The sequence below is a fragment of the Canis lupus genome, chromosome 12, assembly GCF_003254725.2.
Source record: "Canis lupus dingo isolate Sandy chromosome 12, ASM325472v2, whole genome shotgun sequence".
Taxonomy (NCBI): domain Eukaryota; kingdom Metazoa; phylum Chordata; class Mammalia; order Carnivora; family Canidae; genus Canis; species Canis lupus.
The window spans coordinates 47,414,591-47,486,679 of NC_064254.1; the positions used below are offsets into that span (position 1 = coordinate 47,414,591).

Genomic DNA, 72,089 nt, shown 5'->3' on the forward strand with positions numbered 1-72,089 from the left:
TTGCTTTTAAGTTAGAAACTTCTTTTACTGCTTTTAGGATTTTTTCTTTATCCCTATATTTTGCAATTTAACTACAATATGTCTTAGTGTTGGCCTGCTTTTGTTGATTTTGATTGGAGTTCTCTACGCCCACTGGATTTGGATGTCTGTTTCTTTCCCTAGATTAGGGAAGTTTTCAGCTGTAAAGTCTAGTAAACCGACTGCTCCCTTTTCCCTCTCTTCTTCTTCTGGGACTCCTATATTTGAATGTTATTACACTTTATGGAGTTACTGAGTGCCCTAAGTCTACTTTTGTGATGAAAGATTTTTCTTCCCTTCTTTTGTGCAGCTTATTTTCCATAATTTTATTTCTACATCACTTATCTGTTCCTCTCCTTCTTCCATTCTTGTCGTCACATCTAGTTGGTTTCAAATCTCAGTTGTTGCATTTTTCATTTTGGCCTAATTAGTTTTAGCTCTATTACCTCTGTAGTAAGGAATTTGCTCATGCCTTCTGTGCTTTTCTTAATCCCAGGCAGTATCCTTATGATTGTTGCCTTAAATTCTGGATCAGGCATATTACTTATATCTCTTTTGATTAGATCCCTGGTGGTGACCTTTTTCTTATTCTTTCTTTTGGGATGAATTCTTCTGTCTTGGCATTTTGTCTAGGTCTCTATCTTCTTCTCTGTGTTGGGAAAGCCTGTTATATTTCCTGCCCCTGAGAGTAAGGGCTTTATGAAGAAGATGTCATATATTGTCCAGGACCTGTCAATTCAGGAAAGGTCTCTGGTGTATGCTGTGTGCACTCTGCTGCTGTGCTTTGGTTGCTCTATCCCTCAGGTCAGTCCTCTGCAGAGTTTCTCCTTGCTTGCACTGGAGAGTGTTTGGATGTTGGCAAGAGTGTGTGAGTTTTAACTAGTGTGCCTGATCTGCATGTTAAAAGAGACAGGATGCTATTTACACTACAGCTGAAGCTTTGTAGAACTCTATGGTTAGTAGACATGGTGTGTGCAAGGGGAAGGGTGGTTGTGTTGGTCTTATGGTGGTGGTGGGGGGCATTGTGCTGGTTCTCAGGCATACACATTTGCCTGAAAAAAGCAGCACCAGCAGAACTCAAAAGGGAAGAGCTTGGTGTAAGCAGGTTAGGCAGCCAGTGATGGCACCATGCTATTTATTGAAGTTAGTTTATGCTGAGGAGTGGGAATGGGAGGAATGGTGTCAGTTATCTCCTTTGTCCCCACAGAGGGGAGTTTGCATTTGCTGCTGTCAGGGAAACCCTCCAGAAGAGTGAATAATTTCCCCTTGGGTATCTCAGGTGTCCTTCAGATTGATGCCTTAGCTCTATCTGCTCACCTGGAGTAGTGCCTTGCACTTTGGGCCCTATCCCAGCCAGGCCAGCTGAGTTTTAAAATTCTAAACTTTCAGACCTGGTATGGTGGGGATCCATGCTGATCTTTTGGGAGAGGGTCACACCATGCTGGGACTGATGCAGATCTGACCCAGAAAGGCAGTTGTGCCAGACCACAGGAGTGTGGAGTTTGGACTAAAGCATAGTAGAGAGCCAGTGTCAGGCTCAGCTGCTCTCAGCAAGTGTCTCTGTGCCTAAATTGAGGGGTTGGGGAGCATAACAGTGCCTGCCAGCTCTTTTGTACCTAGTGAGGCAATGCTGCCTCTCTCAGATGTGCTCTAAGAAGGGGGAACCTGCTCTCCCGGTGTGTCCTCCGGGATCCTCAGATTGTGCTGTCTGCCCCCAGGTGACCTGCCTGACTTCTCTATAGGAGCACTGCAGTGCCCTCAGGACTTCACACAGGTCACACTGTGGATCTCTAAAACTCCAGTCTTTGAGCACTGCTGGTTGTAAAACCTCACAAAAATCAGCCCCTCTTGTTTTCCCAGTCAATGGCTTTGGGGAAATGTTCTCCTTGTGCAATCCCCTATGTGCACCTCTCTCTTTCTCTTTCTCTCTCTCTCTTTCAGGGCTCCCTCCCCTCCACAGCACCTGCTATCCATTTCTCCCCCAAATCACATCTCTGCACCTCCTACCTTCCACAATGTAGCCTCTTCTCTCCCTCTAGTTGTGCAGTTTGTTCTGTCAGTCCTCATATCGATTTCTTGGGTGTTAAGAATGATTCAGTATTTATCTAGCTGTGTTTGAGGAACAAGGTAAGGCTAGGGTCCTCCTCCTACTCCACCGGTGGATCTTAGCTCACACTCCTAACCAGCGAATTTTAATACAGTGTGATAAATACTATGGCATAGGTATGCCAGAAGTACAGGGAGCTCAGAGGAGACTCACTGCTCTGGGTCTGAGGTGCTTGGAGAAAACTTCTTGAAGGAAGTGATGTTGAAGTGAGGAGTTGCTCACCAATTGGGTAGCCACGTAGAGAGTAGTTAGTTAAAGAATGCATGTGTGCAGATATTATAGGCAGAGGGACCAGTGTGGACAAAACCTAGGGTTTTGAGCAGACCAACAGATGAAAAGCTCAGGGCAGGTGAATACTGATGCAGAATCTCTTATTTCCAGTAACTGGACTGTTGAAGACCATTCTTTCAAATTAGTTTAATGGCCAAAAAGATTTTGCTTTCCAAAAAGACTTGTTCATGGCAACTCAGACTGGCCAATTTCTGAAACTTCAGAAGAATGTGCCAACAGTTCGACTAAGATCCCCCAGGAGGGGATCCCTGGGTGGCGCAGCGGTTTGGCGCCTGCCTTTGGCCCAGGGCGCGATCCTGGAGACCCGGGATCGAATCCCACGTCGGGCTCCCGGTGCATGGAGCCTGCTTCTCCCTCTGCCTGTGTCTCTGCCTCTCTCTCTCTCTCTCTGTGTGACTATCATAAATAAATAAAAATTATTAAAAAAAAAAGATCCCCCAGGAGGATCAAAAAACCTTATGCTAGAAACACCAAGGTCTAATTATTCCTGGAGCCCCAGGTCCCTTCCTGGGGCTTCTCTGATCTTCTTGTGGAAGACTTTGCTTTGGAGTTACAGGAAAGAAGACTGAGCCCTCTGTGAAATGGCAGTGAGCTGATTTCTAATAGGAAGTTTATGATCAAATGACTTGTTGACACACATGTCTTCAAAGCAACATTTGTTTGTTTGATGTTTTCTATTATTCACCAAGGCTTATTTCTTTAGGATTCACAATGACCAAATATATTTTATAATATGCACAATTGAACATTCCAGACTGTCTAAAGCAGCAGGGGATGCTGAATCCTAACACCCACTCAGGTGGGTAATGGGGACTGTAAAAGCAGGTTTTGCCTGCCTCTGAAAAATTTATCCAGTCACAGTCACAGCCATGGAAGCATCAGCCTATTTTTTTTTTTTTTCTGATTTCAATCTTAGGAACCCTTGTAGTTATCTTAACTATACTTCTCCCTAATTTGTAAGGCAAAGCTCTTCTTCTTTTCCTTTTGCCAAATGTTGATATTGTGCTTCTAATACAAATCTTTCATACATGATCCCTGCTCCAGCCAGACATCAAGTAAATGAGTAAAAACCTGTTAGGAAAAGATGAAAAGCTTTACAGAGTTGAGTCACACCCTTTAATCAGACTCTTTGGTTCTGTTGAGATCCAGAATGTGTGTTGAACAGAAGTGTTGCCACATCTTCTTAGGAAGAAACCTGGAGGAAGACTAAAATTTCAGGGCCATCCACTTTTTACTTTTTATGATCCATAGAGGGACTTGTCTGACAAGTCTTCATAGAAAATAGCTTATGCAACAGGGACCAGCTGGTAAATCATCTAACCAGGTCCAGTCCTGTAGGAAGAAAGATTGGTTGCTCATGTTATGGCCTACTTCTTATATTTTTGGTGTTTTTGTTGGATGACTATAGGGACTACACATATAGGCAAACACACTCTGAGTTTTGGTTACCTTTCTGCAACATAATTCTGTAATCCCAGAAGTGATCCTTTAAACTTGCATTGCTTAGATTATCTCAACTGAAAGATGAGGATAATAAAGTTGAGTCATTTCACAGGGCTATTGAAAAAGGCTGTAATAAAAGTCATTCTTTAAGTAAGGGACATCTTGGGTTGGAATAAGACTGTTGTTAGTTCTGCACCCTTTTATTACCAAGGCTCCATCTCCCTCCCTCCTTTTTTTATTCTTGAAACATTTATTGAATAGATCAGTTCAAATTAGGTTAGGCTGCATATAACAGTAAAACCCCAAATAACACAAGATTAAATAAGTGAAGATTTTATTTTTCTCCCATGTTAATGAAATCTGAAAGTAGGCTGCTAGGCTATACAGGCACCAGAAACACAGACACCTTATATTTTTCTGTTCTACTCCATTAGTTCATGATTTTCATTCTCAAGATTACCTCATAATCCAAGATGGTTGCTGGGGAGCAAGGCATCTTATCTGTAATGCAGGCTAGAAACAAGAAAGGCAGAAGGGCAGAAATGATCCTGCCCCGCTGAGATAGTTCTTTTACAGCAGGATTCCCAGAAGTCCCAAACAATTCTTCCTCTTATGTCTCATTGGAAATTAGATACATTACCATACCCAGCTGCTAGAGATTCTGGCAAATGTGACATTTTAGCAGGCTGTCTTGCCATCTCAAGTAAAATCAGGACTCTGTTACTAAGGAGGAAGGAGAAAAATTGATGTAGGGTTAAGGAATTAGCATTCTTTGCTTTTGTCTACTCCTTTGATATCCAAACATTCATGTGCACCATTTCTCTATATTGGACACATTCATTCTAAACAGATCCTCAAGGAAATGGAAATCTAGAATGGAATATGTTTAGGTTGGATTTTGAAGGCAGTAAGAATCCCATTGTTATTAAAGATGGAACACCAGTAGTTTTTGTCACCGATAGTGAAAGAGTTACTTAAGTGATTACCCATACAAGTCCTTGGGAGTGAGTAACTATTGAGAGAAATCATTACAGAGGACACATGAAGAATATAAGATCTGTGGGTTTGGCTTACTGCTTCAAAGTACCCTGGAGAATTTAAAAACCAAAAATAATTGGTTCAAGTTTTAAATTCTCAACTCAATGAATGGTCAGAGGACCGAGAAATTTCTAAGGTTGTCCTGAGCAGGTTTTTTTTTTTTTTTTAAATTCTCATAGCAAAGGATTTATGCAGATGAAAATCATATCCACACTCTAATCCTGTGAGTTGCTGAATTACAATATAGCTTGAGTTTATATTTTTGCCAATCTTTTAAGTAAAGATTAAAGCATTGGTAGGGAAAGTGGGACTCCTAGAATTGGAATGAAGACATTTGAGATGAGCTCCATGACTGAGCATCTCAAACTCACAAACTTTATTTTTTGCCAATAACTATATTGCTCAGTGTTTTTAGCTGTAGGCAACAGAATCCACATTGGTTAATAAGGGCATGACCCAGAAGTTTGCAATACTTATGTTCACATTTCACTTGCCATTACCTAGTTGCATGAGCTCATCTAACTGCAAGGGAAATTTAGCCTTTAGTTGGATAGTCATGTGTGCAAGTAAAATTTCTGTTCCTACAAAAGACAGGATGAATATTGGAGAAATAATTGGTGGTATTTTTGTTAACTGAGAATGTAGAAAGAGCAAGTTTTTTTTTTTTTTTTAAAGATTTTATTTATTTATTCATGATAGTCACAGAGAGAGAGAGAGAGGCAGAGACACAGGCAGAGGGAGAAGCAGACTCCATGCACCGGGAGCCCGACGTGGGATTCGATCCCGGGTCTCCAGGATCGCGCCCTGGGCCAAAGGCAGGCGCCAAACCGCTGCGCCACCCAGGGATCCCAGAAAGAGCAAGTTGAGTAAGGAAGCTGTGGGCAGGAAAAAAATAAGTTTGGCTTAGGAAGTATGGAGTCTAAAAGCCTGTGGCATGTCTAGAATAAGATGTCCAGTAAGATGGGTAGGGGGAAAAATCTTACCCAGGAAGAGCTGAATGGGAAAAGAGCTGAACATTTAAGGATGAAGTGGAGAAAGTGGGGTCTTTAGAAGAAACTAGGAAAAAGCAGACAAGAAGTAAAAGGAGAATTAAGAGAATGTACCTGTCTCCAAAGTCAAGGTAAGAGTTTAAGGAAGGAGGCAGTTATCAAGAGGAACAAATGCTACTGGGAGACAACAAGTAGAAAAAGGCATGAAGAAGGCATTTAATTCATCCTTTGTTGACTCAGTGGAGGATGAAGGCTGAAAACAAATTACGGTGGGCAGAGCTGTTGATGCAGATTAAGACGTGGAACTGTGAAGAGCAAATAGGCAGCCAGGAAAGGGCCACGGGTGGGTTGAAAGAAAGTTCATTTTGGGAATAGGAACTCTGGATCATGTGCTCAAGATGAGGGCTTGGCTTTAAAGGAAGAGAGACTGAAGAGAGAGAGAGAATAGTAATAGTGTGATGTTTGCATGGTAGGTAGGGTGATGTAAAAACTCAGGATGGATCTGTTCATGGAAGTGAGTAGGGCCACCTCTTTCTCTGGAACAAAAAGGCAGATGATAACAATCGGTAAAGGAAATGAAGATACATTGAGAGAAGGCAAGGAAGGCTTTCCAAATATAGGTTTCCCCCACTATCTGAAAGTAGAGTGTTCCTATGAAAACTTTCATAAGCTGAAATGAGGTAAAGCAAAGAAACAATTACCATTAATTTATAAGGAAAAAATGTTTGAGTGTTCCCAGAGCCCCAGAATAACCTTTTTTAGACTTTTTTGATACCTTAGGATGCATCTTGCTAATGGATGTACAAAATAAATTGAGATAAAGCACAGAAATTCACAGTTCAAAGTTGCGGTGGCTTGATGCTGAGATGCTGAGCGTAGTTTCGGGAAAGGAGCCTGGTGGTATCACTCTTGGTGCTAGGGATGCCTCTGTAATGGCTCACTGCAAAACAGATGCTCAACGCTGTTTTCACTTTTTTGCCTTTTTTTTTGTAAGAGTGAAAATTGTCTTTGAATTTCTTTCAGTTAGTGGAAACAGATACTAATGTAGGTGTTTTCTAAAAGTAAAGTGGTGTAGCATAAACTTTTGAAAAGTGACAGATGCCCGAAATAATTTCTAGTAGTATTTGAATTTATGGAACTTGGTGCTGGTGCATTTTCAATGTCTGTGAGGCACTCAGATATAGAGGACCTAGCTTTAAGCAGCTCAATTCTCCAGCACATGCTCCAGCTTTGAACTGAGAATCTCCTTTTGGAGACTCTGCAACCAGGAGATAGGTAAAAGAGAGTCTAGAGACATCTCAGAACAAATTCCAGGATGTAGGAAAGGGCAGAAGCAAGAGAAATGGTGTTTTTTTTGTTTTTTGTTTTTTTCCCCAGGGGGCACCTTGGTTTATCAGACTATAGCAGCTGGCTTCTGGAAGGCTTTGAGTGCCAGGGACTCACTGACCCTGAAGCTCCTCCTGGAAAAAAGGAAAAAATTGGGACCCTCCCAAGAAGAAATCTCAGCAATGGACTAAATTTGTTAAATGGAGCTTTACAAAAATTTCTAATGTGGATGGTAAAATCATTATTGGAGGCCATCAGAGACCTTCCATGAGTCACTGTTTAATGATTTCCAGCAGGATTACAAAGGATTTAAAAGTAAGCTTGAAGCTATTGAGAGCAAATAGTGTGCCAAGAATATGAGAGTGGTTTGGGTTTTGGACTCTATGAAAACTGTATTATTAATTTAGAAAAAAAAAACACAAACTGAATTCCTAAGGCTCTGGAACTCTTTTTCTTAATGTTATTTGTCTTGTCTCAGCAAGATATTTGACATTTAAACAAAGGCTAAACAGAAGAGTAGCTGTCTAAAAACCTTGTTGACCCAATCGTTTCAGAAAAGCCTGGCAGATGCAGGAAGTAAAAACTTGTAGCAATTTGGGTGAGTCATTGAGTAGAAAAGGGGAAAGGAAAGCTGAGGGGGCATAAGAAGGGGAACAGGAGTGGTAGCCCTTTCCTCTATACTCCTGATATGTTAGATGTTTTACAGAAAGGACCATAATTATTTCCCTCCCTAAACCCATGACCTTTGCAATGTAACTTTGTAGCTCCTCCCATGAAGAGATGGTGTCTCTTTCCCTCCCCCTTGAATTTGGCTGAACTGTGACTTGTCTGGCCAAGAGAATTTGAGGGAAGTGAAGTCTATCAGTTTTGAGCTTAGGTCTCAAGAGGTCTTGCACACTTCTAACTCTTGGAACATTGCTGAGTTCCCAAGGAACAAGTCTAGGATAGCCTGCTGGATGACGATGGCCCAGTCATCCCCATAGCCTCTGTGGATAGCCAATTAATTACAGAAACAAAGTCTCTGAGCTAAGAAGCAGCACAAATGAGCTTAGAGCAGAAGAGAAGACAACTCAGCTGAGCCTAGCCCAAATTGCTGACCAATCCACAGAACTGTGAACCAAATAAATCACTGCTGTTTTAAGCCACTAATGATTTGGAATGATTTGTTACACAGTGAAAGCTAATTGGCATACCACGCTGGGCTTGGGAAGATAGTGAAGTAGCGGAAGAGCAAAGATGAGAGATAGAGGGTGGGAAATCCTGCCACAGTGAACTCTGCTCTGATATAAACATAGAAACAAGATTAAAATTGACAAGAGAACTGAGTACCCATAAGTTGTCTGTCTCTAAGCTTTTCTATCTTCCCTCTTCTAGTATCTGTCCTGTCTTTCCCCAATACACATAATGAGCTCCATACTGCTCAATCAATCTGACTCTCCATGAGAGCTCCTAGTGGGGTTGGTCTAAGAACTAACAAAACAAAACAAAACAAAACAAAACAAAACAAAAGATGCTGTCTCTGCTGTCTTAAGCAATCTTTTCTCTGGATGGCTTTCTGAGGTTTGTGGTCAAATTATAACTCTATAAGAAGTTGGAGGCCCAGAGGTCTAGGCAGTGGTAGGTGCTTTTCGTTGTTCAGTGTTTATCTGGGTAATAAGTTTGTTTTTTTCTTAGCCTTCCATCAATCTATGCCACTCAAATCTTTCTGAGGCAATTCATGGTTCTTCCAAGAAAATAGGCTTTCCCTTACCTAATTTTTCTGCTCAGCATATTTTATAAAAAACTGTTGAGATATTTCTGGAAGCTTAAGATCCACTTCCCTCCCTTTGCTAACCAGGAGCTTATATAGGAGACAACTCTGCTGTGAAGTACCTTCCTACTCCATCATCCTAGGGTTCTGAAGGCTCCTCCCAAAAGAGGGGTTCTCTGCTCTTCTTGAAATCCGTACAAGTAGCTGTTGTAAGACACAGAAGCTCTGCAGAATCATTCATCCCAGGGACTCAGAGTCCCAGAAAAGATCCTAGTATTCAAGGAGCTGCACTGGCATTTTCAAAGCACTCTGCCATCATCATTTTAGGCTATAATAGGGCTTTGGGAATTAGATAAGTCTTTGCTCCACTTTTTTCTCATTGGAAGATGTTTGCTAAAAGAGATGAAAGGAAACAGCCTCTCAGATGGAGCTAATGGCTAAGGCAGCAAGGCATGGCGGGAAGAATGTGAGCTTTAGAGTCAGATAGACTGGGATTGAGTCCTGGCTACTCCTTCCTTAACAGGTGAGTAGTATTAGTTAAATTACTTGCTCCTTGTGGGATTCAGAACCCTGACATGTAGATGGGGACAATAATATGCACTTTGGAGAGTTGTGTGGGATTTTATAAAAAAATGAGATAATACATACACATAAAATGCCTGACATATAATATAGACACAATAAATGGTAGCTACTGTCATTTTGAAGAATGATATGAAGAGCTTGGATCTTCTCCTAAAATACATCATGGTTTTCTTTACTACTTAAGCAAAATAATTTAAGTTCTAGTCTTGGGGCACTCACGTTACCCCTCTCCTCCACCCTCTGGTTTGCCCAAAATCCCATCCACAGCTCTGATGACCGATTTAATGTGTTATTTCTTCCTTCTTTGCTTTTGGTATGGGGTTTCTTCTCTCCCTTGCCAAGGAATTATTCTTATTTGGGTAACTCATTATCATGGTGTCCATTGCTTGGTTTTCATTCAACTATGGCCAAGCTGTGATTTATTTTCTTTCTTTCTTTCTTTCTTTCTTTCTTTCTTTCTTTCTTTCTTTCTTTCTTTCTTTCTTTCTTCTTTCTTTCTTTTTCTTTCGTTTTATTTATTAATTCATGAGAGACACTCAGCAGCAGAGACATAGGAAGAGGAAAAGCAGTCTCCCTGTGGGGAGCATGATGTGGACTCCATCCCAGGACCTGGAATCATGCTCCGGGCCAAAGGCAGATGCTCAACCACTAAGCCACTCAGGCATCCCCAAGCTGTGATTTTCAAACTTTAAGATTTCCTTTCTTCTTAGCCTGGAAGTTACTCGTACCATAATGAGCACATAATTTGCCCTTGCTCACATTGACAAGTTATGCAGTGCTTCTCAACCTTTCCCACATCGTAGCACACAGAAAAAATGATAATCTTTGTAGACAAACTGGAGTAACAGACAAAGCTGCTTTTGGATGGAGTCTTGTCCAATGCCCTGAGGAGCACACATTGTCCAAAGCACATTTCTAATTCTGGCTGGGAAACTGTGTTGTTGAACATGAATTCCTTCATTCAGTACATTTTTATTCATTGTACGCTGGCACTAGCAATACAGTGGTGGACAGAACTTATTCCTTGCCCTTAAGGAGCTATATTACTGTAGTATATGTGTGAATATAGGAATGTTGAGGTAGCAGAATATATTAGAAAGAAATTGGTCTCCATGGAATCTGTTAGTCTTGGGTTAAATTCTGGCTCCACTTGCTAGCTAGCTATGTGAACTTGAGCAAAACCACTTAACTTCTCTGACTTTTAGTTTCTTATTTAGTAAAATAGAGGTCAGAAATCTCCCTGCAGGCTTGCTGGTAGGGGAGAGGAAGAGTTTAATGAGAAAAATGTTAGTTTTTGTCCCTATTTATAAATAGGGATATTTATCTGCAAGTGGCCAGTTGATTCTTTCCAAAATGCCTAAATGCATTCCGAGTGTCTGTTAAAAATTTCATACAATCATTTATGAGTATTAGAATATAAATGGTATATCACCTCTGACTCTGAATCAGAGAAATATTTGTGATTACCAACCAGAATCATAGATTATTCTCTTCATTCATTTATGAGTAGTTACTGTGTCCTCATTATGTGTCAAGATCAAGTTCTCACCTTTGAGAATGTTATAGTCTATGTTAGATTAGGGGCTCAGAGACCAGTTGGTAAGTTAGGGAACCAAGAACCGGAACTCAGGTATTCCATTTTCCAGTTTTGTGATGCTCCCAACAGGTCATAGTCTTATACTATGAGTTAGAGAAGATATAAGGGTATATAGGATATATCCTCGCACTTCTGTAACTTGAGGACCTGACTGAATTATGGTATTTAGGCAATTTTAGTTTGGTGAATTAAGTCAGCCGTACTAGCCTCTCTAGTAACAGGGGTGGTATGTTTTTTAGAGAGCATATGTCAAATTAAAACTAATAATATTATGGACTTAAAACTGTCCTAAATATTATTCTGAACTTAAAAAATGAACTGACTTCCAGCTACAAATGGCCTGATACCTCCCAAGGGCTTGATATTCGTACTGTCCATCTGTCTCTCTATCTCTCTGCACATGTTTATTTCTATAAACACAGATGCACTTGATCCACTGCTAAAAGTCATAAACAAAAAGTTTGCAGTAAGAAAAGAAAAAGATAAAATACATGAATTTTTAGCGTATCATTTGAAGGCTAATTCTTTAAGGAATGTCCACTGCTTTGCTTATAGTTCAAGAATTCCAGAAGTTTTTTATTTTACTCAAGATCTATGTTCAACAAATTCTTTCTCTGTTCTGTTCAGGGCAGAGGTTTTATTTATAGTAACAATTTGCCTGAAGTCATACAGGACCAATAGAAAAATAAATATTTTAACTCGCAAGTTATCTTTTTTCCTATTACAGATATTAATTGATTCTTGGTGTTCATAAATGAAAACTTGGGACTGTATTTTCATACCCAAATAGATAAGCTGAACATATACTAATTTCTCTGAGAGAGAAATAAGAGTCTCGGTTTCTTATACTCAAAAATAAAGTATAATAGCAGAGACCAGAAGCTATAGATCTTATCTTTTAAAAAAAAATTATTTGTTTGAGAGAGAGAGAACACAAGCAAGGAGAGGGGCAGAGGGAGAAGGAGAAGCAGGCACCCCACTGAGCAGGGAGCCCAATGCAGGACTGATCCCAGGACCCTGATATCATGACCTGACCTGAAGCCAGATGCTTAACCAGCTGAGCCACCCGGCGCCTCTGATCTGATCTTTTTAAAAAACTGATGATGGCTTAGTGAGATAATTCCTGATTTATTTAGCAGAGGAACTAAACTTTACATAGAAAACAATGTCTTGGTTTTCTCTTTAAACTGTGAATAAGATAATATGATGTGTTAGTATGTAAAACATTTAAAACAATGCCTGACAGAGTTAATGTTAGCTATTACTGTTATTATGAGAAATATTTTCAAAAGTACATACCTTTATACAAATAAAGATACTATTCTATGGAATACTGCTATTGAGGAAAGGATTTATAAATTTCATAATATTTTATATCACATATGTTTAAATGATTTTCTAACTGAAACAATTGTCATTTTGATCATATTTTAAAGAGAGATATCTAGTTTCTCAGCTAGTTTCTAGGTTCTTGATCATAAGATTAGAAATTGTGCAAGAAATACATTAGAAACAGTTAATATTATGAGTGGCACATCATCTCAAAAGCACAAAAGTGGAAAGCTAAAAGAATTGAAGGTCAGGGGCACCTGGGTGGCTTAGTTGGTTAAGTGACTGCCTTCAACTCAGGTCATGATCCCAGAATCCCCAGATAGAGCCCTATAGAGCTTCTCCTTCTGCCTCTTACCTCACTCATGCTCTCTCATTCTCTCTCAAAAAAAAAAAAAAAAAAATTGAAAATCAGTTTGGCTTGCTAAGACTTCTCTTGTTTTTGTTTCATTACCCAGTATGTTCCCCTGTGTTAGCCAGAGGTCAAGTGTGCTGATTAAGGGAAACAATGTTGTTGGCCCATATTCAGACTTAGAACCACTAAAGGGAAGAATTCAGTTTAGAGAAATTTCAGTGACACTTATTTTTAAGTGCATGAGTTTTACTGTATGCCATAGAGCAGTGTAGTATTCTTGGATTAAAAAAAATTCCAAAAGGTTGAGGTGGAACAATATTTTATGGTTTGTATGAATGTACTTACTGGTAAAATGAGTGGGTGACTGAGGGCATGGAAAAGAATAGAACTAATGGATCTTAGACAACATACCAACAGGACTGCTGATGGACATTTGACAGATTGGTAAGTATCATTGTGCTGAAATATTTTCAATCAAGGCATTTGTGAAAAAGAAAATGCAATAATTCCAGGAAAAAAAAGAAATATGTATTTAATATTTGGGAGCTTCTAATTAACTCTGTGCAATCTAAGGGATTTGTTGTTAGTGCAAATAAATGGGATTAAATAATTACAGTCTGATGTAGTTATTTAGAATAACTTTGATTCAGCAATGCAATGCCAGACTGATATAAAATTCTTCCTCACCATCATCACTATCAAGCATGTTAACATCAAAGGCCAGATTCTTCCATTTATTGTTTCTTGGTTGCTCCCAGTCCCTTTTTAAAAACTTCTTTCCTGTAGAGGACACCTCTTTAGACGTTAATATAGTCAAGAAAGGCACAATGATAGAGAAGTGGAAAGGGAAGGGGAGGAGAAAAAAAAAGTGAGCTAGACAGTTTTGAGAGAAAACCTTTGCGACTGTGATTCCACCAGTCTTGGAACACTCTTGAGAGTTGAACAAGTACAGGGATTATATCTGTTCCATGAGATCTGAGCTACACTTAAACTCCATTGTTTCCTCAAATACACTGATATCTGCATAGATATTTACTGATGGATTAAGCAAGGAGTCATTATTGCTCAAGTTCATACTGTGAATAAAAATGAAACTTTCTGGGGATTTCTGCAAAGCAAGGTAAGTTGTACACGAAAGATCAAGGAGTCATCCACTTTAAGATTCTCTGAGTCTTTCAATTCCAAACATCAGACAACACTTCCTGAATTTCTGTTCCTGTGTTGGGAGTCAGAAAATGACTTCTACTCCCAATTTAGCTATGAAGTAACCAAGTTATCTTGACAAGTTTCTCTGCCTCCTCACTGTCAACTGAGGAGCTTAGATTAAGTTAGTGCTCTTCTAGCTCTCATGTTCTGTGGATTCTAGGAGGCATGAGTTCCACCATCCTTTCCTGATGGAGGGAGAGTCCTAAAAGTAGAAGAAACCTTTTTTTTTTTTCTGATGCTGAAGGGCATTTTTTCTAGCTTGGATTGGACAGTAAATGCTAACAATAGAGAGTAGGGTTTCTCTCTGCTGAGTGCATCTTGTTCCCCAACTCTTGGGCAAACCTCATTAATCTCTTACCAATTATTTTAGAGCTTTGAGTGTCCCTGAATAGACGTTACTGGGCTCTTGTTCTCCTGTTTTTAAATGTGGTATTGTGCACTTTGCTAGAAAAACAAATAGGGGAAATATGTGCAGTATATGGATAGGAAGTGGTTTCCTTAGTAATGATTACAGTAAGAAAAATATATGAAAGGATGTGGGTTTTGCCTTACTTTCATTACCCTCAAATCTACTAGTTCCTAACTTATATTCAATATGCCCTTTTTTATTGTAAGATAAAACAGAATCATGTACTCATGATGATCTATTATAATTTGGGGGTAAACCAGATTCTACAAATGAACAGAGCAGAGTGGGGCTTTCACTGCTGTTTGGGGTGTTATATTTAAAGTACATGTGTATACCTGACTTGTTTCCTCTTTGGAACTGTTCAGAAATCTGAACGACTTATAAAAGCTGTTTTCTTTACCTTTCTTGGATTTCCCTACACTTGTGCCTGTTCCTTCTTAATGTTGATTTGAAGCATGAATATCCCAAACCATAGAAACCATCATGTATAAATACTGAGGCAAATTAGATATTTACTTGAAGTCATAAGTACTAATAGAGTCAATAAAGTAATATTTGGCCTCTGGGTTGGGCTATCTTTTATCTTTTTCAGATAAATCCTCTGCAATGTGAGCTCACAGTTTCTTCTATTTTAACTTTTTAATTTTTCTGTGATGGAAAGGAGACTTACTTCAATGCACCAGAATTAGTCTGCTAAGTCTCAATAAAGGTCCAAGAACATAACTTTCTGGCATGACTTGGCATTGCCTAAGCTTGAAGCCTTCTTAGTAAGGAACCAGAAGAGTCTTCAAGGATGTTATTGTCAAAGTTTGATTCTGGAGATGAAGACTTGGGGATAGTCTTCTGTGTCATTGCTTCAGGAATAGGAACACAGCGGACATAGAAGGCAGTTGATCCACAAATTAATATTGATCCTCTTCTTAATGTCTCCCTTCTGAACCACAAGAGAGACAGAAATCATAACATAATTTTAATGCCATTTCATTAACCATTATTTTCTCTTCAGATATCATTGCTAATGAATCATATATGACCTCCTTTCTATTAGAGGAGGGAGCTTCCTGCTGCCATCTCACGCTTCTGTGTAGGAGAAGGGAAACATACTTGGTCTCAACTGACCACGTGTGTGTTTCTTTGGTCCATGGAGCTGAGATATATGATTCCCTTCCCAAGTTTTATTCAGAGTGCTCTGTTTTTTAAATAACAGTGAAAGGACTGGTGGCCACAAAGCAAAGAAAGAGAAGCAAGCTGGAATTTGAAGAGTGATGTTTCTGATGTGGCAAATGAATAGGTTAAGTGTACCAGCAATTCAATTCCAGGCAAAAACCATGTGAAGAAAGGCCACCCACTGCTGGGGTCCCCACTGAAAAGAAGCTGGGCTGGTGAAGAATGGTATTGCTTGGTGATGGGAGGCCATGGTTGGAAATGAGAAGAATAATCCCAAGACTGGCTTGAGGGCCAGTCTTTTTCAGCTGAAAGTTACCCCCAGTTGACCATGGTATCTCTTGACAGCCTGTAAATTCTAAGGAGTTAGCACACACAAGCATTTCCAGTGAAGACTGGTAGTCTTCAGCAACATATTATTGAGGCATTAAATTGCATGAACCATAACGTGAGTTGAAAAAAAAGCCCATCCCAGGAGTATGAAAGAGCAGAATCAATAGGTTGTTTTTCAGGCAGCCCAGGTGGCTTAGTGGTTTAGCACTGCCTTCGGCCCAGGGCGTGATCCTGGAGACCCGGGATTGAGTCCCGTGTCAGGCTTCCTGCTTGGGGTCTGCTTCTCCCTCTGCCTGTGTCTCTGTCTCTCTTTCTCTACTCTCTGTGTCTCTCATGAATAAATAAATAAAATCTTTTAAAAAATAGGTTGTTTTTCCTTCAATTATAACTTAAGTTTCTGCTTTTCCATGCTATGCTTGTTCATATCAACACGGGAAATAAAAAGAAGGGCCACTATTGGCTACATTCTTCTTGGTTCTATCTCTCACGTCAGTTTTCCTAGGCATTCCCACAGCCTAAGGAGAGAGGCTGTTGTATAGAAACTAATCAGCAAGGAGGCCTGAGGGCTGGGGGATGTTTTGAAATAGCTATGTGAATTTTAAGAAGACTTTTAGAAAACAAGCAGCTTCTGCAGCCCACCTGTTCACATTAGAATTCCTTTCTGCTGTTCAACATGTTACTCTCTTTCCTTGTTCTCCAACCTTGGCATATAGTTTGAAGTGGAAATGCTTTCCATATTTACTCTGTCTGGGTTCCGTTTGGTCTGAGATTGGAACGTAGTTCAACTTTCATTTTGGGCTATGCCTTAAGGAAAAAAGTCTATCCTTCTTTATTTTCCTGCTTAGATCTTTTTCCTTCCCCAAGGTACTCTTTTCCTCATTCTTCTTCCTCCTACCTTCTGTCTTCTCACATTGTCTAGGTCTACCCTTCCTGAATTATTTTCTCCTTTATTTTGTCTTCCATCTACCTCACCATCTATTCGGTGGGGAAGATGAGTTACTCTGTGAAATGGTAGACAGCTTGATTTCTGATAATCAAGAATCCCATTGCCTCCCTAGTTTAACTTGAAAAGGGTTCAAAGAAAATGATTGTGGATTAAAGATGGAGTAAAATTTATCAACATAAACAAGAGGGATTTCTCAGACACTGCACCAACTAGTTCTTTTCTGTCTTATGGGTTTGCATGAAGAAGGAATCTTTTAGGCCTATTTTTAGGAGGTGCAAGAACCCATAGTAGAAGTTCAAGGACAAAGGGCCTTTTGTTCCCATCACTGCACTGAAAGGGCTCCTGTCAAGGTCATCTGTGACCTCTGTGTTGTCAAATTCCATAGTCACTTGGGTGTCCTCATCCTATCTGACCTCTCACTAGCGTTGTCTCACTTGTCTTCTGCTTCTCTTCCCACTCCTGGTCATTTCTGCTGAATCTTCCTGGATGGGTTTCCCTTCCCTACTTCAAATACTCATGCCCCAGGGGCCAGCCCAGACCCTTTCTCTTCTCCATCTACAGTCTCTCTCTGAGGATTTCCTCTTTAAATATCATTTATATTTGGAAGACTTCTAAGTATTAGTCACCAGTGACCTCTTTCAAAAGCTCCAGACTTCTAACAAGAAGAGACCTAGTTGGGCACATAACTCCTGACATTTCTTTTTGCTATCTCCCAGAGATTACCTGACATCTCCTCTGGAATATGCATCTCAAGTTGAACCATGACCAACCAAAACAGATCTCTTTATTCTCAGTGCCACTCACTTCCCTAACCTCTTTCTTTCAGTCTTTCCAATTCCATTAAGTGGTACCACCATCCACCCAACTACTTAGTCAAAAATCACATTCCTACCTCTAATCCATCACTGTGTAGCTCTACCTCCAAAATACATCAGAGATCTGTTCACTTTTCACAACTCCATGTCTATCCCTCTCATCTGTGCCACTGTCTTTCATTGTGTGCATGACTGTGATCACTTCCAAAGGGGTGTCCCTGTTTGTACTCTTGTCCTTATTGTGGCACTTTCTCCATTCAGCAGCCAGAACAATTTTCAAAAATGTCAATCAGATTGCATCATTCCTCTTCTTAATCACCTGTTGCACTGTCCTGTATGCCTGCTCCCCCACCCCATAAACACTCTGCTTCTTTGCATTGTCTGGTACTTTACTTGCCTTGTAGTCCTGACCTGCTGAAAAGTTTAGACTTCTTTATGCTGTTTTCTTTCTTGTAGGTGAAATGAGGACAAAAATATGTTGGATCTGAAAATCATTTAAAATATATAATTACTGTGCAGGTAAGAAAGCTTCCTAGGTAATCCCTTCCTTTTTTTGGGTGTGGGGGAATTTCAGGGACCAGTGGTGTTGTTTACTTTCCTATTATCTGACCAGGGGTACTGGGGAGAGTTGGGGAAAACAGTATAGATGTGGGGAGACAGACGTGAATTGGTGGGAGAATAAAATGGGAAAGTAAAACATGGCAGGAGGAGGGTTAAAAAGAGGGCACACTGAATACATTTTTTCATTTATAATTCTTTTATAGTAACATTTTATAAATTGAGTTGCTGTAGAAAAAGGAGTAATACAATGATATTAATTAGCATCATATTAAAAATTATGCTATTTCTCCCTGAATTTATAAAATCTTTCTGCAAAGGGCTAAAAATGGCTTAAAAAGATCTAATGATAATATATTATTGGGCAACATGTCTATAGTAGACATTAATTATATGGTATTAAAAAAATCCACAGAGCTTTCTAAAGGTACAGTATGCTAATAAAACACTAGAAACCTAATTGCTACTCTAAGAATTTAGAATCAAAATTAGTTTATTGATAGGAAAAATTTTAATTGGATTAAATATTCACAAAACATTTTCTAGGATGTAGTTTTTCACTGTAAGGAGAAATAGAAAAACAAAAACCAAGATAATTACTCAGGCCTTGTTATACAGATACTACTGTTAAATTTCTTCTTTCTCAAAGAGATTTTGTGTGCCTTTCAGAGCCTTTTATAAGTCAGCCACTAGAGAGCAAACTTCTTCTTTTTATCAGGCTGCAGTTTTATTTGAAAAAATACACACCACACATATAGCAGCAACAATACCACATTATCTCTGACTGTAAAATCTGATAATATAGTTTCTGGATGCCTGAGGCGGTGGGCGTGAGGGATGAAAGAAGGGAATTTTAAGGCCGTTTATGTTAAAAACATAAAAAAGAACAAGATAAGATATTGTAATGTTGAACTACCTTTCCGGAGTGAAAATGAAACCTTCTGCTAATGGAGCATAAAGTCTTATGTTTCATCCCATGTAATAAAACACGATAGGCATTGTTTGGTCTTACAGGCATCTTGGGCCTTTTTATGAGGTGAGGGTCTCGAGAGAGCTCAAAGAAATGATACTCTTTCCAGGTGAAGTGTGGATAAATTACATCGTCAGCTACCTTTACTGTTTTCAGTTGTAGATGCTTGAGCCAGGCACAAGAAAGCTGCCAGGTGAGGAACATTCTCATCTCTTGGATGAATCCCCACTATTGACATCTGTTCCAAAGATCAGTATAGTCCCCAAATATCAATATGCAAGCAGATCAATCTGCCATAGGTGGGATGCAAGGGACAGTGGGGGATTCACTGCACACAGTAAACCCCAAGTTACGAGGCCCCAGGAGATATTTCTCAGCAGGTTTTGGGCCAAGATGGAGAGATCTTTAAGTGAGCAAAACTGCTTTCTCTTCTGGGAGGCTGTTCAACAATTGGCCTTTGGCACACCATCTTAGGGACTCATGGCTGAACAAAGTCATTGGAATCAAATTTCATCTCTGTTGTCAGGGCTTTGGGGTATTTGAGTATTTATATTCTAGAATTTGAAATTTTGGGAAGTTAAAAAATGAATAATTAACAGCTATAGGTAGATTATTTAAAAATATCCAGGAATGAGGTTTCAAAATCTTCCAAGGGAACATTTTCCTGGGTTTATCGGCTATTTCAGTTAGGATACTTTTCTTATATAAAATGGCAATGTCACAGGATTTAGCCTAATACTTTATTCTCCAGGGCCTTCTGTGGAAGGACCTCAATGGGCACTATTCACATTTCATAATCAATCAGCAGTCATTGCATGCTTACCCAGTGCTCTGCACAGTGCCAGTGTAACTCAACAAAGACACGCATGTGTTGAACACTTGCTCTTTGCCCCGTACTGCGATGAGCACTGTAGCAAACATTAAGAGCAACCAGATGAGGCCTGTCCTTACAGAGGTTATGCTCCGGTGAGAGAAACTCTTACGAATTGCTCACTGCAGGGAGACTCAGGCAGTGTTATGTTCTGTAGAGTTGAAGAGCTGTGGGAAAACAAAGAGGAATAGATTCCGTCCTGACTGGGAGACTCTAGGCAGGTTCCATTGAAGAGGTGGCACTTATTTCCATGAAAGAGGTGGTACTTTAACTGGACTTGGAGGATGCATAGATTATTCTTACAATTTCTATCAGTTATCTGCAGTTGTAATGGTTATTATCCCTAGGTGGTAAAGTCTCTGATGGTAGTGGACTATCTGTAACCACATGGAGCCTGGCACAGAGTAGAGGCTCTATCCACCCTCTACCCCCAAGTCAGCACAGTGTGGTGGGTGAGAACATTCACCTGGCACCAGACTGGCCCTTAGTACTGTGTGACCTTGAGCAGTTTATTCAGCTCTTCTGTGCTCCAGTGTCCTCATCTGGGAAATGTGCATACATAATAGCACCTATGTTCTCTATCTATGTTCTCCTCTGGAATTCAGACACGACTGAGCATTTCCCAAAATCTGTGGGGTACCCAGCAAAATTCTTTTCACTGACATCCAAGGAGCCCCCAAGGAAAGAGCTGAGTGAGATGGACTCAAGGAAGAGGGAGTTCTGGCTCAACTGAAGCCTCCAGGGAATATGGGGAGGCAAGAAAGAACATCTGTCTCATGGAATGCTTTCCTTTCACCCAGTTCTTTGCACTGATTCTTACGCATGCTGTATGTGTGTGAAACTATGTTTACAAGACAATAAATGAAATCCTGAAAGAGCTATTTTTACCGAAAGCTCTCTAAAACTCCAGGGCCCTGGTGGAATTTCTTTCATAGTCCTCCATCTGACTGTAACTCAGGGCAGAGGTAGGGTAGAGGGAGGCTTTGATGGATTGACAGTTCCAGAGGTCACAGGGCAGCACTATCTCCTCTGGGGCCCCAAGGCTTCTGCTGGGTGGCAGAGGTGCCTGGAAAAGGCTCACCCAGAGGAAGCAGCTGCCTTGGCTGACACCACATGGGGTGGTCCCCATTTGAACACATCTGAGGCACACCCTGGTAATGTCCAGAAATTCTGGGCAGCTGAGAGCTCTTTGCAAAAGAAGAATCCTGCAATAGCAGCAGACAGGGTAAAAGTCAGCGAAGAAAGGTTATGACCCAGGGCTATCCAGTTTGTATCTTTTAGGCTCCTCTGGTCCCTGACACATCAGTTACATGTGACTCCTGTTTGCAATTCAGCAATTTTCCTTAGTAATTGAAGGTCAGAAAAGTTTTAAAAAAATTCTCCCCTTGTCTACCAAAGTCATATATCTTATTGTGGATAGTTAAGAGAAGAAAACAAGATAAAAAATTTGGTTAAAATTAGCTTATGCAGTGATAACTACTTTGAGTGTATTTTTAAAAATATAGTTTGGTGTATTTCCATTCAGATTTATTTTTTATTTATTTATTTATTTATTTATTATTATTTTTTTAATTTTTATTTATTTATGATAGTTACAGAGAGAGAGAGAGGCAGAGACACAGGCAGAGGGAGAAGCAGGCTCCATGCACTGGGAGCCCGATGTGGGATTCGATCCCGGGTCCCCGGGGATCACGCCCTGGGCCAAAGGCAGGCGCCAAACTGCTGCGCCACCCAGGGATCCCTCCATTCAGATTTGATATTAACAGAAGGCATGTATATTTGGCATTTGGTAAATTTATCTAAATTTATCTATCTAAATTTATCTAAATATTGCTATAAAGTTTTTTTTTTTACCAGTTTTAATCCTCCCCCTTTCACTTAACTTTATATTTTGAATATTTTCCTACATTATTACAGGCAAATAGTCTACGAAATGAAATAGTGCTCAGTGGTATAAAAAGAGAACACTCCCTTCTCTCCTCAGCTTTACCTGTTTTGTCCTGTTTTAAGAGGAAGCGCTTTTAGTTATTATATAGCAGCTTCTTTCAATACATAGTCCCGTTTTTGAAACTAGTATAATATTTACCTGACAGGGGAGATGCCATGATCACAAGGAGGTTTTCCCAGGGTGGATGCTTAACCATTACACTCCGGTTGTGCTGACCCCTGCGATTTCCAGCACAGTCTGTGGTGGTGGGGCACTGGTTCACCGCCCCCCCCCCCCCCATCTTCTCAGGTTGGAGACCACACCTGAGTTCTACTGCCTCCCTAGTTTGCTCTCCCTGCATTTTGCCCCCAAGCTTAGTGGTGAGACAGCCTCCTTGTTTGGGGGGTTCTTACAGGAGGATTTCACAAAATGCAAAGTGGTGAGAGTGTGTTAGGTTGAGAAGTTCAGTGTGAGTTCTCAAGCAACTCGAGTTTCTTTTTGCCTGACTGGTCAGTTGAAGAAACCCTGTAAGTTTGAACTTTATTGCTGTTTTTGTATTTGCACCTCTGCGTGTTTTCATCCATACATATATCACAGGGAGTCCTAGAGCCAAGAAAGGCATCCAGGCTGGGAATGAGGGGGTGCGGGGAGGGGGGCGGTGAAGATAAATCAGAGCAGCAGGTGGATTTGAGGTCAAAGCTCAGGAAGAAGGGGGTAGTGCCCATGCTACAGGGACAGATCAGGGATTGGGAACCAGAGATCCAAGCTGGCCAGGTGACAGAGGTTGGTAGGAAGGAGTCTGAGACAGACTATAAAAAAAATTAATAATCAACCCCCTAATATTAATATCCTACTATTTCTTAGTTTATCAAGAGTATACAGATAGTGAGGGCTTTTGCTTTCTCGCTTTCTTTCTTGCATCATCCTGATGTAATTGTATTTTAATTTTTAGTTAAATGCATATTTAGTGTTTTAATGATAATTAGGAGAATATTGTTCACTATTGATATAAGTGATATGCTATGATTATGTTTTCTTTCTTGTGTATTTTTTTTCTTGGAGTTAACAATTGTCATTTTTATTTACTCAAATTTCTTTGAAACATGGTAAATCTTCCTGCCTTCCAACAGCTCTGTAAAATGGCTCTTTTTACAATTTTCCATGTGGCCAAAGCTGTCATATCACTTATCAGTTCCATTTCATTCTGTAAAATTCTTTCTGTGCACCTCTGGCCTCCTCTTCCATTCTGGTTCTCCCTAGGTTAGAAGCCTCTAGATTTTTAAAATGATGGATTGTTATCAATTTTCAGCACAGACCTTCAATATTTGTATTATTTGTTTATAAAATATGTTTTCTGCAATAGAGAACTGTGTGCATTATAAAACATAAACACAAATAGAAAATCCAAAAGGCTAACATAAAAATTAATATTATTTCCTTTATGTGCCCTTAACAATTGGCTTTTATTCACTGGGGTGTGAAACCCACAATGTCTTGGGACTTTTTGCCAAAAATCTAGGAAATCCTTTTGGGCTTTTTCTTGTGTTTGGATCTTGTTTCTTGGGTTCCATGTTTTATCCCATGCTTCTTTTTCTCATTTGGATGGAGAGCATCTTGTTGCTTCCTAAGGTGCAAGGGAGGTAAATTTCCTGAGATGTTTGCTTGCCTCAAAATGTCTTTATGTTAGAGAATGAGCATATAAGTGACAGGCTGGGAAAAAATATTTTCAAAACACTTATCTGATAAAGGACTTGCATCCAAAATACACAAAGAACTCTCAAAGCTCAACAATAAGACAGCAAATAACTCAGTTAAAAAATGGTCAAGAGATCTGAACAGATATTTCACCACAAAAAATATATAGATGTCAAACAAGCATATGAAAAGCTGCTCAAATCGTATGTCATTAGGGAATTGCAAATTAAAACAATAACGAGATAACCACTACATCCCTATAGGAATGGCCAGAATTCAAAATCCTCACAACACCAAATGCTGTGGAGCATTCATTCATTCACTGCTAGTGAGAATGCAAGATGGTATAGCCACTTTGGACACCAGTTTGGGAGTTTCTCACAAAATTAAACATTGTATATAATCCAGCAATTGGTATTTACTCACATTTTTGTGCCTCTTGAATTGGCTCCTTTCTGTATGGTTTTGCTAACAACCAGATACATATTTAGGTTCATTTTTTTATCAACTTCAAAAAGTGCTTTCTTGAAACTTAATTTTAATTAATAAGATTTTTACGTGGTTCTGAAGTCAAATCTATAAAACCAGATATATTCAAAGAACTTCAGTCTTTATTCCTTTTCCCTCAACCTTAATCCCACTCTCTCTCTCTCTCTTTTGACAGGAAACCATTTTTTTTATATTTAACCTTTCATTTAAAAAAATAGTCATGTATACATATATACATGTACATTGTGCGCGTGTGCCTAGGGAGGCTTGCACTCCATTTCACTGGCACTTCTTGTGCCTCCTCTTGCTGATTACTGTGCTGTTTCTTTCTGCTACTCTTCTCTTCCCTTCTGCACTTTACCTCATGTTTTGCCACCTCACCCCACTCATGTCTCTTTAACTCTTCATTCTTTCCTTAAGTACTCTCTTTCAGTCTAGTGGCTTCAACTACTACTGGTTTATAGTGATTGGAGTGGGGGTGGTGGTCCACAAAACTCTATTTCTCTAGACTTGTGGTTTTAGCTTCCTGCTGTATATGCATATACTTTCATTTGTTGATTTCTCAAGCTCCGCACTTCCCAAAGTGCATAGTGCACTTATCATCTCATCTCACCCTGTTGTAGCCTCTCATCTTTTTCTGTGGTTCTTCTATTAAGAGCACCTTGAACCATCATGCTCAAGGTATCAGCTGTTGGTTTGGCATCCCCCTCCCCCCCACCCCGTACTCTCAGTCTTCATATTCAATTGATTTCTCAGTTCTATGGAGCCTACTTCCACAATTTCTTTCAGATTCCTCTTTTCCTCACCATTACCACTATTACATTTAGGGTCTCATCATCTCTTTTCTCAACCTGGTAAAGTTTTTCAATTGATCTTTCTGCATCTAGACTCTCTGTGTTGCTTTGGGCCTGTCAATATCAGAGTAAATTTTCTGAAACATAGGACATATTGCTTTTCCAATTTAAATCCTTTGATTGCTTCTTGTTACCTTAACATTCAGTGATTTCTTTCCTCTAATCTGGTTCAAGTCAACTTTTTCATGTTCTCTTTCACTGCATTTCTCCATGTGCATTTTGATCCATAACCACTCTGAGGGCTATGCTTTTAGCCTGAACATATGGCTCATTTGAAAAATTTCTTTGTTCCTGTTCTTTCTTTCTTGAAACATTCTTACCCTCTCTCTCTGCATCCCAAAACTGTTCATTCTTTAAGGCACAGCTTAAATGTCATCTTCCTGGAAAAATTAATTGTTCCCAGTTTGAAGTACATAGGACCCCTCTTCTTGAATGAATACAGCATTTACCACCTTGTTTTATAGTTAAGTTGAATAAAGAGCAGTTTCCCTATGATAGATTTTAAGTAGAAATTAAGCCCTTGAGGGCAAAGGGCTATTGATTATTTCTTTGCTCCTTGCCTGTCCTTAGTAATTATCTGTTGAATAAATGTGTGCTTAATAAATATTTCTTGAATTGAATTGGATGTGAATCATTTTATGATGGGTGATACAAATAGGTGCCACAAAAGTACTATCCATTTAGTGATTTATGCTCGTTTTATGGGTTTTATTTTTGTTATAGTAATTTTATATCTTTTAGCCATCCTTAATTCTTTCCTCCCCCTTTTGCCAACATCCCTGTTGCCATGTTTGTATTCATTGTATTTTTACAGCCATCCCTCTCTTCCTTCCCATTCCATTGACCCTACAACAATATAAGCCTTTACCATCCTATGCTTGACAGTTTCTTCCTCTCTTGACTTCTCTGCCTGAAGCCTATTTTACCTACTATAAATAGATAGATAATCTTATACTTACTCAACTCAATTATTTTTCCATTAAAAAAATCATTGGTAGTGTCTTGATATATAAAAGAAGAAATTCGTATTTCTAAACCTGTTCAATGACTCCCTACTAACACTTTAGTCTGATTACCATGTTTCTGACTCATCTATTCAAACTTGTGGTTTCAATTACATCATCCTGCATACGCAGTTTTCATGCTTCCACTTCTCTTTGTGTAAGCCATTCTCTTTCCCTGAAATGCTCTTTTCTTCTTGGTGCATCTAAATTGTATAGATTGTCAAGACTGTTTTGGTCATCTTGCAGAAACCGAACAGATGGACCCATTATCCAATATTCAGTTCCCACCCAAAATATTGTTTGGATCTCAAGACTGATGATGTTACAAATGCACCAAGAGGGAATGAAAGGTTTGTTACTCACATAATGGGAATTCTATGGAGAGCAAGGCAAGCTTCCAAAGTGGTCTAAAATGATTTGAGAGAGTAGGAAAAGGAGACTGTGCTTTTATTGTGATTATGGAGTAGGACTGGGATGAGGGCTCCCACATGGGCTGGGGCTAGTGTGGTTTGAACTTCCTACCAACATGAAAGGAGGGGACTACCAAATTTTGTATCAGCTTACAAAAAGGGTATAAGAGTGATGGGACTTGAAAGCTGTCCGTAGTCAAACATCAAAGATGGGAGTCAGACTTTATTTCAGAGACCCAATCTGAATCCCACTGACTGCCCTGGGCCTCTGATATCACTCTTCTTATGAATTCCCAGAATTCAGCATTTGCTGCCTCATTCTGTTCTCTAACTTTCCTTGTATTTAACTCATGGATATAAATGTAATTACTTTAGAGTCACACCTCCAAGGAGTGAATGCAAGTTTTATGTCTTGAAACTTATACAGTTTGGGGTGGAGCCCAATTTGTGAAAAAGAGTACAAAATAGGTACAAAGCCTTAGAAGGATTTATGCTTGTTAGCAGCCCTGAATCTTCAGCTTCATTAGCTTCATGGAAAATATGCCCCTGAATTCCTATTCTGCATTAAAAAATGTATTTAAAGAATTTTTATGTGCAGTAAAGTTCACTTTTATTTGGTACAGTTTAATGAATGTGTATATATGCACAGATTCTTGTAACCCCCATGATAGACAAGGTATTCAGACTCTTCCTGAGGTGTCCTCTTACATTTTAATTTCTAATACTATATTTGATTTTTAGATATAATGCCTTATATTTGGGAAGAGTTTATTGATGATGATAATAGTGAGAAAAATGACATTTTATTTTCCAATAGGCATAGATTCCTAGTGACAAATAGTGCCATGAAACATATTCTCTGGTAAGAATTATGTAGGAAAGGTTCCATTCAACTAAGTCATAATTCACAAATTTTAGAAAATGTCCATGTTGTGGTTTTTTAATTTTTTTTTTTTTTATTTATTCATGATAGTCACAGAGAGAGAGAGAGAGAGAGAGAGAGAGGCAGAGACACAGGCAGAGGGAGAAGCAGGCTCCATGCACCGGGAGCCCGACGTGGGATTCGATCCCGGGTCTCCAGGATCGCGCCCTGGGCCAAAGGCAGGCGCCAAACCGCTGGGCCACCCAGGGATCCCCCATGTTGTGGTTTGAGACCCTCATGAAATTCATGAATTCAACTACTTTTCCATCCCTCCCTCTGACATGTGACTTAATTGGCACAGATTAATACCTTGAAATGTAGATGTTTAATAAATACTTAGTGATTTAAATTAGTGGACTAGGTGGCTGAATCAGAAGTTACTAAGGCTAAACTCCAAGCAGCATTCTTTTTAGAAATACATGTGAAAACATATTTATTTTTTTATGGGCAGATATGTTTCCTGTTCTTTTAGAGTTCTAGAAAGAAGATCAGTAATCACAGTTCTGCAAATCAGATCCTTGAAGGAGGGCTGATTTCTCAAATCTAGAGAAAGCTAGGTCTTTTGAAATGAAGCAAACTGAGAGGGGAAAAGAAAAAGTCTTCTGCTGAGACAGCAACTGAAATATATAATAACTACTTTGTAGCCTAAATGCCCCAGTATCCAAAACGATTCTGCATAGTACAAATCCAATTTTGCCCGAGCTCATCTGCAAGTGATGAATACTTAATTTACTGTTTTGACAGAATCATGACTACTGGACCCTAAATTTTCACTTAATCTGAAATCTAAAATGCCTTTCCAACAAGCAAAGAAAGAAGTGGAATGCTCTTCTCACTTCCTTCATGCCCAAAGAATTGTTTTCAAATATTGCTGTGTACCCGACCTTCAATGGGAAATAATTGTGCCTGGGTTTGCTCATTGCAGACCAAAGAAGGGTCACACTACTGGATGTTTCAGATAAAAGTCCAATTAATCTCAAAATAGTTTCACACTGAGTAAAGAGAAGCGGCTAAGAAGGCACAGGCTTTAGCTCATGAGTGCATTTTCTGTCCCTGTGATTAATTGTATTAACCAAACAGTGTTAATTCAGCCTAAGAGGAAGGTCAGGAGTTCTGTTCCCTTCTGTCTTCCTGCCACTCCCTGAATGTCTACCCATCAGAATCTTGTCAACAACCAGGTGGTTTGCTTGTTTAGTGAGACTACAAACAGAAGTGCTGGTAAGAATTTCAAGAAAAAGCAGTCTTAGGAGCAGCTGGCAGCCAGCCAATATAGAGTTCTCTAGAGAACTGAGGACATTTTTATCCTCATCTATAGGCCTGGGGATTTGAAACAGTGTGATCATTCCCGGAAGCAGAGCACAGGTTTACAAAATGCCATCTTCCGTAATAGTGCCATATTATGTTTTTTAAAGCTGGCTAACAGTTGCTTTATTCACCTTTCTGTGAAAGATTTATCTGTAGAAACCAGACTTTTGGCTGTGGATTATTTCCTATTGTGTCTAAAAATGATAAGACTAGTTATTTCTTGTGTTCAACCCTTGTGGGGAATTAGGTGGCCATCCCTTTACCTCTTTGGTTTCACTCTCCTTAATTCCCAGGCATTTACAATCATCCAAATTGTGTTTGATTAGCATAAGCTAGATTTCCCACAAGAGTTTCCTAATACATTTCTTCTGCAATCAGGTCCCAGTTGGATACAGTAAGCCCTTTTTGTTCATCCAGTATGTCATTCAAACAGATACCAAAGAGAGATGCATAAGATCATTGGTACTTGTGATGACAAAGGAATGAGCGGGGCTGCAGGATGCAGTTCAGAAACCAGTGCAGTAACAGTAAAGATAAGGCACGTTGAGGCAAAAGAGCTCTTCCTACAGCTGTCCTTAAGATCCATGCTGTCAGCCTACTGTTTAAGGGCAAAAACTGATAACAAGGGAGTTATGATATTTTTTAAAGAACAAAGCCTCTGTAAAATTTGATCAAATAAAGGAAGACTTTATTGCAGTATCAGAGAGAGTCTCTTGGCTACCTAAGGACAGGAACTGCAAGGTGAAGGTGATTCTCTTTTAAGAGCTATGTGGCCTTTTCCCTTTACGGTGTCCCTTTGTGTGTTTTGTGAATTTTTTTTTTTTTTTTTTTTTTTGTCTGAGAGCTGTGTGTTTTTCTGGAACTTCATCTGTGGAATCTTTTGAGAACTCATTTGCAGTTGAGACTACCAAGTCAGGAGCTCTAGGAATTGTTAATTCCTAGAGAGTATTATTTATACTCTCTGCTGGGAGTTTTTCAGAGAACACAGCTAGCATGAATTTGGACCACAGGCCATGTGAGGACTAGCTTAGGGCTGTGAATAGTCATGGGAGATTGTCTAACCATCCACTCAGCATCAGGATCAAAAGAGATGTGATCCGGGGATCCCTGGGTGGCGCAGCGGTTTGGCGCCTGCCTTTGGCCCAGGGCGTGATCCCGGAGACCCGGGATCGAATCCCACATCGGGCTCCCGGTGCATGGAGCCTGCTTCTCCCTCTGCCTGTGTCTCTGCCTCCCTCTCTCTCTCTCTCTGTAACTATCATAAAAAAAAAAAAAAAAAAAAATCAAAAGAGATGTGATCCTTGCTGCCACCTTCTGCAGAACAAGGTCTATTTGTTGCTCATCTGTACACTAAGGGTGTGTAAGCCTCTGGGCTTCCAACATTATGTGAGGGGTCTTCATTAGATGGTCCATCTTAGGTGGGTCTCCAGCGTTGTATAGTCCTCAAAGCGGTTGCTCAAATGCTCCAGGGTTTGGCATAAACTTTCAGGGTGGAAGCCAACTTTGGTATTCACTTAAACAACCAGGGTTCCTGCTCTGATTGCATTTTTGGAATCTATAGAAAACTTTGTTTTATGCCTTGATTTAAAAGCATGAAAACAATTTTTAGCTGATATTTTAGTAGTGTCAACTGGGGAGTCATTTCAAAGATCAGAATTAATCTCACAGTGTTTCTACTTCCCTATGGATATCTCTCTGCGGTCCTTTTTCTACCAAATCCGCTTATTCTCTTTATTCAAAGTTTTTAGTCTTCTGGAATTCCAACTTCTTGTGATCTGGACAGGTAAGCCTTCTTTGGTTCTTATACTACTTCAATTTCTGCTATTACTGTTTTCTGCCCATTCACTCCATTCCCAAATGAAATGGGGGGGTGTCTAATTTTTAAGTTGGAACATTTAGGTTCATAGGTCATTGATCATAGGTCATTGGGTCAGAATGAACTGCTGAGTTCAGGCAGGTGTGGTCAGTATGTGTGTATATTGGGGTGGGGGAGTGGTAGGGCTACATGTTATAAAACACAGCCACCATTCCTTAACAAGGCTGCGGGCAGATGGTTTCCCATAGAAGATGGTGTAGGAAGGAACTATACAACATTTCTAGTACAAAAACCTATAAGAACAATAATCCCTTCTTCCCAGCCTTAAAATCAACAAAAACAGTTGGATAGGATACCAGGCAGAGATGATTTCTATCAAATTCTTCTTTAAAGTGGGAGCTGTGGCTATTGTGAGGTTATAACATGATATCCAAAGTGGAATCCTGCATGAGGACTTGGTATCTGTGCTATTGCCCTTAAAATCAATTCTATGTTTATGACTTGAAAGACCATGAAATTATTGCAGATACACACGAGAATCAAAATAGATGTACCAAAAACAGTTTAGGAACTGCATTAGCAACTTTTATTAAGAAGTCTTTTTAAAGTAGTACCAAATGTCCAAGGGCTCATTTAAGATGCACATTTGTATTTCTACATCAGTGCAATAATTGAATAAAATAAGGTATGGCACTGACCCCACCTCTCCCTTCAGCTACTGCCACTTTATAGCTAAATTTGCTGAGCAGTTCTCTACTGTTCTACCTCCTATTTTCTCCTTAGTTCACTCTACTTTGAACCACAATCCTTAGCACTGCATGGAAACTTCATGGGAACAAGGATCTGGTCTGTTTTATTCACCACTGTACTCCAGCAGTAATAAGAGTGCCTAGCCCATAATAGGTTCTCAGTAGGTATTTGTGAAAGAAATGAATGACTGTAATGGAATATTAGCCACCCATTAAAATGATTATATTTGTGTAGAATAGTTAATGATATTGGGAAAACACTTTGACCAAAGCCTGAAGAGGAAAAAGGATAGAAAATCATATATTCAATAAAATCTCAGCTACTAAAATGCATGGAAAAAAGACTGGAAGGAAATATGTTAAAACATTAGCAGTGGTTCTCTAGAGTGGGATTATAAATGATGCTTACTTCCTTTTTATCTGTATTTTACTATTCTGTCAATATTTAATAATGGGTAGTGTTTATTATTAAAAATTAAATCCAAGCAAAAAAATAAAGGATTTTTGTAGTATTTTAATGTATCTTAATTTCAGGATCAAATAGCAACTATTGTTGCTAATGGAAGCTAATGTACTGAGACTGCATTTGATAAGTATAACTTAATTGTTCAGATGATAATGCATTTTTGATCACTTAACCATTTTCCATTGTTTCAGCCTTGTCTTCCAACCAGATAGCAGCCATCTTACCCAAGACAGTAGTCATGACAGCAAACATTTACTGAGCGGTAACTATGTGTGGCACATGTATTATCTCATTTAAACACAAACCCTTTGAGGGAGATATTATTATTCCCAGTTTTAAGATGAGAGAACTGAGGCATGGGGTGTATATGGAACTTGCCTAGGATCGTACTGCTAGTAGATAGTCTGGACCAAGTGCAGTTCTTGGAACCATGGCTTTTAGCAGTTACCTCCCTCCAGAGTTGTTTATCCTATGTGCAGAAGCATAATACCAAACACGGCCTATAAACTACCTAGAAACCTACTGTTGCAGGAATTTTCAGAGGCTGCTGCACATATTGCTGTAGGTATGTTATTTTTTCATTGTGGTTGGCAAAAGTGAAAAGAGAGTTCATGGTTGGTTTGGATCAGACTGGGTATTGGGCTAAAATGAGAAACACCTAGTGAAAATAATTTGGAGAGTTGTCATTGCTGAGAAATGTATAAAAGCAAAGTGTGTTTCAGCTCAAAAATATACTTTAAAAATCTGCACTGCCCATGGATAAATGGAAGCCACATGGGCCTAACTGGGCCATGCCACCACATGTGGGCTGCTGGGCTGTCCAGATTTGTGGGAGGACAGGTAGCATAGCAGCAGTAGCCATGGCCCTTTGCCTCAACAGTCTCTGGGCATGCCATTAGAGAAGAATAGAACTTTTTTTTTTTTTCCAATTGACAAAGTTACATGCACATGGTAAAAAAATGTACAAAAGAGAATGCAGTATAACATTATCCCCCACCCACAACCCTCATTTCCTCTTCCCAGAGGCAACCATTGTTACCAATTTCTTGAGTGTTCCTCCAGAAATATTTATGCATAAAAGTATATATTTAGTATTTGTGTATATGCTGTTCGAAACACACACAAATGGTATCAAATTATACCCACCTCGCTCTTCTCCCCTTGATACAACTTGGCAGAGCTACCATATATAGTTGTGCACAAGGCACTTGGCTGAGGGGAGAGTGGGGGCTGAAATTCAATCAACTGTGTTCTCTGTCAGGAGGCTTGGTCTGCCAGGAAGGGGACCCCCTTTTCTTAATTTGCACAAAGGTATCATCTTGGGCTCTACAGTTTGTCCTGATCAGCACATACAGATTTATTTTATTCTTTTTCACCATTGCAGAGTATTTTATTGTAATGGATGAACAGCACTTTATCTAGTTTTCTCTTTGGCGGACATTTGGGCTCTTTCTAATCTTTTGCTCTTAGGAAAAAGTGCCGTTACAAATTTCCTTATCTAAACATTTTTGTGCACCTGTGTGAGCACATTTGAGGAATAAGTTTGGGTATGCCACTTTTGAGATTCTGAAACATTTGGTTTCAAACGAACAACAAAATACATTGATTAAAAAAATCCTGAACTCTCGAGGTAGTTCTTTAATTTTTGTAAACAATAGTTCAAAATTTCATTCATTATCAGTCTTGATAATTGACTTCCAGCTGCCACAGGAAATGCTTGCTTTCTTCTCTAATCATCATCCACAGCAGGTGCCTTCCCTCCCCTAAGCTGTCCTCACCACTCCCAGAATTACCCTTGTTGGCAGGGTCCTGGACTAGCGTATTGCTCTTCCTTGGTCTTGAGGAGGTCCTTATGTGCTGAAGTTTGGAAGAATTAAAATTCCTCACCTGATTTCCACAGGTGGGTGTACTTTATTTTCACATCTCTGAGGCCAGCTTTCCTGCTACTGAATATCAAGAAATCTTCTGACTCTTCAAAGGGCAGACAGTACTGTAAGGATTTTGGTGATAGAATTTTTATTCTTAGAGGCAATATTATGTAGTAAACAGGGAAGTGCCTTTAGAATCAACAGAATATGGGACGCCTGAGTGGCTTAGGTCATGATCCTGGAGTCTTGGGATTGAGTCTTGCCACAGGGAGCCTGCATCTCCCTCTGCCTATATCTCTGCCTCTCTCTGTGTCTTTCATGAATAAATAAATTTAAAAAAAGAAAAAAAAAGAACCAACAGAATAGGAACTGCAATTCTAGATCTGTCATGCTTGATAATGAAAGTGTATAAAGCAATTTGCACATCGCCAGTAATTAATATTGATGATGATGATAATGAGGATGATGAGGATGATGATAGTGAGGAAGTATGTGTAAATGAATAAGGAAACAGACACGTCCTGGGGACTGTGCTGGGTGTTCTGGAGAAGTTAACTGGTGGTCACCCTATATGGTAAACATTATACCTCTGTTTTAAAGACACGGCCAGGGAAGTGGAAAAACTTGTTCAAGGGCTCACAGCTGCTAAGGAGTAGGGCTAGTACATAAGCCACATTCTTCTGCATTTAAGCTGGTGTTCCTTTTCTAGGTATGTATAATAAAAGTTTTTAGCCATATTTTAATAATATCCTGAGCAGTGATTTCTATAGGTTCTTTCTTTCTGCTTTCTGAAGACCATTTCTTTTCAGCCAATCTGCATATAGCATTGGAATTTTAAGAATAGCTTTGAGTTTCAATAACAATACAAAAGATGGCTTGTTAGGATGGCAGGTTTACTAACAAGGTTTGGATATCTGAAGAATTAATAAAGTGCTTGTGAAGAAACCTTTATCTGCGGTTCTATAAAAACATATTGGCATGATGAAGTGCTTTGCTGATCTTCAATGTAGCCTTGAATATTTTACTATCTTTTATTTATTTTTCTCAGTACATACTTCAACCCTAGAGAAACTTTTCTATTTTCTTTATCCTCTGTAGTCATCGTTCCACCTGTGAAACATCGGGTTCCTAATTCCTTTCTCCTTTGCTGGGCTAGAATCTAGGCAGCTTATTTCTCTTATCTCCTTCTAACTCCATGGTGGTAGATTTTCCTGCTTCTTATCTCTTTTTTGAGAAATAGGACTTGTAGCATACTCTTTAAGGTAGGAGGGAAGAAGATAAAGCAGCCTTGGGGGAAATGCAGCCGTGAAGTTTTGTCTCTTTGCAAAGCTGCACGTATAGGCAGCTGCACACCTGACAGTGGCCTCTCCTCCAAACTGGATCATCAGTTATCATGTCCTTATAATGTTTGAGGGAATCGCTTGGGCGATGTTGCTATTCCAAACATGTTCTTATTTACTCTTTCTGAAGGATATCTTCTTTTCAGATGGATCTACCTATCTTGATTGGGCTAAAGAATGAACATTTAGCCTTTTTGTGCTCTTTATTGTCAAAGTATAATTTTCAGTGTGCCTTGATGTCATTTAAGCTCTGTATGAAAGTTATTTACATCCATCCTAGATGTAAATGCATCCAAGAAGCATTTATGGAGTGCCTACTGTATATGCAGCATCCTGTGAAGAGGGTGTGGTGGGCACAGCAATAGTAGTAGCCTATTTGGGGTTAGGGGTGCCAGATAAAATGGACAATGCTCAGTTAAATTTGAATTTCAGATGTAAAACAAATTATTTTTTAAGTATGCCCCATGCAAAATTTGGGACATACATATATTAAAAAATGACCTACTATTGTTAAAAGGGGGACAACAGGCCCAGATAGAGTCACTTGTGCTAAGCCCACATCACCAAATTGAGACTTACTACCTAACTTAATTATAGTTTCAGCCTCTCCTAGAGATGTAATCTTAACCAGTTAATCTAGAATGATCTGGTCAGTACTAGTGAGGTATTTCATCTGAGAGACCCCTGCCATCCCTTAAAGGAAGGTGACCTGCCTGAAACAATCCAGTCTTTGCTTCTCCTGCTCCCTTTGGCTTATAAAAGCCTCTCATTTTATACAGCTCTTTAGCTCCTTTCTGTCTGCCAAATGAGATGCTGCCCAATTCATGAGTTGTTGAATAAAACCAATAAGGTCTTTACAATTTACTCTGTTGAATTTTGTTTTTTAACACTACTTACCTGAAAATCATATTTAACTGACATCCTGTATTTTAATTCATTAAGCCTACCTCTAATTGTAGGAGGCTAACATATCACATGACACTAATTAATCACATGATAGTAGGGTAGATGCTAGTATAGGGGTGCTCGAAAATATTCTAGCTGTTAACTCTGGTATTTGCAGAGAAGAAAGTCTAGCCAGGAATGAGGGGCAGGCTGACAAAAGGATATATCTTCAGTGTGATGGGTCTGAGAGCTAGGATTGTGATAGTCTGGTGTTTGAGGGATGGGGAAAAATCAATCAGTTTTGTGAAGACACTGCAATCCAATATGTAGATTAATTAAACTCCTTTCTGCTCCAGCTCACACATCAGTGACAATCCTTATGAGAACCATTGGTGTTGGCATTTTTGGTGCCTACTAGATCACATATTTATCTGGTGGTTTAGTTTCCATATCCTTCTGTCTCTAGCTATCAAATGGATGGTGAACAAATATTTATCTGTTCAATAACTATAGTGCTAAAAATACTGTATTCTAGTAATCTAGGAAGGATGAAAGAAAAGGCACAGGACAAATTGTATAAAATAATCAAACAGATTCCTGCTCATGACCAGTCTGTTGTGTATTATGTGTGTCTGTGTTTGGGGGGGGTGCGGGGGCGAGGAGAAGGAGGAGTTGGGGTGGAACTAGGGGTTGGGGCTGGGAGAACCAAGTACCAAATACTAAAGAGCCGTGTTATTTCAAACAATGTTAAAAGGAATCAAAGTACATTACAAGCAAAGACCTGGACTTTTTTGGGAAGGATTTAGCCTTGATACTTAAATGTTAAGGCAGTGAAGTTGGTTTCATCCAGCAAAATTTCCTGGAGAAAATAATTGAGTTTGGTCTTAAAGGTCTGGAATTTGAGGGGGTGTAAACGAGCAAAAAAGGCAGAGCCCACAGGGAAAATAAGATATTCAACAGCATATTTCAGTACACTCTGCAGGTGTGTGTGTGTGCGCAAGTGCATTAGGGGTATCAATGGGGCTGGCTGGCATGAAGGTGAGAGGATGAGGAGGTCTGAGATGACTCCCAGACTTGGAAGAGGAAAGGTGATTTGTTAACTGATTAGATTTCACACTCAAGGTGAAAGCTAAAGGAATTCATCTTGCCAAACAGGAAAACGGATAATTGGAGATTTCTGGGGCATGTTGGTGAAAGTAGGGCAAAGCTGTGGTTTGAGATAATATCTTGGATAATTCAAGAGCTGCCCCACTTTTAATTGAATTACTCAGGAATTCAGAAGACTGCTTCACAGAAGTTGTGTTCTTACAATCATATTTTGCCAGAGGCTTCCAGCAGGTGGTATATTAGGAAAAATATTTACATAGAAGAAGATAAAGACTCATTTTATTTTCCTCCTAATCCGAGTTATACCTTAACTGTTTTATGGAAAAATCCTTTTTGCTTCGCCCTCTTTCTTGTATGGAAACACAGATCATGACCACTGGAAAATTTAACTGCAGTCTTCTGTCACAGCAGGAAAATACATTATTTGTTGGGTTGGGTGTTTTATTAAAGATTTCTGCAGAGGCTGAATATCTTTATCTAAAATTCACAGAAAAGCCTCAGGCCAAGATCCTAAATAATGAGAATTATTTACTTGGAATCTTTTTAGTTCACTGTTGCTTCTTTTCTTTCTCTTTTCTTATCTTGCTAATTATTTTAGTGGGGCTCTGTATTGTCACAATAATTTCTACCAATCTATTACTTTTAACCATCTTCAGTTCAGTACAGAAAGGGAAATTATGTGACTTTTTTTCCTTAGTGGAAATCAGGAAGGGTAGGAGATTCACCTGTGAATATTCCTTTTCCTGTATTAAGAGGGAACAACTGTCCTGAATTCTCAGGAGTAGATAGTGTGGAGAATCCAGACTTGAAGGAATTTTTCAATGGAGGTATTTTCTCTGCACGTTGACTTCCCTTCTTGTAGGTTATCTTTATGTGAAACCACAGACCTTGAAAGGGTCTCCAGAGGATATCTAAGAATGGCTTGCTGCCTCAGGCAGGCACAGATTTTAAGTGTGGTGGAAAGTTAGATCTGGGCCTGAACAACCATTCCAAGAAGGTCTTTTGGTTTCATAAATTTAAAAAGTTTCATTAGAGATGGCCTTCTAATTTTTGTGGTTGGCATTTATAGACAGTGACTAAATCACCCTTCAGAGCTCATCGCAGATCCATTGGTAGAGGTGTGTGTTATCCAATGGGGTGCTCTTTTTTTAAAGATTTTATTTATTTATTCATGAGAGACAAAGAGAGAGGCAGAGACATAGGCAGAGGGAGAAGCAGGCTTCCTGTGGGGAGCCGGATGCAGGACTCCCTCCCAGGACCCCAGGATCACACCCTGAGCTGAAGGTAGATGCTTAACCCCTGAGGCACCCAGGCCCCTCCAACAGGGTGCTTTTTTTTATCTACATTCCACTTTCACACTTAAAATACATACAAATATACATCCGCTTTTCCAAAGTTTTGCTTCTCTATTTGCGTTAAATTGCACAGATCCATTTTTAAAAAGATTTTATTTATTTATTCATGGGAGACACACAGAGAGAGAGAGAGAAAGAGAGAGAGAGAGGCAGAGACATAGGCAGAGGGAGGAGCAGGCTCCCTGCAGGGAGCCCAATGCAGGACTTGATCCTGGGCCCCAGGATCATGCCCTAAGCCAAAGGCAAATGCTCAACCGCTGAACCACTCAGGCAACCCAAACACACCCATTATTCTATAGCTCTCTTTGGTAGCCTTTGTTCTTAATACTAAACTTGTATTTACATAGGCAAAGTACATGTAATTTCTATCTGTTAATTCAAGCTTAAAAGCACTTTATTTGACAAATGCAAATAATTGAAGAGAAATGGTTTGGGGGGATTGTATTACCCAGATAATTTCTTTAAATCGTTTTTTTCATAAGGAAATACAGTTGGCGCTTGAACAACTTGAGAGTTAAGGGTGCTGATGCCCCACACAGCTGAAAATCCACGTAAAACTTTTGACTCTCCCACAACTGACCAATAACATAAACAGTTGATTAACACATATTTTGTATATGTATTGTGTGTGTATTATTTTTATAATAAAGAAAGCTAGAGAAAATATCATTAAGAAAATCATGAGGAATAGGGGCTCCTGGGTGGCTCAGTTAAGCAGGGGCTCTCTCTCTTTCTTCCTCACTCTCTCTCTCTCTCTTAAATAAATAGAATCTTAAAAAAATAATTTAAAAATAAAAAAGAAAATCATGAAGAAGAGAAAATGCATTTATACTACTGTACTATATTTATAAAAAAATCTGCATGTAAGTGGACCCACACAGTTCAAACCCATATTCAAGGGTCAACTGTAGTTCCCTGTGTCCAGTCTGATGGTAGAAAAAAATGAAGTTGGCCTCCAGCATCTTTAGCTTCTTCTTTTGAGACTCCCTTCTACTTTCTCTCTTTTTAATTTTTTAAAAGATTTTATTTATTTATTTGACAGAGAGAAAGAGAGCAAGCACGAGTAGGGGGAACAGCAGGGAGAGGGAGAAGCAGGACCCCCTGCAACCCGGGCTCTGAGCAGGGAGCCTGACATGGGGCCCCATCCTAGGACCCTGAGATCATGACCCAAGCTGAAGGCAGGTGTGTAATCAACTGAGCCACCCAGGCGCCCCCTCTCTTTTCTACTTTCAAGTGTTCAGTGCCGCAGGGTCCTCTGTACTCCAGTTTTCATGTTAGTGCCTGGAAAGGATCCTGACAGCAATTATTTACTGTGTAGTGTGAATAAGGTGAAAATCAAAGGGCTGCTTTAAGGGGCTATTACAATTTCAAACCTTTCTGATCATAGAATATGTTCAGACATTTCTGGTGTCTCTGAGCAGTGAGGGAAATGCTCTGGGGCTGAGGGTCCTTGTAACCCCATCCCACACTAGCCTTACTTTCTCTTTTCTTTTCTACCTGAGGTGAGGAAGGGAAAACTATCATGGAGTCCTGTTTATTAGCTCTAAGAATCTCAAAGCTCTTTCATGTTCTGGAATAGCAATCTTTGTGTGCATATTGTTTTCTAGATGACAAGCACACTCACCTATGTTAATGCAGTTGATTCACAATGATCCCATGGGGGATAATTATTATCACCCTGTGTACAGATGAGGGGACTGAGGCATGACAGGTTGAGTAGCTTGTTTGAGCCATGTCTGTGGAGCTACCAAGTGAGTGGAGCCTGGTTCAATCTGTACACTTTGCGTAGGTGCCCCTCTAGTAGCTAACTACTCGGGTACCTTTAGGTTTTGCTCAGGAGTGTAATTTTTAGTATGTTGCATGGTTTTTACCATTTATTAAAATGTTTTCACCCAAATCATCTTTTAGTAATATCTAGTCTTGGTGTCATGGACTGAAATTTTCTCATACCAAACCCACATTCTATAACCAGGAACATATGACATGTTAACTTTTAAGAAAAGGTATTTCATACCCTACTAATGTTTAGTTCGTGGCCTGTTATGACCCTTTCTGCCCAATCTCGTCTTGGTACCTCTGGTTTTGCCTTATATTTCCAAACCTTGTATAGTAGACTCTGTGGACATTATAATAATGGGATTTGTGTGTGTGTGTGTGTGTGTGTGTGTGTGTGTGAGTGACACCAAACAGATAGTCATTTGTCATTTTACTGAAGCACAGATTTGAGTTTCAAAGACTGTAAACCTAGTGTCCAGAACTAGTCATGGAGCCAGTACCTGTCCTGTCTTTGCCCCATATCCCAGTGGTGCTTCATTTTTTTCTCTAAAGTGGTATTTGCAGAGATGGGAATGTGAAAGTTCTCAAGATCATTTCTCACTAACATCACAAGACATTGTCCTGAAGTCACAGTTTTCAAGTATACTGTTTTTGATGGACTATTTTTCTAGTGGTTTGCAGTTGCTTTTTTGTTGTTTTATTCCAAGTAAACTTTTCTAGTAGTGTATTAATCTGATCAGGCTACTGTAAGAAAATACCATAGACTGGTAGCTTAATCAACAGACATTTATTTCTAATATTTCTGGAGGCTGGGGAGTCCAAGAAAAAGGTGCTGCCCATTTAGTTCATAGTGAGAGCCCTCTTTCTTGTTTGCAGATAGCCACCTTCTTGCTGTGTCCTTACATGGCAAAGGGAGAGAGATCTCTGGTATTTCTTCTTGTAAGGGCACTAATCCCATCACGAAGGCCATACATATATGACTTCATGTAAACTAACAACCTCCCAGAGGCCCTGTCTCCAAATACCATCACATTGGAGGTTAGGCCTTCAACATAATGAATTTTGGGGAATACAATTCAGTCCACAGCATATAGCATACAATACTATCATAAATATATACTTATAAGTATATAAACTATAAATACCTGACTCAAAATATTTTCATAAAGTTAATAGACCTGTGAAACCAGTGTCTAAATCAAGACACAAAATATAATAGGCACTCAGAAGCTCCTTCCTACTCTTACCTCGGTGTAGCACAATCCTGACCTCTCATACAATTGATTAGTTTTGTCTATTTTTGAACTTTGAAATACTCTGTGAAGAATGTAGTAGCATTCGTCACCAGAGCTTAAAACTAGAAGTAATTTGGTCAACATATGTACCCATTTCTGTTGGCTATAGACCTGGAAGTGGTATCACTGAGACATCCAATATATGTACACTCAGCTTTATGAGATACTGCTGAAGAGTTCTCTAAATTGGTTGAATCATTTTCCATCCCCATCAGCTTGAGAGTTCTTATTGGTCTCATCTTCACCAACATTTCATATTGTCAGTCTCTTTTATTTTAACAATACAAGTAGTACATAATATCATACAGGGTTTTAACTTGTGCTTCCCTACTGACTAACAAAATTGAGTATTTATTCTTCCTTTTATTACAGTTACTTTTAATTAGGATTTCATGATTTTTATGGAGCCCCACTCAACTTTATGTCACCTGAAGGACTAAAATATATACTTTTAATCATAGCTTTCATTGTGATGATACTCAATAGTGCTTGGGTAGACACTAAGCCACTATGATTGTGTATGGGTCTGGATTTTGGCCAGTTAGATGCTAAACTGTATCTCAATAAGAGATTGCTAAGAATATCTTAGATAAGCAATATCTTAGATAAGCAATACCTCAATAAGAAATTGCTAAGAATATCATGTAGACTAGAATTGAATTTCTTGAGGAAATTACCTCCAATTCTGCCTTCTTTTTCAATCCACCATGTAGATTAAACTTGTAGTTGAAGGGCTATATGGGTGCTCCAAGGCTGGTTTTTCATGGAGCCATGTAAGATTATTTGAACTTGGTGCTTTCTTGAGTGCCCTCAAATAGACAGTTTGGTGATTTGTCTTAGTGTTTCCATAGGAATTAAGGTTGAGGAGTTGAGTTCATAATCATCATCATGTCTCTTCCTACCTTTCCTGAAACTATCAGGGCAGCGAGACTGCTCATTGATATAAGCCTAGAGCATTCATTGTATTTACTATGGCCGTTGCCAGGATTCTTTCTTTAAAATAGTTATTTCTCCTTCCTGTTGTGTCTGTTGACCAACATCCACTTGGTCAATTTGCTGTGGTATACCAACAGAGTTGATTATGAAATTCAAGGTAAGGATGCTGGCTCTTGACAGGTGTGGCCCCAGGTGTCTGCGTGTGAATACCATTAAGTGATATGTATAACTTTCTCCCAAAAAAGGAGCTACTTTAATACATTTTCTAAGAAACTTTGAGATCATTTTATTTTTTTAAATTTTTAAGAAAGATTTTATTTATTTATTTGAGAGACAGTGAGTGAGAGAAAGAGAGAGAGAGTGCGCACAAGTGGGAGGAGGGGCAGAAAGAGAGGGAGAAGCAGACTCCCCACTGAGGAGGGAGGCTGTTGTGGGATTTGATCCCAGGGCCCTGGAACCATGACCTGAGCTGAAGGCAGATGCTTAACTGATTGAGACACCCAAGCGCCCCTTGAGATCATTTTAAAATGACACATTGGAACCACTTTAGACTTTGGAAACTACATGTTCATACCTGTAGAGTTGCCTTTCCTTCAAGAGTGTGTTGTGACACTTTATATTTAGCATATCTCTTTTTAAAAATATTAGTTTTAATGTATTTTTATAACTTGCAAGCTTAGACTTCTCTTTGAGTTTTGTTTTTAGATTTGCTATCACACAATCCATGTTTCAACTTCCAGCAGAAAACAACACATTGAACAACCCAATATCCTCTTACCAGGTAGCTTTTTTGGACTTCTTGGATTTGAAAGGGTGCTTCACTTTGATTAGAAGTGTGTTCTTGGGGATCCCTGGGTGGTGCAGCGGTTTGGCGCCTGCCTTTGGCCCAGGGCGCGATCCTGGAGACCCGGGATCGAATCCCACGTCGGGCTCCCGGTGCATGGAGCCTGCTTCTCCCTCTGCCTGTGTCTCTGCCTCTCTCTCTCTCTCTCTCTCTCTGTGACTATCATAAAAAAAAAAAAAAAAAAAAAAAAAAAAAAAAAAAAAAAAAGAAGTGTGTTCTTGTATTCTCTATTAACCAAGTACTAGATAATTATTAGGAACATCATCTAGAGATGAGTGAGCTTTCCAGGGGTGGCTGATTCATTTTGGGATCCCTGCTGAGGTGGCCATTAAGAAATGCCAACCAGTGAGGAACTGCATGGCTGCTCTGTTTGGCATTGAATCAAGACCATTTCATTTCTCTTGGATCAAAAAACCTAACACACACACACACACACACACACACACACACACACACTCCAAAAGAGTGATAATGAAAGGACGTGTATGCCTGCCAAGTAGTCTAGGCCTGAATCAGCTGCTACTCAGTAAATACCCTTCCCCAGAAGCCATCGCCACCCATCCTCTGATTTTCTTGACCCACCTTTGTTCCATAGTGAACTGCAAGTTTGCTGTTGGAGCTCTGATCTCGTCACTAACTTATAATTGTGGTTAATTTTGATTGGCCTGTTGATTGAGGTACTTGTGCTCAAATGTGGTTGTCACATGCTTGTCACAAGTATGCAAACACATGGCATTTAGTGATGTTTTTCACTGTGTATACAGAGATCTGAGACTTTTTAGGTAGATAATTATCAAGCAACAGTCAACTTTTGTGGGATGAATAAATATGGCAATTTAGATGTTTATGAGCTACTGTAAATCTTTTCTGCATTGTGCTTTGAAAAAATGTTTTCAGATTGTCTTCCTTCCCATAGCTCCTAAATACTTAGAAATAATTGATTTTAGATGATTAAACATAGCTTCTCCAACTTACTTATTTAGAGTGCCATCTGAAATCAGATTTTTTGATTTCCAAGAAATGAAACAAAATTTACATTTTGAAGTAATTTGTCATTAGCCAAGACAATAATCTGCTTGGGTTTCATTTTTTTCTCTCTCTGTAGACCACATTGGAAGTTTCACTTGGAAATATATGCATTGTTTTCTCTCGGAGGAGTTTATCAGTAGGCAGAAGGTAAGAAGACAAGTTAGTTTGACTTGAGAGTGTCTCTCAGTTACTACAGGAGGGAGGTAGGACTGGGGAAGCTGGCTAAATCATGACATCTTGATAGTGGATCTTAAACTCAAGTACATCAGAAGTACATGATATGTAAAATATAATTTGTGGATCCCATGCTCAGAGATTCTGATTCGGTAGGTCTGGGGTGGGCCTTAGCAATTTCTGCCTTTTGGCAAGCACCCCGATACCTAATGTGCATGATCCAGGACCACACGATGTGAAATACTGATCTAAGGCTTCTTATTAGAACATGATGTAAGGTTCCTGAAGCAGGTAAGAAGACAAGCCATTGAAAACTATCTTATTGTAATTGAAAGAAAAAACTGTCTCTTGAGATACAAAATTGTAAACAGGATGTCTTAGGCTGGGTTCCCTCCTAATAGCAGAGCCTGCAACTGGCATTTGGATGTGGGGTAGTTACTGGAGTGGTATCAGGAACAGGAGAGTAAGGGAAACAGGATAGGGCCAGGCAAGGAGCTAAGCAGGGCTGCAGTCTCAGTTAGAGGCCAGCTTTAACCTGATCTCATGAAGGGCTCCGTGGATGAATTGTACTACATAGCTGGTCCTGCCTTGAGGAAAGGAGGCCAATCTTTTGTATATCGCATCAGTTATTGGTTATAAGATGCCTTGGGATGGATGAGTGATATAATCTACAGGATAAGATTAGCTTCAATTCTGCAGAGGGCAATTCTCCTGGGAGGAAGCCTCTGGAGCTATTAGTAACCAACACTCATGGTGACAGGAGTTGCCAGGTAAAAGAGGTCCCAGAAGGGCACCATCAGCATCCATTATGTCATGACAACAGAGTCACATGAAAGGTTTTTCACCATGCGGCCCTTATTCTTGGTCACCCTAGCTACTACAGCTGTCATCCATTATTTTATAAGCTTGCTGCTCTTAAGATGTTTTTTCCAATTATAAGGGAACACATGGACAGCAAACAAACTTGGATTTTTGTTTGAATATTTTCCTTCCTGTGCTTAAGTAAGAATTGTCATCCTGCAGCAAAGTGTAGAAAATATGGCGACTTACTTTGTCAATTTCGTTTCCTATTCTCAATAAGAGAAACAATGACTTCAAATATTGAATTATAGATCCTCAGGCTGTAGTGAATTCTTAATGTGCTTTACTCAAAACTTCATTTGCAAATGATTCTGTCTTATGCTTCTTGTAATAATATTGCTTGTGGGGAATGTTCCCTTGTTTAGGACTTTCACTGAGAAATATGATGTTCTGGAAATTATTGAACTGGTTGTCATTGGTTACTTGGCCTTATTAAATAAAACAGCCTTTTCTAAACTATGTTCTGTGGAACATTAGTACCTTTTGTGTTCTATAGAAAATAAGTTCTGTGGTCAAATAATTTTATAGGTGCTCTATTTACTATATTCCCCTTTAGGAGATTCACAAAGCATTTTAGCCTATTGAAGGCTTTATATATCCTGAAGGAAGGAAAATTGCTTACTTTTGTTTAACCTATTGTTTCTCAAACCTATTTGCTCATGGAGGAGCCACTTATCAGGGCTGCCTCCTTCCTTTTCAGTTTTTCAGAATATACATTACCATCTTACAGAACTAATGTTCCATACAACATAGTTCGGGGAATACTGAAATAAAACTTTATTCCTCACCATGTATTATCAGTGCATTGGTAAGCAGCAAAGAACTGGTGGCACTCTTATATTTTGTAAAACCAGCTGTGACACCTTATCTGCATGCAAGGCAAGTGCAAAACAGATTTGGGGGTCAGAGTAGTCTTTGGAGAACAAGGACAGGTTATTTGTTTTCCATACTGAAGGGGCCATAAAAACAGTAACATATTTAATGAAGCCTCACCATGGATATATTACTCTCCATAAAACATTTTATTTAGCCTAACCTACAATTACTTAATGGACAGTGAGTTTCATAAACAGCTAGTCCCTAGCCTCAAATGTTTATTAAGCATCTCTTCTTTTGGACTGACTTTGCCAGGGAGAGTCATGCAAGATTAAAAAGATAGAATATTAAAAATTCAGCCAGATGCACCAGGGCTGCCCTGATGATAACAACCATGGTGTAATGTTTCTGAATTCATATGGATTCCCATGTTCTCAGTAAAAGATACCCTGCCATTTCCCAACACTCTTTCATTTAAAAATTATTTGGATTCTCATGGCTAAGTGGCATTTCCTTTTTGCATAAGACAGACTCATTGTGAGTTGTATTTTCCTAAGGAATTTTGAATTAGAAAGACAGAAATGAATGAATATATACTTATGGGAAAAAGAGTGAATCCTTACATTTTATACAACACTTTGTAGTTTACAGAAACTCCCCTCCATCCTCAACTATCACCTTCATTCTTACAAAAATCCTATAAGAATGGCAGTATTACAGGCACCACAAAAGTGGCCAAGGACTCTGGGAAGGCTGGCCAGAGCATCCTTATAGAATTCAGCTGTAGTTGCCATTTATGTTGACCATTATCCTAAGTGATAGGCTCTCCTGGGTTTGTTTTCTTGCGACATAAGAGAATTCTAGAAGGAAACCGAGCAAGATATTTTTCTCATTTGCTCTGACTTTCTTCATGCTTAATTATGAACCAGCTTATCATCCAGACTAAGCCATAAACTTAACACTTCCTAATCCATTGCTTAGTGATAGTCACTTGTTGGCTCATGAGAGGTGTTAAGATTCTAGGGTACATGTATGAGTGTATGCACATATAGACTATAGAAGGTGGTGGAGGGTGAATTAGTCAGAGGCCATATTTAGACCGAGTCCTATATTCCCTGATGAGGAATATGGATTTTCTCTAATAGGAAGCTGGGGGCACTTAGGATCTTGGTTGCCTTAGGCAGAGTAGAAGAGAATCGAATAGCTCACATACCAGTGAAGAGGCCAATACACGAATAAAGTAAACATGATGAGGGTCTGGGAATCAGTTATGGCTGAGGCAATGGAGAGGATTCCTAAGGTAGAACTGACTGGTCTGGATGGTAAGGGAAGTATAGGAACTAAGGGTAAATGTGAGGTTTCTAATATGAGTGGACTTTAAAGCTATTATGAAAGAAAAGAATATGAGGGAGAGAACTGGGTTGGTAGGGTGGGGGTGGGGAAGAATCAAACAGATAGAAGTCACTTTAGGACTTGTTAAGTTTAAAATGAACTATTTAGAAAGCAGTTTTAAGTATCAGTCCAAATTGTAGGGAAAGGAAACAAAACTTCAGATTTAGATCTAGAATTTAACAGTGGATAAAGCCCTGTACATAGAGAAGAGTGTCTAGGAAGAGTGTGGTGCTGGTCAGCCCACACAACTCAGGTATGTTAGAAGTGTTGTATGTTGTCATTCATAAGTCAGCTTCACTTCATACTGAGGATCCCTTCATTTGGTCTGGGGGAAAGCTTAATTTCATTCGAGTTTCCATTCCTCTTATGCAGTGCCAAACATCAGGATGCAGAGTGGTTATCTGGCCCTTGGTCATCTCTCCAGGTAGGTTACCACTAAGGCTGCCATGATCCCTTCCTACCAGATCCCCTTTTCTCTGCTATGGCTATGCTATGGTGATGCTGCCTGGAGTTCTGTCTGCCAAGCCTACTCCACCTAGCCCTTCTACTTGGAGTTTTGCTGTCAACATTATCAGAGCACGGGGAAGCATTACTTCTCTGGGACCTTTGGTATCTCTCTTTTGTCCTTTCCTTCTTTTACCCTAGGGATATGTCTTTCTAGATCAGGCAAGAAAGGAAGGATGAAGCTCCCTCCTTAATTGCCTTTCATACTCTCCCATCTTATCTCCAAATCACTGAATTCCATTAAAGGCTTAAACATGTTTTTTCATGGAAAAAAAAAAGCCAGAAGGACTTGCTGGCTATTTTTGGTTTTGGCCTTGATGCATGCTTTCTGGAAGTCATGGCATATCAAGACTGCTACGAATATGGAGGAAGGAAATGGAGGAAGGAAACAAATACAGAGAGAAAAAACATTAATATCTGAAAAGATCACCTAGCCACAGTGTTAAAGTACAAAGAGAAAATAGGTAGGCCTGTGGGCTCCAGATTAAAGAGCCAAAAAGAACAGAAAGATGGCATCCAGGGAACTTCTAGAGGATGCACGCTCACCAAGATGCCAAGATGAGGATGCCCCAGCTATGATGATAGCTAGATATTCCAGAGGAAGGCAAGTCGGTTCAGAGCCCAGGGTTTTAAAGTATGTTCATGGCCCAGCCTATGGTTGGGTTCAAATGGAGCCATTTTCACCTTGTGCATAATTACATCATGCTGCTTACAGTGTTATCCTGCTCTTCTCTGTATCTCTGATGGTTTCCTTCCCTGGACTATAAGTTCTTTGGGAGCAGGGCAATGCACTTTACATTCTTATATCCTTAGCCCTTAGCACAATGTCTGACACATTGTAGATTCCTTATTTAGATTTAATGAGTGACTAAGAGCCAAGGTTTTCTAAGAAGATCATCATTTTATATGTTCACCAATAGGGCTGGAATAATCCAAGGTCTCAGAGTAATTTCCCTCTAATGTTGTGTGTGACCAAAGCAGGAGATCTGGGTTCTGTGCTGGTAGGTCTAGTAAATTAGTTTCCTGATTTCTAGTGATGAGAGTTAGCACCATTGGTAGTTGTTTGTTTAGGTCCAATGGAATGAAAGATAGGGTTTAGACATTTGCTGTTTCACTCCCCTATTTGTACCCAAATGTAAACACTGAGGCCATAATATATTTAAGAAAAATTTTAAATTGTGGATGCAAGTCAGAAACAAGTCAATTCATCATAGATCTTTATACTCTGTGCACACCGTGCTTTATAGAAATTGGCATACAAAGAGAAAGGGTACAAATATACAAGTCTTATTTTTAAAAAGATTTTCTACTATAGTAGAGGAGGATAAGCAAGTCAAGAAATAGCTCTAATTCAGGGCGTTTGGGTGGCTTAGTTGGTTAAGTATTTGTCTTCGGCTCAGGTCATGATCCCAGAGGTCCTGGGATTGAGCCCCATGTCAAGCTCCCTGCTCAGTGGGGAGTCTGCTTCTCCCTCCACCTGCCTCATGCTCTCTCTTGTTCTAATAAATAAATAAATAAATAAATAAATAAATAAATAAATAAATAAAATATTAAAAAAAGAGAAATAGCTATAGTTCATGAAAAAATTAAAACAGGAGCACCTGGATGGCTCAGTGGTTGAGCACCTGCTTTTGACTCAGGTTGTGATCCTGAGGTCCTGGGATAGAGTTCTGCATCAGGCTCCCCTCCAGGAGCCTGCTTCTCCCTCTGCCTATGTCTCTGCCTTTCTCTCTGTGTCTCTCATGAATAAATAAATAAAATATTTTTAAAAAGAAAAAAGAAAAAAAAAAAAGAAATGGAAAGGAGAGGGAACTTCCCAATTCTCTTAGGTATACCAAATAAAAGTTATTTCAATGAATCTTGCAAAGATTCACTTAATTTTTGTAGTATACTTATATCTTGTCAAAGCACAAAACAATAACATTTAAAGGCAGGACCTAGATTATGCCAATGGTTTATTTCTCAGCAAAGAAGAAAGGTGTAAGGAGGTTAGAGAAGATTATTGAAGAAGAGCCAGGACTTGCTGTTTCCATTTATGGAAAAGTGTATGATTTTTGCCAAGGAATTACACACAGCAGACCAACTCCTTTTTTAGCTTCTAAATCCAAGTTGGAGAGGTACATGGTTTGGAACCATTTCAGCTGTGTTTGAAGTTACTCAGGGACCCTTAGGTGAAAGGTAGTATGTAAATCCAAATAAATACTCTTGTTTCATTATTGTTGTGATGAGTTATGTTGTCAGGAATACAGGCTGTTGGAATCAGACTGGGAGCACAGGGGGTTGTGTAGTCAACTAAAGATTGTATTTCACAGCTGTAAGCGCCCCAAAGAACTTCTGGCAGAAGATCATCAACTGTAAATTTACAGCCTGCACAGGTGTCCAAGCTTTGTTAAAAAAATTCTTCTGAAAATATGTTATTTTAAATGTCTGGCTTCTATGAGACTCTTATTTATGTTTTTTTTTTTTTTTTTTTTTTTTTTTTAACATTCAAGGAGTTGCAGAAGGGGCTGAGGATATAAAAAACACTTTGAAGGACCTGTAAATTTTTCTGCTTGTTTTTTTTTCCCCCCTAACAAGCCCATTTTCGGGCTCCTTATGGAACTAGCCATTTGAGTTGAAACATAAGTGAAGTCATATTTATTGAGTGCCAGCATATTTATTGGGCTAGGGCTGGTGCTTTGGGGACTATAGAATAGATGTCTAAGGTTGGTCTTTGCTGTTTTGGAATGTTTAGCTGGAGGAAAGGATCAACCTATGAAAAACAATAGGGGATCTTCCTTAGGAGATGATGTATCATTGAATGATGGGATGTGTGTTTTGGAGTATCTGGGCTGGAGAGGGCACATCAGGGGCTTAGATGAGGTCTCTGAGAGGCCCTTCTGTTAGGGAAATGGAAATGATCCTCAAGGGGAAAATTCTCCTTCTCCATTGTAACAACAGAACCACCAGAGGAAGGGAAGAACCACTGAAATGCTACTTTGCCTCCCAGGAGGTGATAAGAGCTTCCTCCTTGGTACCCAAGCATCAAAAGCATGCCTTGAGGGAACCCTGGGTGGCGCAGCGGTTTGGCGCCTGCCTTTGGCCCAGGGCGCGATCCTGGAGACCCGGAATCGAATCCCACGTCGGGCTCCCGGTGCATGGAGCCTGCTTCTCCCTCTGCCTGTGTCTCTGCCTCTCTCTCTCTCTCTGTCTCTCTGTTACTATCATAAATAAAAAATAAATAAATAAATAAATAAAAAAAAGCATGCCTTGGCTTTAACTCCTCAAGGTGAGGATGTGTCTGGGCACCAAGATGAAGGATATGGCCATGGAGAAAAGGAGACACTAAAGCTGGGAGCTCGCAAAAAATAAAAAGATAAAAAAAAATAAAGCTGGGAGCTCATGTCACCAGGGCCCCTTGCTCTTCCTAAGTGGTGGAACTCAGACCATAGAGCTGGCAGCTGTGGACTTGGTCATGGCCCTTTTCTCAGATTTAGTGGAGCTGTCTGAGGGATGACAGCTCAGGAGTGGTGTCCTGAGAGTTTTGGGGAGGTGTAGGCAGTTGCTTAGCATTATGTCCTCTGTTACTGGTATTGTATGGGGCGACTGCGCATGGCAAGAGCCCTACTAGCTGGTCAGGTAAAACTCTGTGCCAGAGCCTGAGGCCTGAGCAGGCACATTTGTATCTCATTCAGGAAGATTTACTTTTTCAGGCCACAAGAACAACAGGGTTATATAGACAGAAAGATACCGAACTTACTGGTGTCACTCCATCTGCTCACATGGCCTATTGAGTGAGTGCAAAATGCCTCAAGGGGATTTTGAGTGTCCTGAGGAGGTACCTGGCAGGTGCCAGGTGAGCAAGATCAGTCAGCGCTCAGTTTACACATTTCAGAATCCTGCCCTGCTCTGATTAGTCTCTGAAGGCACATCCATTCCTTCTAGCACCTCGGTCTCCCTCTGGATGCTGCTCTAGTGTGTCCAGGAGGAGAAAGGTCTTTGCCAGGGATTTCCCTGCCTTCAAGACACATTCTATTAGTGGGATTCCAAGACAGAGCTGTCTTTGGTCTGAGTGCCCCTATATGGTTCTCAGTGAATTAGTTCTTGTGTTTTCTGCTTATACAGTTGACCCTTGAACAATATGGGGGTTATGGGCACTGGTCCCCTTACCTCCCCTTCTGTGCACTTGAATATCTGTGTTTAACTTTTGACTCCCTCAAAACTTAATCGCCTGCTGTTGACTAAAGGCTTTACTGATAGCATAGTCAATTAACATGTTCTATATATTTGTATTACTGTGTTCTTGCAACAGTGTGAGCTAGAGAAAAGAAAATATTAAGAAAATCATAAGGAAGAGAAAAATACGTTTACAACAACTTATTGTATTTATCAACAAACCTCCACGTAGAAGTGGATGAACTGTGCAGTTCAAATTCATGTTGTTCAAGGGCCAACTGTACCTTCCCTTTTCCATAACCCTCAAGCAGGAGTTCAGTGGGGATTTGAGGTGAGAACAGTTCTAAGAGACAGCCTTGTGCAATGTATCAGGTGGGCTCTCCTTGCCTTCTGAGGACTAAGGCTCTACCACTGGGGCCAATTGATTCTGTCTGGCTCTGTTTTCATTGGGATGCCCTTCCTGGGATGCTCCTCACCCCCTTATCCACCTAGTTCACTAATCATCCCCTTTGAGAAGGACATAGCTGGGAACGCTTTTCTTTCTGAGAGAGAGAGAGAGAGAGAGAGAGAGAGAAAACCAGGGCTACCTTTATTTTTGAAAATTATTTAAAAATTAATATTTCAATTAAAGTAATACATGCATTAAAGCTTGAAATGAAAAAATACAGTCATCTACTCCATCTCATTCAATCTCAAATCATAGCCCCAGGGGGGACCACTGTCACCTAGCTAAATATGTTTATGTCACACAATTTGTGTGCATACGGATCTTTACTTCATCTTCCATTAGGGCATACTTAAGTCTATTCCTTAGGAAAATGATGAGAGTTAGACATTCTCTCAGCTTATGGGGACCAATAGGTGGATGAGGGGCAAACACACCAGTTTTTCCAACATCCAATGCTTTGGAGCTGGTACATGCTTCAGATGCTTCTTGGGACCACAACCCATGGCTGTACTAGGCATGAAAAGAGACTGTTGGGCATCTTTTCATGTGTTTGTTGACTACATTTCTTCTTTGGAAATATGTCTATCTAGATCCTCTGCTCATTTTTAACTGGATTGTTTGTTATTTTGCTATTGAGTTATGTGAGTTCTTTTATATTCTGAACATTAATCCCTTATTGGATATATGATTTGCAAGTTTTTTCCCATTTGGTATGTTGTGTTTTCATTTTGTTGATGGTTTCCTTTGCTGTACAGAAGCTTTTTAATTTGGTGTAGTCCCATTTGTTCATTTTTGCTTTTGTTGCCTTTGTCTGAAAATGTCTTTATTTTACACTGAAACTTCATTGATAGTTTGGGTATAGAATTTTATTTTCTTTCAAAATTATGAAGTCATTGCTACATTTTCTTCTATCTTATATAAATAATTACTATTGAACAATTTGCTGCCATTCTTATTTGTAATTTTTTGTGTGTGAACTGTTTTTTCTCTCTAAAAGCTTAAAACAATATTCTCTTTCTTGCTGAGATTTTTCAATTTCACAACAATGTGCCTTGGTGTTGGTCTTTTTTCATTTATGGTGATTGACCACTTTAATCTAAAGATTGAGTTAAAAATTTAATTTTAGGGATCCCTGGGTGGCGCAGCAGTTTAGCACCTGCCTTTGGCCCAGGGCGCGATCCTGGAGACCCGGGATCGAATCCCACGTCGGGCTCCCGGTGCATGGAGCCTGCTTCTCCCTCTGCCTGTGTCTCTGCCTCTCTCTCTCTCTCTCTCTGTGTGACTATCATAAATAAATAAAAGTTAAAAAAAATTTAATTTTAGCCCTGGAGAATTTTGTTATGAGAAAAGTATGTCTTTCCTTGTTTCCTCCCCACTGCTCTCTCTTTTTAGAGCCCCTATTGATAGGTTCAGGGCTCTCAAATTGATCTGATTTGTTTACCTTTTCTCTACATTTGTTTGTCTCTTTATCTATTAGTTCTTTCTCTCTTCTGATTTTCTCACCTTATTTGCCAAGTGTTTCATTCTTGCCGTACATTTTTAATTTCCAGGAACCCTATTTTTCTAATTCTGCACTCCCAACTGAAACACACACTTTTACATTTTTTTGGGGGGGGGGGGCAGCATGATCTTTTTTTTTTTTTTTCTGAGAATCGTATTCATAATTTCTGTGTGTATTGTCAGTGTTTCTTCTATTCTCTCTGCCTGTTTTGGTCCCTCTCATAATAGAGGCCTTCCTCAAATGTCTGGTTATCCTAGGCTGTCCATTCATATTTAGATTGAGACACTTAAAAGGAGATTGAAAACTCTGTGTGTGTGTTGGCTTGTGTATGGTGAGAGGAAGGGGTTGCAGGGAAAGTCAACTTTGACACTGGAGACCTAATACTGGGTTTTCCCTTCACCAATACCTGATATTTTTAAAATTTGCTTTTGTTGTTTTCTGTTTGTTTGCTTTTGGCTATTTAGTTTCTCCAGAGAAAAATTCTTTCATTTCTTGCCTAGAGAGTTAAACTTGGCTCTGGTTTTTGGAAACAGAGTTGGGAAAAGAAATTAAGGAGTCTCATGCTTCCTAGTGCCGACAAACAAGCAAACACTTTATTGCTTCATTTTTCTTCATGTCTGTCCTTAACCCCCAAAACATAATGTGATGATCACTGAGACTTGGGTTCAATATCCTCAGAAAAGAATTCTTGGGACTCTGCAAGGAGTATATAGGTTGTAGTAGGAGGAGGATATAGTTGACTGGTTATATTGGGTGGGAGAATGATACGGAATTCAACTCAAGTTGTGTGTAGATTTGGCACCTTGTCTTGTTTTCTGCCCTGACAAGCCCTCCTGCCTCCTCTGATAACTTGTGCTGATGTCACAGGCTTACCATTGTTATGTATATGCGATGATGTTATTTCTTTTCAAGATTTTCTTTTGTAGCAGCTTAGCTATCCCTTCCTCTTCCTTGTGAATCAAAACCAGATTTCTGTCCTTTTACTGTTTTTCAACTATTTGTTGAAATCTCTTCTCTGCTGTCAGCTCTTCAATTGGTCATTTGTTCTTGTGGGCTAAAATCTTTTAAATTCTTTTCTTGCCACTTGACGGAATTTAGAACACAGTCCTATGAGTGCATTAATCTGCCATGTTTAATTTGCTCTGCTACATTTTGAAGACCTCTTCTGTCTCATGTTCTGTTAAGAATCCTAGTTGCTGCTCAATCTAAACTAACCACGTAACCTTCCGTAAAGCACTCAAACTCTCTGGGCTTTAGTTTCTCACCTGTAAACAGCAAAGCAAATATCTGTTTTGTCAATTTTGTGTTACTGTGTGGCTGAAAGGCGATCTGGTATGTGAGAGTGTCATGAAAAAAGCAAAAGTGGATGAAAAATGAAAAACATCATAAGTAAAACTAAGAAACAGAGAGAACTTCTTTTTACCAATGGCAAAGAGCTCCTTCCTCTGAGATATCCTGACTTTCTCTATATTGATAGAGGTGTTCCACTAATAACCTTCAACTTGTTTTGATCGAAATTCCTCTTCTCTCATTTCAACATAACTCAGGGTAGCTTGATTTCTGGTTTTATCCTCTCCATCATCCTTGAATATCTCGAAGAAGGTATAAGATGTATCTAGCATTCTTTGGTCTCAGCTTGGGCTTTCTCTTAAATTTTTTCTCTTTAATTGCAAATTTATCTTCTAACACTGTAAATCCTTGTCTTTCTACATCGTCTGTTGGGTTATATTACTTGTATAAATCAAGGAAGACAGCAGAGAGAAATAAAAATGAAATGTTAAACACAGTCGTAATTTTATAACATAAATTTCAACTTGCTGGAATCCATGGCATTATGAGGCTATACCTTCACAATGGATTATTGTGAGGATGAAATAGATAATGTGAGGCAAAGCTTTGCAAACCATAAAGGTCTTTAATAAATGTAAGGAATTGCTGTCATCATTGGCCATCTCTCTGGACCTCAGTTCTGTGAGATGAGTTGTTGAGTTGTAGTTCTGCTATGGAGAGGGCAGGGGTTAAGCTCACTATGCACATCCCCCTACTGATTGCAACTAAAAACTCAGGATAAAATTTAAAAATTTCTACCTGAGGATTCCAAAAGCCTTATGTGTAGTTTAATTAGACAATCAATTATATAGTATCTTTGCAGCTCTGCTGACCTGACCTATAGTTTTTTTGTCAAGTGCCTGAACACTCAACTGGGTGGTTAACTTCCAGGTAAGTGTTAGCAAAAAGGAAACAAAATGCCAGCACTCCTAGGAAGGTTAACACCTCTGGACTCCACTATTAATACTTCATTATAATTTAGTTCAGTAGAGGGTACTTGAATCCTGTGAACAAATCCAGATATGAGCTCTGCTTTATATGTCCAGTGAAGCAAGCACCAGAATATGATCCTGATACTACTTATGCTTCTAAGTGGGAAATGCAATAAGATTTACAAGTCCTAGAAGCAAAAGTCTTCAAATCCAAGTTGGTGATGTAACTCCATCAAAGAGGGCCTTTTCCTGCTAAAAAAAAAAAAAAAAAAAAAAAAAATCTGAAAAGATTTTGAAGAATCCTAGCGCTTCCAGCTTTAGATAAGAATTAAAATATTCTTGGCATGCCTGAGTGGCTCAGTCTGTTAAGTGTCTGCTATGGGCTCAGGTAATGATCCCAGGGTCCTAGGATTGAGCCCCACATAGAGCTGGAGGCCCTCATCGGGCTCCCTGCCTAGCAGGGAGTCAGCTTCTCTCTCTCCCTCTGCCCCTCCCCTTCCACTCATTCTCTGTCTCTTGCTTTCTCTCAAATGAATAAAACCTTAAAAAAAGAATTAAAATATTCTTATAATGATGTCTAGTAATACTGTTTTATGTTTTTGTAAATGTAAATGGTTTTATGCCTTCTCTACATTAAACTAATTATAATATTAATAAATATTTCTCATCTTTGTATCGTGTCAAAAAATGTTGAGTGGCTTTTATTACTAATTATACCCATTGACTAGAGTTTTGTTTCTCTATTAATGTTTTAAAATAAGAGCTGATTTAACATTTAAATATCAAAGTAATCCACCACATCAATAAGCTACAGAATAAGTGATGTGATCACATTATTTGATATGGAAAAAGTGTTTGACAAAATCCAACACCCATCATGATAAACTCAGCAAATTAAGAATTGAGGGGAACATCCTCAACTTGATAAAGAACAGCTACCAGAAATCTCCAGCATCAAACTGTGGTTGGGTTGCCAGTGCTATTTTACCAGGGGAAAGTGTCTTGGCATTGTGGTGGCAGCGGTGGAGATAAGGAAAGAACAGAACATTGTTTGGGGGACAACACTGAAAATGGAGTGCAGAGTATTGAGATGGTGATGATAAATGTTTGATGAGTCACATCAAACTCATGATTTTGCCAGGAGCCACCCTCTCATAGCAAGGTTGTGGTACTGGCGTTGTCCTCTGCTCTATAGACATAGCTGTGCCTGGACATGAAGAAATTATGCCAATAAACACAAGAAGTGGAAGGGCCAGGCAGTCTCCTAGGTCTATTTAATTCTCCATTTTCAGGATTGGTTTGGCCCAAGAATTCAGTCTGTGTTGTCACTATTCATAAACACCAACTTAAAGATAGTAGGATTACCTATTCAGTGTGTGATACTGACACCAGCAGGTATTGGCCTAAGGTGTTCAATTACAGTATGTCTGGGACAGTTAAATCTTTCCCCTTTAATGGTTTCAGATACAGAAGATATTGGTTGTTTTTCCAGGATTTTACTGATGTTGGGCCACCTCTCTAAGATCTTATCCTCACTGGTCTAGAGGGGTGTTTCCAACTCAGAAGCTCCACTTGACAACACTTTTGAAGAAGAAAATAACACTTTAAACCTTATCCTTCTTTGGTGTGGTTCCCATACCAGCTTCAAAATACTGCTGTGTGATGACTTACAGCAAAAGATGCTTCATAAAAATCAATTATAATATGTTTTACAGCAAGTTAGATTCCTTTAATGTATCTTGTTTGTAGTATTGCATCAAGGACATGAGTAGAATTTTAGGAGATCTACCAAAATATAAGCATAGGAACCATTGGTGGAGCAAAATTTCCTTGTCTTGAAGTCAGTTATATTGCAAGTGGAAAGAATAGAACGGCTTTTTCATGCTAGCTCCACATCCAGAAAAAAGGATACCCATCTCTATCTACATACTTGTCGAGATTACTCAGCATGACTGAATTTTAGGGTTTTGGTTTTATTTGTGCTTCAGAAATCGCTATGAAAATTAATATTCCTAGGATGAGGATCAGCTGCAATAAGTTGGGGCTGGACTCTCAGCTCATGTTTCCAAGATGGCAAGCAAATTTACTTTCTTCTTTACTATTATTTTATGTAAGGCAACCTTTAAAAATATATGTTAGTTTTACTCTAGCCATTGAAAAGACAAGTACATAAACCAGAAACTGAACTTGCTACCAAAAAGCATATTTGAACCAGACAGAATGTGGAAACCACTGAATTAAATCTCATACTCTCTCACAAACACACCAGATGTTTTATACCAAATTATCCCTTGGTGCTGAAATCTAGATCTTCTGACATCCAAATATTGCTATTGCAAGTGTTGAAATACTCTCAAGTTTAACATGTGTAAGGAAACCAAACCTTTCTCTAGATAAAACTATACAGTCTTGAACTATCCAAAGAGCTGTGATTTATTTCAGGGATTGCAAATGTGTAATAAGGCATAAAAAACACCATATGACATAAGGTACTTAGGTTATACTTAATATGTTTGTTTTCAGAGGTTCACCACCATTCATCCATGACAGGTGTAGGGTCTATAATTTGAAACAATTATCTTTCAAAACCATTCATATCACTGCTTAAGAGATGGCTTCATTCTTCCCAGTTACCATATGTCCTAACCATGCAAATGAGAAGGAGAAGAACATCTGGTCGACCACTGTTGTCTCGCTTGTCATGCAAGACATGTGGTGGTGCATGTGCCCCTCATCGGGTTCCTTCGGGACATCAACATGGTGGATGATTTCATATTTTATACAGCTGGTGCATTTAGGACATACCATCAATCTTAGTTCAGTAGCATCCTTATACCTTTGGGTTTTTATTGGGCTTTTGGTAGTGAATTCCATTTTTGGTTTATGCAAACATCTCTCCTGGAGCTTCAAGTGAGAGTGGTATAGTTATGTAACAGCATTTCTGTATAATTTGATAATTTATGGGTAAAATGTGGCCTAGGAAGAGATAGTTCTCTGGAAATCCTGAATTAGGATATCTATGTTTTGGTGTTAATACTGACTTTATTTTAGCTGCCCTGGGAAAAATTCATTAAGCTCTGCATATCTTTATTTAACGCCTTGTAAAATGAAAAATAACCACCAAATAATCATCCTGCCATCGTGTTAATCATTGGATGGAGGCTATCAGACCTATGTATGCTGTTATCTATAAAACAGATCACCTTTTTCTGGGGTGCATGTCTGAATGATAATTTATTTTAAAAAGTGTGATTTGAGAATTATAGTATTAGTTTGATAACATATTAATTCACTATGCTACCTCTCATTTGGCCAATTTGGTCAAATTCTTGCTTGCTCAGGACTCTGACAGCAAACCTAAGCATCATGATGTTATAGTTTCTTGGGATCAATGACCCATTCTTTGCCACTGCTAAATCCATCCTGTGAAGGAGGGTTTATTAGGTGAGGAAGTCTTAGTCTCAGTCTAAGAAAAGCACATGGGTTACCCTGACACAATCGATATCCCTGCATTTACACATTTTTTATTTTTCTGAACTGAGAACAAATTTATTGCTCATTTTTTTCTAAGCCTGTTTCTTGAACTATGTCCAAGTAGAATTATTTTTATAATATGAGGAATAATTAAATTGAGAGCTTTAGTTCAGATGTAGGTACGGATATAAATATGGATTTATATGGATATATATGGAAACCAAAAAAGAAAAAATTAAAAGTGAACAACAATCCAGATCTTCAGAACATGTTTACATAATAGCCAAAAAACCCCCTACAGAATGCATTTTCTTTGTTACCTTTTTTCCATTAATATTCACATGATGGAACAAAAAAGAGGTTTTCTTTCCTTTTTTTCTCCTGCATAATCAAATCTTTAAGAAGCTGTGAGAGCTGGACTGTGTTTTTTAAGCTTCTGAATGCCAACCCACACACTGGGGGCAGTTAAATAATAAATAATAACAAATACTCAGTTTATTGACTCCTGAACCCTTGAATCAATCAATTAATCATGATATTATGGCAAGATCAAAGGAATAAAATTCTAAAATTGACTGCAAGATGCAAATGGATAAATCCCCCGGCAGAAATAATTGCAAACCATTTTGATCAAATATAAAAATGATGATCAATTATGCTCTTTAGGGACCAATAACTTAGGTTTATTTAAATGCCTTAAAGTCTATCCCTTCAGGATCTAATGGCCTCCTAAACATCACTTGTTGGGGTAAGGCATCACAATCTAATCACTCTAAAGATTGAAACCACGGATTCAGAGTGGTGAGCATCATCTAAATTTTAAAGGACAATTTCCCTAATAAATGTCCCCTTGCAACAGATGATTTGGATATTTCAGTAAGTCTTACAAGGAAGCTAATTTCTTCTGTTTGCATTGAAACTAACTGTCCTTTTCCCAACCTCCAACATTGGTTATGTACTAAAGTAAGAGATTTCATGTGAACATTTTGATCTATCTATAAGAAACAATGTAGATGATACTAAGAAAAAAGTGAATTACCAGAGAGAGAAAGAAGCCCTAGGTCAGAACTTGCAATATACAGTAATAATACTCAGCCATAACAATGTGCACAAAGGTCTCCTCACGGCTACAGGACTCTGGAATAATAGCTATTAGAGGTTTATGCTGGATTTGTTTTCTGGGTTCACTTGCTTACCCTTTGAGTGGTGTACCAGGTGTGTAGTTAATACTCAGGGGAGATTTCCCTGAGTACAGAAAACCCTTCTGAGTTTTGCTAGGGGATAAAGTCTTTCCAATAGGCTGTTCAGGATGCAAGCAACAACCATAGCAATAGAATTTCTTTTGGATAATTGAGATGCTGCCTTCAGGGAATCTATTGTCCTTATGATTCTGGGGTTGCCTGGTTGTAAATAAGGACATTTGGGAAGTCTGTTTTCAAGGCTTCAGATAGTTAGTATTTGGGTTTGAGATCTGGACATTGTATTCTAGGATTTTATATTTTTAAGAGATTCAATTCATTCAATCATTCAACAGACATTTGTTGAACATCTCATGTGTGCTAGATGTCATAGATTCAATGAGAATAGGATTTGATCACTGTATTTAGGAATTCATTGAACCGTCTCTTAGAGTTGAGTGGTAATTTCACATGCATTATCTCCTTTAATCAACTGACCATTCTCTGAAGGATGTATCATATTTTAAGATACCTTTTTAAGATAGTGTAGCTTAGTGAATTGATACAGTTTGGTTAAAGTTCCTTAGTGTCAAAATGTAGATTTAACAGAGCTTTCTGGCTTCTTGGTCTTGTGTTATTTCTTCTACATCATAGCACAAAATCCTCCTTCTGAGTCTTAGTTTTGTCTTCCATAAATTTAAGGCAGAGCGAACTGTTCTACCAAATTCTCCTCCCTTTCTCTTTAAACAGTTTATGTTTTATGTATAACCAGTATTTGGATACAAGGAATCAGACAAGACTTTAATTTCAGTGGTTCATCAACTTCTCTCAAACACCTTGGAACTTTGGTAGGTCAGTTGGCACAATACCTTCCCAATCCTGAACACCTTCAAGTCATGGTGATTTTATCTCCAAGAGCTTCTTAGTGTTAGTCTTCCATGACCTATAGGAGAGCAATTAGAGGTGGGTCTAGTTCTGAAGATCTTCCTTGCCTTCTTTTATAGTCTGTCCCTTCCCCAGGTCCCACTGGTTGAGTGCTTAGTCAGTAGTGTTTTCTAGGGATCTCCTGCCCCTTCTCTTTCTAAGCCATCAGTATCCCAGCTCTCTTCCTCTGCGTCTCTTGTAAACCATCCCAAGATGCTGGGAGAACAGGATCTTCTGGGATGAACACCATCTAATCTCTTGTTATACGTTGATTTTGTCCTTTCAAAACTTTATATGTTAGAGTCTTAATCTCCTGTACCTCAGAACATGACCTTCTTTGGAAATAGAATCAGTGCAATTGTAATTAATGAAGTTAGGATGAGGTCATACTGGAATAAGATGTGTCCCTAGTTGAATATGATGTTCTTATAAAAGGGGGGAAATTTGGATACAGATACATACCCAGGTAGTGAAAATGAAGGCACAGATCAAGGCTAAGCATCAGAAACCAATGAATGCCAAAGATTGGCAGCAAACATAAGCTAGGAGAGAGGCATGGAGCAGTTTCTCTTTTACAGACTCAGAAGGAACCAATTCTACTGATACTTTGATTTCTGATGCATAGCTTCCAGAACTGTGAGACATTACATTTCTTTTGCTTAAGGCACCCAGTTTGTGTACTTTGTTATGGCAGCCCCAGCAAAGTAATATACCGCTTATATAATAATAGAACCAGCTTGGAGATAAAGTTTTTTTTTTTTGTCCCTTGGCTTAGGACAATGTATCCCTTAATTCTTACTATTCGTAGAATGCCCACTCATACCTTTCAAATGACTAAATAATTCCACCAGTTGCCCAAAGCCTTGTGCACATGAACCTGGACACTGGTCATCACTTATTACTTATTTTCCTAAGGGCCCCACACACAGTATGCACTGAAACCTTACTGTTTTACTCTTTGACTCCACAGGCCTTTGACTACTTGAATATCTAATGGTAATTGTGTAATTCTCAGTGTGCTTCTCACTATAAGAGAAAAGACAATGGTATGCTTTCATTTGCAAAACCTGTTACTATTTGAGATGCTACTTTCCTTCCCACTAGAGAAATACCAGTAAGTGTTGTCCATTTCTCTCCCAAACTGAGTGCTCCCTCCCTCCACATCTGATTAAGTTGTCCATTCATTCATCCTTTCATACATCAAACATTTATCAAAGACCAACCACATGTTGTCAGTATAAAGAAGTAAACTGTTGACTTGGCCCTACAGAGCTCAAAGTCTAGTAGGATAAATACTCAAAGTCTGGTGGGAGTCTGAGTCATACTCAGAGTCATACAGGGAGGAACTGTTGTCTAACAAGCCCATGGTGGAATGTTTACAACATGAAGCCAGAAGCAAAACTGGTTAAATATCCTCAGGGGAAAAGTTTTGGAAGTCTTTGCAGAGGAAGTGACTTTTGAAGGATGAGAAAGAATTAATGGCAGTTGGAGGAAAGGCAGAGTAGGGGCAGAGGTTGAGGAAGGGATCCCAGGTAGAGGTGACAAGTGAAAGTCTCTAAGATTTGGGAAAACCTGGCTCTATTCGACTATAGTGTATATAAAAGACACACATATATAGATTTGGCAGGTGATGGGGCTCAAAAATGATGTTGGAGCCAGTAGTGGATGGTTTTCCACATTTGAGGGGAAACAAATGGTTAGATATATTTTTTTAAATGATCACTCTCGTGGCAGAGGAACATATGACTTAGGGCACAGATGGGAGGCTGGAGGCCAGTGGGGAGGCTGTATTTTTTGAGTAAAAAAATTAGAACATGGTTCAACAAATATTAAGGTAGTTGTAGGTTTAACAGGACAGAATATTTGAACTCAAGTTTCCTTAGAAGATATCCTGTGGCTGTATGTAGGGGCTATGTAGGAAAGAGGGAATGAAATTATAAATCAGGGCAATGTCAATTGGAATGGAGAGAAAGGGATACATTTATGAGTTAAAAAGGACTGAATAGATGACCTATTTAATATGGAAGTGAAGAAGAAAGAGGACTCAAAGGTGGCTTCCTGATATTTGTTGATAAGGATAATGGCTGATGGAGATACTAAGAAAAATAGTGATGGATTTCCTAAGAGTGCTAATGGGTTCAGTTTTAAAAGTACTGTGTTTGATGTACTTATAGAGGATATCTGGGGAGAGAGAATTATACACAGTTGAAAATACTGGAAAGGAGCTCCAAAGGGATATTTCAGAAATAATTCTAACGATAACAAAGTAATATCCACAATTTATTGAACTCTTATGATATGCCAGATACCTACTCAATCCCTGTGTATATTGTTTCATTTAGTTCAACAATGCTATGAAGTATTATCTTCTTTTTATAGATGCCAAACTTAAGATCACAAAGCTAGTAGGTAGCAGAATTGGACTTTCTACCTAAGTCTGCTTGATACCAAAGGCAGAGTTCTCAACTCTTCCCTTCTACTACCATCACTGCGTGCATGTCTGTGAAGCTGTCAGCTAGGATAAGGTCATGCAATGCCTGTACTTGGAAGGGAATCCATAAATATCTGCTAAATAACTGAATGAGGCTCTGGATGTCACCAGGGGTAAGTAGCAGGAAGAAAGGGGCTGCACAGCTGATTGAAAGACACCAACAAACAACAGACACCACTAGTGAAAATACCGTGTCAGCTGCTACTCCATGGAGTAGCAGACACAACCACCTTCACTCTGTTGGAGGGACAAGATTTCCTGGCCCTTATATCTCACAGAAGCTGCCATCAAAGATGGTTCCATCTAACTGGAGTTAGAACACCAAGTCATCCAAGATGCCTTTATGATTCTCATGAAGTGCTATATACTGTCCTACCCCTCCTGCCCAGGAGACCTGCTGGGATTCTGGTATGACATTTCTGCATAGAAGACAAAGAACCAAGGTCACCGAAATTCAAAGGAAACTGGAAGCAAGAATGAAAATCTTAAAGTAGTACTTTTGACAACGTTAATCAAAATTTACATACCAGGAAGACTGATTTGAAGTTTCAATCTGACACTGAGACTTTTGGGGACCCTCAGTCCTCCGAACAAGTTGCTGTGGTTCTGCCAGGGGAAAACCTTTACATTTTAAAGTCATTTGTCTCCGACTGAATAATGTCAAGCCTAAGGATATTCACAGAAATGTCAATATTATCAAGAAAATATCTTAAAAGATGAGAATACTTTTCTGGTTTTTGTATTTTGAGGAATCTGATGTTAAGAATGTGTCTTGAATATAAAAATCTCTCAATGTTCTGAATCAAGAACAATTTTTACAATTCACTCACTTTCGGGGATGAGGGATTGGTTTAAATTTAATTTAAATTTAAATTATCCTTAATCTAAATTTCGTGAAAATTTAGATTCATATAATTAAAGTTTGCTTGGAAAGGAAAGCTGAAGTTCTGAAACTTTGTGACCTAGAGCTTTGATATGCATTATTGTTTTCTTTTCTGGACCTTACATTTCAACAGTCTAATCTTTTAAAAGGAATGTATTCATGAAGCAGTAGAAACTACAGCACTGACAAGTCACTTTGATTGAATAGGTGTTTTTATTTTAATTCAATAAGTGAATTAAGGTAGGATTTCTTACTGTTAGCAGTGTTTATCTCACTACAGTAATGGCTATAATATGTTATGTGTGAGATCTTGTACTTCTTTTAGAAAAAGAATATATTGTTTATTAATGAAATAAGGTTTATTAGATCATAATGTTATCTGAATTTACCGACTTTGTCAAAAGAGAAATATGGAACGCTTCACAAATTTGCTTGCCATCCTTGCACAGGGGCAATGCTAATCTTCTCTGTATTATTCCAATTTTAGTACATGACTACTGAAGTGAACATGAGGATATTCCTTTGTAAAGCCCCGTTAAAAACATATTTTCTTCTCTTGACTTTTGTACTCATTTCATGACTAAAATAGAATTTTAGCACACTGCAAACAACTTTTAACTGTAATTATAAATATTATCTTTTAGTTCCTCAGATGATTAAACTTCCTTAAATCATACTTACCTGGGATTAAAAACTTAATTGGTGTTTTATAGGTTTTGTGATCAGGAAAGTATCAATACACATGTACAGATTACATACATGGAAAAAAAAAAAAAAAAAAAAAAAAGAAAAAAAAAGATTACATACATGGCCATAAAAGTACACAGTATATCAGAATTTCCCTGAATAAATAGTTATTTGAGCCTCTAAGTTTCAGACATTTATGACCCTCGATCTTTTAAGAAGCTATCTATCTATCTATCTATCTATCTATCTATCTATCTATCTAAAGATTTTGTTTATTTATTTGAGAGAGAGAGAGAGAGCATGAGTGGAGGGGAAGAACAGAGGGAGAGGGACAAGCAGACTCCGTGCTGAGAGCAGAGTTGGATGTGGGGCTTGAACTCATGGCCCTAAGACCATGACCTGAGCTGAAATCAAGAGTTGCTTAACCACCCGAGCTATCCAGATGCCTCAACTTACAGTTATTTATATCATCATTAGAATAATTCATTTTCTTTTGGTGAAAATAACTGGAAATTTGGGGGTAATTTTGTGATCTAGGATACTGGTTCTCAAATTTCAGTGTATGTTATCAATCAAGGTCCAGTTTGGAGATGGAAACAACACAGTAACTAAAACAGAAAAAAAGCTTAATTAAAGAATTATTAACTAACGATGAGACATAGCTACTAAGGGGTTAAAAAGAACTTTAAAGAAAATAAGAATGGAAAATATAGGGAGAAGCCACTAATTCTAGGGTTGAGATAGGGTACATGAGAAATGAACACATTTGGAAGAGGGTTCTCATCCTTTTTGGAGAGGATGTAACTGAGGTTCACTGGATGTCCAAGAAGATGACTGAGGTGCCACTGGCTGAATGACTGGAGCCAGTGTCCCATAGGAGAGCATCTGCAAAGACCTTGAAGTGGTTAAGAATTTACAGCCATTTAAATATTAGAACACTTATACTGATTCACTAATTTCTAGGAGTATTTTGAAGCTTTTATAGATATTGAAATAAGAAAAAATGTCTTACATTTCGCAGATTGTTTCCTGTATTTTTTCTCATTCAAAACCCACAAGTCTTTATACTTTGATATATCCTCTCCTACCTTTTCCTAAGGATAAAGGCCAAATTCCTCAGAATGACTCATGCTTTCAAGGCATGAAACTAATATATTTTCCTAGATTCTTTCTCATCAGTTCCTATGCTCCCATTTCTAAAAGTAATGATGGATGCTTTCTTGTTCTCCATTTAACCCCCTCATTGGATTTATAATATTCCCTATTCTTTCTGTGAAACACACTAAATTTATGTTTATAACCTTCAAAACACATCTGGCTTGCAGAACACCCTCTACTGTGCCCTAAAATTCTACTTCGACAAGTTGGAGTTGTATACTCACAAAGAATCATGTATGTGTGCTCCCAGATTTGTTTGATTCAGTTAATTTTATTATTATAATCATATAATTAAAGTGAATATAAAGCATTATAATATTAGTGCAAAAAGAGAAGTGCATTTTAGAAAATAAAATTGAGAATCTCTCTTTCCAGCAAGCTGGTAAACAAAACAGTTAGAAAATTCTCTTTCTAATAGCTTCTATACATGCTGGAAAAAATATAAGAAAAATTCTTATAAATGTATAACTGCTTTTATGAGAAAATGGAAAATGGAAAAAGAAGAAGCTGTAAATCAAAGAAGTATGAGTCTGAGCTGATGCTAAGTCTTCCCTGGAGGTTGAGGCAGGAGGGTTTTAATGCTTACAATAGAGAGGAAATGAGGCTGGTCTTGTATAGGCAGAGAATTTGAAATAAAACCCTGTATAAAGCCTGGATTTTGAAAGTCTGAGCCCTCTGTGTAAAGGTGAACTGAAAAACAATTCATGTACCAACATAAGGTGATGATGAGAAAGCTTATCTGTGTGTATGGAATGCGGGGACAGGGATGAGGGAAAAACAGGAAAATCTCTTCCAAAAACCTGAAGCCCAGGGCTTGAAATTATAATATTCACATGTTGTGGGTACCCTCAAGCCAAGAAATTCAATAAAAATTGCAGTGGGCAGATGATGTCCCTGGGATACTTTACAAAAGCAAATGCAAAACCACTTTGGAAGATCATACTTTCACCCCTGTGGCAAAGGATTTCAGTAGAACTTGCTGAAGATGAGGTCATAATCCACGATCATAAAACAGATGAGGAAACATCATGCCATGAATGAGAGCCTCCTGGCACAATAAATAAAAGAATGACTTTCCCAAGCCTTCAGATAAAGAAAGATCCCTAATTTTTGAGGCTAATATAGTTTTGATAGCAAAACTAGAAAAAAGAAAATATGTATATAAGAAATTATAGGCTATGCTCACTTATGAACAGAGATGAGTATACATTTATAACAAATAATCAAATATAGGAATATTCAACATATATATAGTAAAATATAGTAAAATATATATATAGTAAAATATAACATATATATTTAACATATAGTAAAATATATTTAAAATATTAAATATTTTATATTAAGTATATAAAATATATTTAAAATATAGTAAAATAACATATAGTAAAATATATTTAACATATAGTAAAATATAACAATTTTACTATAATATTAAGGGAGAACAACCACTTAATACCTCAAAATTTGCAAAAAAAAATTCTGGGAAACTGTCAACATTCAATTATGATAAAATCTATTAGCAAACTAGAATAGAACGAAATTTCTTTAATCATAAAAGTAACAAATTATGTATGAATATCATACTTAGAAGCATTCCAGGTAAGAAACAGACATATATATTCTCTATTCTTGCTCACATTCAGCATTGTATTAGAAGTCCTAGTCAGCACAATATGAGAAAAAAAAAGAGTGGCATTTGGAATTGTTTGCAATGTCTACATAGAAAATACAAGACTTAGCAAATGATTAGCATTAATCAGTAGGGTAAACAATACTACTTGATTTATCAACAATATCAAAATATAATTTAAAAAATATGTTATTTGTAATTGTAAGAAACACTCTAAGATACAGTATACTGTTTTTCCCTATACAGACATACCTATAATAAAGTTTAATTTATAAATTAAACACAGTGAGAGAGTAACAATAACAATAGTAAAATAGAACAATTGCAGCAATGTACTGTAATAAAAGTTATGTGAATATGTTCTTTCTCTCTCAATATCTTATTATACTGAACTCACCGTTCTTTTTCTTGGGATGATGTGAGATGATAAAATGCCTAAATAATGGGATGAAGTGAGGTGAATGACTTAGGCATTATGACACAGTGTTAGGCTACTGTTGACCTTCTGTTGATATATCAGAAGGAAGGCCATCTGCTTTGGGATATTAGTTGACCATGGGTGACTGAAACCATTCTAAGTGAAACTGGGGATGCAATGAGGGGGAGGTTTAGGGGGTGAGGGGAAGGGGATTACTATAACATGTAATTCACAGGAGGTGAAACCTTTTGGCCAATAAAAATGTATGAAATGTCCAATCTCTAAATAGATGATACCATGATGTTATTAGTAAGATTAGCAAAAATTAAGAAGTCTGATAACTCCAAGTATTTGTGAGGATGTGGGAACACTGCTGGTGGGACCATAAATAGGACAGCTACTTTGAAGAACTATTTGTTAATATCAAGTAAAATTAGAAATGCACAGACTCTATAGCCCAGCAATTCTTTTGCTACCTATGCACTAGAGCTATTGCACAGCAGAAACCCTGGAGTTGTGCAATGTGCAGTCTCTTGTATCATTGGGCAGCTTTCACAAATGTGCACAAAGAAACCATTCTAAAAAACTGGAGGAAGTTTGATTTCATACTCATTAGAAATTGTCCTGTTCCCACTCAAGTACAAGAAGCTGAAACTGGAAACTGTAGACATATTTTTAAGAAATACACTGCATGATTGCTGTCCAAAGACGTATACTAAAGAAAAAATTTTGCCCTATGTCAAAAGATTAAAGAAAATATATACCTTGATATGTTTATATAAGAATGTAAAGTTCTGAGCAAAACAAAATCCAATTCTTTTTTGTTTTACAAACTGTATTTCTGGAAAATTAAAAAAATATTTCTGGATAAATGAATGGTGCCAAAAACAAAAGAAAACAAAATATATCCTTTGTGGTTTATCTATAAAACTGAGTTAACATAAGGCTCAGATAATTTTAAGTGGGTTTTTTAGGTCCTAAATGTCTGGCATGACATTTGACATTTGAAAATCATGTCAGAAGCAGGACTGCTTTTGGTAGAGAGAGCTGACCCTGGTTGAGGACGGTTAGCTTTCCTGACTCTACCCACTAACTGCCAGTTATGCCCCAGTCACTGAGACAATAAGGCCCCTGGAGATGAGAGCCGCTGTTCATCTAGACTAAACTCAAACACTTTCTTCTTCCTGGAGAGTTCTTTATTATTCATTTCTCTGTGCCTGCATAGTGCACGTGACCCCTGTAACATTTATCCCATTGCACAAGGATGAGCTTTTAACCAATCTGTTCTCCCTTCCATGTCATGGCTACCCAGAGGACTGGGACCATGTATTATTTTAAATACCTGAAAGTACTCAATAAATGTTTGTTGTATAAAAATAATGTAATTAAATCCAGCCTTTTACGCTGGAGTTTGTAGTATGTCACTGGACTGCTTGCTGCCTGTTTTTTATTCTCCTCTTCCAATGAAAGCTTTTATCTATAAAATGAAGTCTTTTAGTAGAAGTCATCTTCAGTTTCCTAAAAACATCTGTAGTGTACTGATGGCACCTTACATCAATCCTTATTAACTGAATGTCTTTATCTACAGAGGAATTAGGGTAAGAGGATCAAGCTCTTGTTAGAGAAATATGTAATTTATCTGGCCAACATTTAAGAAATACTGAAAAAAATGTATTTTACATGCTTTCTTCACTCCTCAGTAAGGGGAGACATCCTTATCCCCCCCCCCCCCCTTCTTTTGGCTTTATCCTTTTTTTTTTTTTTGGCTTTATCTTTTTGAAGCAACTCTCATTTGGCTAGTTCTGTCCAACATTATTATAAATATAAACCCCGTGAATCTAGACAAGACTTCACATTCTGAGGTACATGGATTGATGGGATGATCTTTCTAGTTGAAGTGTAGGTTTTCCACAATCTTTAAATCATAAGTGGCATTAATTGAACCTAAGAAGAAATCAAGGGGATTCATGAACACATTTATAAATTTTCTTCTTTCTGCATTTTAATTATACTGGCATTTTAATTGCATTGTAATTGCACTTTAATTGCATGTATTTGTATAAATTAAAAAATAATTAGAGCTCTACAGCACTATGGGAAAGTAATTTATGCATATAGACCTTTAAAGATGTACATGTGGAGAATGATTTCATAATTCTGACCATGTTAGACACTTTAAAATTGTCCTTGCTGAAAAGATCTATAGCTATCTAGATTGATGAGCCTTCTCTGTTCTTTCTCTGAGTAAGAAAGCAAGACAGCCTCCTTGAATGGAGGGCAGTTCTTAGTTTTATGGGACTCCAGCTTGGAAAGTCCTCTAAATATTTAAAAGAAAATATGTATATGATTGATGCAAGAAATACAATGTACAACTCATATGTTTTCTGAAAGGAGTTGTATGTGTGTGTATATACATATACACACACATTATACATATATATTATATAATTTTTTCCCCTAGGCTAGCCTTGAGAAGTTTCTGTGATCTGACTGCATGTGGGTAGAAAAAACAGGATGAGTCACTAAATTGGGGCAACAGAACCAATGAATTTTTAACAATATTCCTGGAACAGGTTATCATAAGCATATGCATGATGTAGGGGCCATTCATTCAACAAGCATTTCTTGAACGCCCACTTGGTGTCAAGTAATGGCCCCACCCCATTCCATAGGTCATTTACCCAAAAGCAATTTGAATTTTCCAGCCTTCACTTCTATCTCCTTACTCAATGTCTTAGCTTTCACTGGAAACCTGAAATAGTGTGTAACACGATCTTGGCAAATTGTGGACTGGGTTCTCCTATATCCTGGTTTTCCGCCTCAGCGTATGTTCCTGTATTTGTGTACCTAATATCTCAGAGAATTCTTAGGGGTAGATTTATTCCTTAAAAATTGCATTTTAATTTATTTTTGGAAAGGAAAAAGCTAAGAAACTTAGTAACTAAGATTGTATTACTCA

General features: G+C 38.6%; 1 non-coding gene and 1 pseudogene across 1 annotated transcript; one reads left to right on the top strand and one right to left on the bottom strand.

Moving 5' to 3' along the window:
- Positions 1–22,178: 22,178 nt before the first annotated feature.
- On the top strand, positions 22,179–22,321 carry LOC112658743 (U1 spliceosomal RNA; annotated as a pseudogene).
- Positions 22,322–65,638: 43,317 nt separating this feature from the next.
- LOC112658763 (U6 spliceosomal RNA) lies at positions 65,639–65,742 on the bottom strand. The gene has a single exon (XR_003135941.1). It is a non-coding gene; the product is annotated as a U6 spliceosomal RNA (small nuclear RNA).
- Positions 65,743–72,089: the final 6,347 nt, after the last annotated feature.